The following is a 72,089-nucleotide window of genomic DNA, read 5'->3' as shown; positions in this document are numbered from 1 at the left end:
AATTGCAGGACATACAGGAGGTGTTTAAAAAACCTTATGTGCTTTCATCATTTGCATTTTCACTGGAGATATGCCACAATTATAGCCTTATTATAGTACTGGAATTAAAGGAAAAATGAGAACACAGTGCAGTTTTAGACTGAAAGATTTAAAAAAGATGGTCAGTGCATGTAGACTTATTTCATTTTTTCTTTCTGACAATAGATTGTGCAGTTATTCAATCATCTACTGTATGAAAAATCCAAGACACTGAAAAAGGATGAGCAGCAGCAAATACAGCCTAAATACCTGGCCACTAATAGCCCCTAGAGAAGTAGTATGGAGGTATGAAATTTAGGACACAGATCAGATGGGGATGGAGAACAATTTTTCACTGTCTGTACAAGCGTCATGGAGTTGGAGGCTAAAACGTATGAAGAACGGTTTCAGAAATTGGGTGTATCTAGTCTAGTGAAAAGAAGGACTAGGGGAAACATGATAGCAGGGTTCCAATATTTGAGGGGCTGCTACAAAGAAGAAGGGGATCAACCTATTTTCTAAAGTAACAGAAGACAAACAAGAAACAATGGATGGAAGCTAATCAAGGAGAGAAGCAACCTAGAACTAAGAAGAATTTTCCTAAAAGTGGAATGCTTGCCTCCAGAAGTTGTGGTGGTACATCACTAGAGGTTTTAAAGAAGAGACTGGCTTCCGGTTCTGGATCTCGGCATGGCCAGATGCACAAGGGAATCGTTCCTAGCGTCACCTGGATTTCTTCATTGGGGGGCCCCCTGTAAAGGGGTTGAAAGTTGCCCTGGAAAGGCAATGAGTGGGGGAGGGGTCTATCCAGTCAGTGGTAGAAGGGCAGTGGCCCTTCTATCGGCTTGGAGCAACTCTCCGAACCAAAGAAGAAAGGATCGGCCACTCCCATGGCCCATCATAATTGCTGCCTGCAATTAGTGCAGGTTCCCATCCCACCAGGCTCAAGGTTGACTCAGCCTTCCATCCTTCCGAGGTAGGTAAAATGAGGACCCAGATTGTTGGGGGCAATTAAGCTGACTTTGTAATAATGCCGCTTGGGGTGTGTGTGAAAGCCCTAATAAGCAGGCATATACATAGAATGAAGGCTACTGCTAAGCTTGTAAGCCGCCCTGAATCTTCGGAGAAGGGCGGGATATAAATGGAATTAAAATAAAATAAATAAAAATAAATCATTTAGCTGTTTCCTGCCAAAGCCAAAATCACAACAAAGCACTTGAAAGCACTTGAAAACTGGGTGAGAATTGCCTTCTTCTTTTCCTAATTGTCTACTTTTCCTGCCAAAAGCTTTCCGAATTTGTTTCCCCTTGCGAGGAGAGAGGGAGGGGTTTCCCCCCCCCCCAGCCTCCTTAATGGCAGCATCTGTCTACATTGGGAGAGAAAAGAAAAAGCCTTGAACTAAATGATACTGATTAATTGGACTTACTGCCTTTCTACTTTTGGCCCAAAGTTCCTATATTTATAGAAATGGTCTATTCTACCTATTAATCTAAAAAAGGGGACAAAAAAAATAAAAAACAACAATAAAAAGACTGTCTGAAAAGGATTTGAAGTACTCTGGGGACATCTAGTGGCCACGTCTGTTACAGCAAGTGAATACTATTGGCAAACTGACCTTGGCATTAAGATAAAAACCTGAAACAGCTGGAGATGAATTTGGCTTAGGCTTGTGGAGGTGGACACTTACTGATTTTTGTTTGAAAAATAACCTCCACTAAGGACTATTTATAATTACTACATAATGTAGAAGGATCAGCCACAAACCTCACTTGATTATAACCTTATAGTTGAAACAATCCATAGAGTCACTGAGATGTCTATCTCCAGATTAAATAATTTACATGCCAATTTTAATTCACAAACTGAAACTCAGACTGCAACTAAAGAATTTACACTTCAGAATATAACAAACTTGGAAGATACTACTATTGAGACAGAGGAATATAAGCAACAACAACAAAGTATTGAAAAAACTAATATCCAAAACCTGGCTTTACTCAAAGAACCTACAATTTTTAAAGTACAAGGAACTACTACTATGACAGACAACCCTAAAGACCAACAACAAACTAGGGAAAAACTTAATACTCAATTTTTGACCCTTTCTAAAGAGCCTATAATTTCAGAAGTCCACTACATGCAAGATAGTGAGGCCAACATAGAGGATGCCGAAGACCAACAAAGACAACTTGTGGAAAGCCTGGACAGTCAACTACTAACTATAAAACTGGATAAGATTTTCTACTCAAAACAGATCAACCCAGATGGAAGAAGAATCCAGGCTGAACTGCAGATAGAGATGTTAGAGCAAATAAAGAGAGTGGAATTAACATGGCAACAATATAATGATTATAATTGGTTCAACCTTTGTACATTGCTGATGGTTGGATGGCCTCCTCTGGTGCAAATAATATGCATGTGAGCAAAGGAAGACCTACTTGGCAATTTAAAGCCCTTGGTCTGGAAACCCGACTGGCAAAAAAAGAAACCTAGAGTTAGATTTAAAAAATAAATTCTTAGAGAATTATTATAGGTCATTTTGTTAGTAATTAGTGACTTATTAGGATCTGAAATAGAAAATATTCGTGAGTTAGAATGAAAATGTGTTTTACCTATTAGGCTTATTCCAAATATTATAAATTTATATATTGACATAATGGAAACTTGGCTTATGGATCCTGATGTCATGGTTCCAATAAATGAGACAGTTCAAACAAAATGCAGGCATTGTTTATCTAAAAAAGTCTTAATAATGAAATGAAACATTGGCACTCATGGAGGGATGCCAGAATCTGAGACCTCCTCCCCCCAAACCCATTGTAATACATACAATCCTTGCCCTTATCTACATGTCATAAATCACATTATCCAATTAGTTTTACATATGAGGTTTCAGTTCCCATTCTGTACTTGGGCTTTTCTAATCTTCTCAAAACATCCACTGTTCCCCCCCCCCCCCAAAGAGAAGCAATTTAAAATAACAGGCTGTCTCTTATATTGTCAGTGCAAAAATATGTCAATGTTTGCAGCATTGACACCTACATTTCATGTTAAAACTTTGGTTATGTATAAGTAGAAGTAGATTGATAAATATAGGCTCTCCGATTGGTAACTTGTGATGTATCAGGATATGAAACAAACAATTATTAGGTAGAAGCTAGCTATTTAACTATTGGGTGTATCTTAGATGATACAATCTTTGGTGTAATAAAATAAGGGAATTTTGGGTTGTGAATACTATTTGGGATGTTAAAGGTTAAATTTGGATACTACAATTAACATCAAAATTAGATAAAATTAAATAACAATTCTGTTTTTCTATGTTTTGTGTTTTGCTTGGGCATACAAAGGTAATAAATTGTTAAGCATATCTATTTCTTGCTCTGGTGGTCTTTGTTTTGTACTCTAATATGTGGACTTAGACGGGCAACAAAGCCAAGTATTGGAGAATATCTGATGTTTGAACCAGCTTCTGGTTGTGTAAATAAATTTTGATATTACTATGACCGAGGAATTCTGGGAGTTGAAGTCCACAAGTCATAAAAGGGCCAAGTCTGAAGATCCTTGAATTAGACCATCTTCAGTGGTTGATGACCCATGCCTTTCAAGAAAATATTTGCTGATTAATGACTTCAGGTCCTCCTGATCTTATAGATAGCTTTAGAGGGGAATGGAAAAATCCATGTAGCCTTGTAAGGTTATTCAAGAAAAAAAACCGGCAAAGTTCTTTAGATGATCTTCTGTCCTTTATTCATTAATTGAAGGGGGCATAATTATATCATTATTTCAGATGATTCACTTCTAAATATGCACTTGTTAATTGTTACCTTGTTCATATCAGGATGACTGTTTTCCCTAGAAAAATGTTAATTGCTTTGCTCTTTTTAAAAAATTAACTTCTTTTATATAATGTTATAATGAGCATCAAGAAAACCATCAAAGCTCCATTAACATTGTGCCTTCCCATTTGGGAGTCTCCATGGTAACGGGATATAGTTTCCTATCTAGTTCACCTGTCCCTAATATAAAAAACCCACTGAATTCTTTCATATAGATATTTGAAAACTGAGACCTGCCTTCTGATCATATCCAGTTATTAAAATATCAGATTTATTTTCTTTGATGTGTACATATTTAGTCCTACTGAATATAAAGGGAGTTGAGGTCTGCATGCTCAGTCAGTGCAAGGGAAGACTCTATTTTATAGGATTCTTCCTCATATGGACAAGATCCTTACATTTAACAACTAGAAATATACAGTGTAAACCAAACGTCATGCCCCTAATCCAATAGGCCAATAGACAGTCTAAAGGAGACCATTGCATTACAATTTGCAAACATCAGAGAAAGTGTTATTGTTCTTAGAAATGTTCAAAGGTCATGCATCAAATCACTAAGAAAGTGTTCAGCAGACCATGAATCCTATAAAATAGATTAGGGTGAGAATTGCTGTAAATAACTATAACAACAACAACAACAACAACAACAACAACAATAATGTTAATTTTATCTGGGGAAGAGGTAAATTTAAGATTTGTCTTTCTCTCCCTGTGCTTCTCCTATCACTTCCAGTATCAGCTTCCTGGATAGAAATCTACAATTCTGGTTTAAATTATTTCCAAAGTGTTCACAGAAGGGCCTGTCGCTCAGTGATAAACTGTGTTCCTCACATGAACACACATTTTAGCTCTGCTGAATTAAAATTATTTTAAGCGAGCAGGATTGAGAAGGAGCTTTTTCTTTCTCTTCTGTCTGTTTGATGACCTAAAAAACTACCATTAGTCAAAGCAAATGATATGACACATCTCTGTGACTTGTTCAGGTGATTACATACATCTCTTGAGATGTAATGTGCAGTTTCTTAACAACTCCTGCTCAGGACTTGCAAAATTGTTTAGAAGACACTTTCCCCAAGATGGTCTGATATATTATTTGCCAACCCTAAACGAATGTCCAAAAATTGCTTTTGGTGTGGCATGCACAGTTTGTCCACTGATATAATCCTTACTGGCAAAAGCAGGAAGTGAGCAGCAGGCGGAGGAGAAGACACACAGCCTGAACCAATCTGTCTTTCCATCTGGATCATGGTGGCTCTAGTAATAATAATAATCTTACACGCAGACAAGTTGTCTGGAGGGATTTTTTGCTCCATTCCAACTTCCCTCCTCAAATATAATGGGCTGACATTTTGCCACTGAGGAGCTGTGAAATATGAAAGGGACGCAGATGGAGGGAAAGGCAAAGTAAACTCATGAAAACTCTACTTGGTCTTAGTTTCTAATTTGGAAGTTAGACCACATGGCTTATATGTGGACAAGAAAAAAAAAGTGCTTTTAAGAAGGCAGAGCTGTTTGGCAAAGAAGCACAGAGGCTGAAATAAAACCACTGACTGCTGTGCTAAATTCTGTCCTCCAATTCCTTTTCCCTGCTATTTTTCTATCCTCACTCTCAGAATGCTTCAGAATTTTTGTAGAATTTCTTGAGAGTATGTTTTTGAGTCTATTCTCTCCTTTTGATGTGACAGAACATGTTGGAATGTTTTCTCATAAAACATTTCCTTGTCATTCTGAAGGCCCTCAGATGCTCCTAAGAAAAGGTCTATGACAGGGGTGTCAAACTGCTGGCCCGCGGGCCGGATGTATCATGCCAAAAGCATGCCCACCCCATTGCTGGCAATGGGAAAAAAGTCGTGATACATCGTGACACGTAACGTGACGTCGCGAGTTTGACACCCGTGGTCTATGAGATGAGATTCAGCAGTGAGGATCTTACCTTAGGATTTGACTGAAACCAAGGTACCTACTGTTGTACAGAGTGATGACTCTTAGGCAGTGTTTCTCAACCTTGGCAATTTTAAGATTTGTGGACTTCCTCTCATTCACGCTGGCTGGGGAATTTTGGGAGTTGGAGCCCACACATCTTAAAAGTTGCTAAAGTTGAGAAAAAATTACTTTAAGGTGAGAGAGCATTCCTATATAATTGTTGGACACCACTCCATTAAATCCAATGCAAGGAACTACGGTACATGAGAATCCATTTTTTTCTTTGTGGGTACAAGTGTGTGAAAAATAAAAACACAATATATTTTCCATTGTATTGATTATAGCAAAAAAAATGCAGAAGCCATTTCAGATTTTTCACACCTGCCTAACTTGAATTACCTATGCTGTGCATTCAATAGTGGAGATACCCAATGGTAAAAAAAAATGCAGAAGCACCTCAGATTGAGCCTGGAAGCAATTTAGCAACCAGTGAACTTGGCATAAGATTAATGTAGTATGCATTTCCTAGCCTGTTGTCTTCCAGGTGCATTAGATTTCAACATATATAATTTCCTGGAAAACATTTGGTTGGGGAAGAGTAGTATTCGATGATTCAAATATTTGTTAAAACTCATTATTAATATCCTTGAGTTGCTTCTTCCCTTTTAATTTTTTATAACTTGCTTTGTGTTAAACTAAGTTTTTAAGTGCAAGGTCCCATGAGTTTCCTTTAGAAAGGCAGAGAATATATTTTCCTTAATAACGATGCTAACAATATTCATTTAAGACCTTGATGTATAGCTGGGGCTTGGACAGCGAAGCAATGGGAACACTTTTCCTTGACTTCACACATGGAGGACAATTCCATACAAAGTATCTGAAATGCATGAGCTTGCTCAATACATTTCTAGCAAGTAGAAATCTAATTTCATAACATATGATCCCAAGAGTGATTCCAGTATCTGAGGTTTTCTTACCCATTTTAGTTTAGTGCAGATTCCAGTGGAGAAATAAACAAAAGAAAACAAACAAAAAAAAATAGAGAAAAGTTATCTTGTCCCTTAGGTCTCTCATTTTTACCATTTTTTTTGCATTGGTTCCAAATAGGGAAGCTTCATACATTCATGTCTCAGGTGGTTAGTTGAAGTGGGTCCTTACACTAACATTGTCAGACCCATGCATGTGGCATTGGTATAACTAAGGCTGATAAGCTAATTACACCTTCTTTATATTATTCAAGAGTGCTATATGTAATTCTTCCCTCTTTTTTATAATTGCAGTATGGCTTGTCTTGAATTTTATTATTTTTAGCCAACCCAGAATTAAGTAAATACTGAAAGGGCAGAATATGCTAGGAGCCAGAATTTCTTCCCATATCTTTCAGTAAATTTGTACCTTCTGCTTGATGCTCAACATTCTGCTAGTGAAACAGATGGGGGTTTTTTGGGGGGGAGGGGCTATCTGATTTTAAATTGAGGACCTCCTAAGATTTTTTTCACAATTCTGCATAGCTCTTAGCAATGCTTGAATACTGTATGAATTAACATGACTGTTTCTGGGGCATCCTTCCATTTTGAGTAAATTAGAGTAAAATGAGACATTTATTTGTTGGTCAGATCTCAAGTATATACTGTCCCATCCTTAACCCAGGCACGACACAGGAGTTTAACATTTATAAGCCATTGAGCTCATATATCAACCAGTATGCTCAAAACGTTTTGGCCATGGTTACTTCTCATCTGGGACTCAACTGGTTGTGCCTAAAGTACATGCCAGTTCCAAATGTTGAAATAATCAGGATCCAAGGGACTAAAAATATCAAGTATACCAGATTACTTTCTGAAGAAATGCATTAACAAGCAATAGATTTTGGTCCAAAAGTTTGCCTGTGTTTTTCTAGATCAGCTTAGACATGGCCTCAGATTTCTATCATCCTTATCATGTGTGAATTCCCTGTGGACAGAAAAATAGAGATCATCAGTGTCATTAAAATGTTACTGTACAGTAATGACAAAACATTCATTTGGAAAACGAATGCCCCACATCTGCAATGATTGACAGCGAGATGCTTAGGTATAATAAGGAATGATTTCAAGAAGTTCTTTCTTATTTAAGAAAAGTGCCCAAATTAATTATGGAGAAGCTTCTGAAGGATTTTATTCTTCTTATTAGCTTGTGTGTTTCTGAGATTAATTTGTGCAAAGACTTGGGAGCCTAATGGCTGGCTTGTCATCATTTTTGTTGCCTGGGAGATGATCCTGCTCTTCCAGTCCATCCTTTGATTCTCCACTGGGAAACAGGCCTGATTGCCCAAAGCTTTAAGATTGTTATTCTGTTTTTAGTATAAATATTAAAAGTTAGGCTAACTGTTGAAGATTCACAATGTACGGAATCTAGATACAGTTTGGCAATGCTGCTTTGCAGCTGTTTTTAAACCAACAAGCATTGCACATTCAAAGAATCACTGTGTAAACTAGTGGATATTTCAGAAGCTGCACTTATTTTGGAAGCTCTAAGGGATGTCATACATAGAATAATGATGCATAGTGAATTGGAGGGCTCATGCACATGAGCAGAACGGGTTTTCTCTTTCCATTGATTTTTATGGGAACACATTATCTTTTGGTGTAATGCTTGTATCACCATTTTTACTTTTTTACTGAATAACAATGTTTTTTTTTTAATTGGGGACCTTAGGTTGCTACTGCTGGAATAAATCATGGGAGCTGAATAGTTCAAATAAACTATAATCCTTTTTCAACAATTGTGTTATATGAGGTAAGATTTGTTCTGTTTATTTTATTTATTATTTATTATTGTATACCTTGTCATAAACAGACCAACCAAGGTTAAAACACAAAATATCCTTCATAAAAGTCCTGTGTGCAGGACAAACTGAGTGTATTTAAGTTCTGTTGAGAGGCATCTAACATCTATTGGTATAGCATGGAATTTGTCTTCCTGCTGGAAAATCTGCGGTCCTGGCTGCTTAAATAGGAAGCACACACAGCTACCAATGAAACTGGTCCTGGTAATTTATGATTGTGGAGTCCTAGGTGCTTTCTGAGCTTGGGTGTTTGCTTGCAGATGCTTCATTACCCAAGTAGCTAATGTTTAGGGATGATGATGTTACCTAGTGCCAACAATGTTAGCTAGTTGGATAGTGAAAATGTCTGCAAGCAAACAACCAAGCTCAGAGGGTCTATGATTCCCAGTCATCCACATCGTGGTTGTCCCAAAGGTGCTTTTTAAGAGGCAACTGGACTTTCTTTGTTTTTCCTTGAAGACATTTCGCCTCAGAAGCTTCTTGGATGAGAAGCAAAATGTCTTCAAGGAAAAACAAAGAAAGTCCAGTTGCCTCTTGAAAAAGCATCTTTGGGACAACCAAGGTCAGACAATGCCAAGGACTCCAACCTTGAGATATAGATATTCTTTTCTATTAGAATTTATTATTATGGGAATGATCTGTAACTCTAAGGAAAATAGATAGGGCACTCCAGGAATACACAACAGTCTCAATTTTGATATCTAAAAGTATTCATAAGCACTTCCTCAAGGTCAGAATATTTAAGCATGCCAGTTGAATCTTATGGGAGGACCCATATTTAGGGTTGTTAAAGGTGGATGTATTAGCTCAATACATTAGTGGCATGAAGTATTAAGTTACTTCAAGAATTACCTTGAGGATTGAGGATTAAAAGATGGCGGCTAAACCTCCCTCTAAAACTCTTCGGAGTGGAGGATCCTCGCCGGTGCAACAATCATCACTACAGGCATTGCACCCTCCTGAAGTGCTGACATCGAAGGATTTGCGAGATGCCTTGGATAAACATGCCCAGGTACTTTTGGAATCAATTAATCAATCAATTGCTGATAAATTTGCACAGATGGAGGAGAAATTGGAGAAATTTGAGGAAAGAATGGAAGAGAGGATGGAACAGAAGTACAGCGTGATGAAGGTAGACATTTTGACTTCAGTGCATAAAGTGGCGGAATGTGTGGAAGATTTAGATGAAAAAGTGGATGATTTGGCTCAAAGGAATGCTATACTAGAAGTAAAAGCACGGGAGAATGAAATTGAAAGAGGCAAGTTGGAAAGGGAGTTAAGCCATGCCCAATATTACCAGATGCAGTTTGCTGTCAGAATTAGAGGCTTAAAAGAGAATGTTAAAGAAGATTTAAAGCAGCTGATCTCTGAGGCTCTCGAAGGGGTATTGAACCAGCCAGCATCTGAAATAAGAGCAGCTATGGATAAAGTGTTTCGGGTGAATTCATGGATTGCCAGACAGAGAAAGTTGCCTAGAGATGTGGTGGTTTATTTTGCAAAAAGAGAAATTAGAGATCAAGTTATACAAGCTGCCTATGATGTTAAGGTTGTGATTGCTGAACAAGAAGTCTTGGTTTTAAAAGAAATTCCTCCAAGGATTTTAAGGGGAAGAAAGGACTATACATTTCTTGTGCAAGAGCTCAAGCAAAGAGATATAAGGTTCAGATGGGAGATTCCAGAGGGGCTGATGGTGATGTATGAAGGTAAAAGGTATAGGCTGACTACTGTGAAACAAGCACGTGATTTCTACAATAATGTCTTAAAAGCAACCTCATTAACGCTCTTGGAAGCTGGAAAGGGATCTGGAGAAGAAGAACAACAAGAGGAGGAAACAGAGGGAAATGGTGCTGGAGGAGATCAAGCTACAATCTCTTTGGATGATCCTAGAGAGCAAAGAGTGACGCGTGCTGCTTTAAAACGAGCAAAGAAAATAAAAGAACAAGATCAGCAAAAGTCTTCAGATTCTTCACATCGCATTCATAGCCAAGCTGTGGGAGGAGCACGGCCTAAAGTAACCAGTCCTATCAAAGCTGTGGTCCAAGAGCTTCTCGAGGATATACATGGCAACTAAATTTTTAACCTGGAATGTTAATGGACTAAACTCACCGCAGAAGAGGAAGAAAGTTTTTCAATATTTAAAACAATTTAAGATAGATGTTATATGCCTGCAAGAAACGCATATTAGAGTTTTGGATCAAAAGTATTTATTGAACTCGAGGCTGGGTACGCAATTTGTTGCTTCTGCAGAGAATAAGAAAAATGGAGTGGTTGTTTATGTTAAAAGTGCCTTAACAGCGGACCTAATTGAAGCAGATAAGCATGGAAGATATGTTATGATCGAGCTGTTGTTTGAAGGTAAAAAGACGCTTTTAGTTGGATTATATGCTCCAAATCAACAACAAGCTGACTTTTTTAGTTTACTTCATACAAAGCTTACCCAGTTGGATTATAAATCCTTTATTTTTATGGGGGACTGGAATGGAGTTATGGATGTACAGTTGGATAAGGCTGGAGCCTTTAAACGCATTCCAAGTCACGCTAGACTGCCTAAATCTTTTTTTGAAATGAAGGATGACCTGGAATTGCGAGATATTTGGCGTGAGAGACATTTGCGGGAGAAGGATTATACATTTTATTCTGATAGACACCAATCTTTTTCGAGGATTGATTTTATTTTGTTGACTAATGATCTTCTTTTGAGAACTAAAAAGGTGAAAATCTGCGCAAGAATTATCTCTGATCACAGTCCAGTGTGGTTGGAGATTGATAAGGAAAGAGGAGATAGACGCTCATGGCGCGTAAATGAGAATTTGTTTAGAAATCAGAGAAATGTGGAAGAATGCAAACAGCGGATGAAGGATTTTTTTGAGATGAATATGAATAAGGGTACCTCTATGGATATGGTTTGGGATGCTAGCAAGGCCTATATGAGAGGGGTGTTGATATATATGAATAATAGACATAGACGTGCAGTGGAAACTAGAAGGAAAGAACTGGAGAATGAAATAAAGGAAAAAGAAAAGGCTTTGATTTTGAACCCAGAGGAGGTGAAGATCAAGGAGGCTATTAGACTGTTACGAGGACAATTTGATAAATTAATGGCTGATCAAGTGGCGACCAATCTGCGGTTTGCTAGGCATAATACTTTTTGCAATGCTAATAAGCCAGGCAGATGGTTGGCTTATAGACTGAGGAAAAAACAAAGGGCATCTAATATAGATAAGATTGAGCATAAAGGAAGGGTTGTGTATCAACAGAATCTTATTAAGGATGCCTTTGTGGATTTTTATTCGAAATTATATACTAAAGAGGACATTAATGCAAAAGATATTGATACGTATTTGGAGAAGGCTAGCATCCCGGTTCTTACGCAAGTACAAAAAGAGGGGATTAACCAACTGATTACAGAAGAAGAAATTTTTACAGCTATTAAGGAACTGAAGGTGGATAAAGCACCAGGCACTGATGGCTTGACTGCGGCCTATTATAAAAACTTACAATTAGAGATGATAAAACCGTTAAAGGAACTGTTCCAGACAATCCAGAGGGGGGGAAAGGTGCCCCCGTCTTGGAGAACAGCTTTTATCTCTTTGATTCCGAAGGAAGACCAGGATGCTACTTTAGTTAAAAATTACAGACCGATATCGCTTTTAAATACAGATTATAAGATATTTGCTAAGGTTTTGGCTAATAGACTGATGAGGGTTCTGCAACAGGTGATTCATGGGGACCAAACGGGGTTTATTAGTGGAAGACAAATGAAAACCAATGTGAGACATATAGTTGATGTGTTAGAGTTTTTGGAAAGGCACAACCAGATCTCTGCTGCGCTAATCTTTTTAGATGCTGAAAAGGCTTTTGATCAATTGAACTGGCAATTTTTGTTGAAAGTTTTAGACAAAATGGATTTTGGGGAAAAATTTTTACAACCGATTAGGGCATTATACCAAAAACAAACTGCCCGAATTATAGTTAACAATAGTTTGACAACAGTATGTAATATTGAGAAGGGCACAAGGCAAGGCTGTCCGCTATCGCCCTTGTTATTTATATTAACATTAGAGATACTATTGGTTAAGATTCGGAATTCGGAAAAAATTAAGGGGATACAAGTTGGAGATCAGGATTACAGATTGAGAGCATTTGCAGATGATCTGGTTGTTACAGTGACCCAGCCAGAGAACTCTGTTGTGGACCTGATGGAGATAATAACACAATATGGGAAGGTTTCTGGATTTAAAGTAAATATACAGAAAACTAAAATTTTGGCTAGAAATATGACAGTTTCGCAGAAGGCTCTCTTAGAAGGATTAACTGGATTTGAGATTGTTAAAAGGGTTAAATATTTGGGGGTGATTTTGTCGCCCTCTAATACAAAGCTATATAAAAATAATTATGAAAAGTTATGGGGGAAAATTCAAAAAGAACTGGAGAGTTGGGAAAAATTGCAATTGTCTTTGTTGGGACGGATTGCAGCAGTGAAAATGAATGTCCTGCCCAAATTTTTATTCTTATTTCAAATGATACCGATTCTTAAGAAAGACTCTAACTTGGAGGAATGGCAGCGTGGTATCAATAAATTTGTGTGGGCAGGGAAAAAGCCACGAGTTAAACTTAAGATTATGCAGGATACTCGTGAGAGAGGTGGCCTTAAAATGCCTAATTTTAAATTATATTATGAAGCTGCTGCACTAGTAGGAATAAGTGATTGGATTAATTTGACACAATCGAGGTTATTAAATCTTGAGGGCCATGATCTGTTGTTTGGCTGGCATGCATATTTGCTGTATGATAAGAAGGTAGATACTGTGTTTAGGATGCATATTTTAAGACAGGCATTGCTGAGAGTTTGGAAGAAGTATAGACATAAGTTAAGCAGCAAGATACCATTGTGGGCAATCCCAAAACACGCAATAGAAAATATACATGCTGGTTTCAAACATGATGAGACTACTTACAAGGAAATTTTAAGTTTGGAAAGGAATATTTGGTGCTTGAAATCATATAGTTTCTTGCGAGAAGAGAAGGTTGTTCAGACTTGGTTTCAATATATTCAGTTACAGGCCAGGTGGAAAGAAGATCAAAAAAATGGATTTGCAACGACTGATGAAAATTTGATAAAGCAAATTAGAAATCAAGGACCAGCACATATTAAACGGATATATCTTGCATTGATAGAGATCGATTCAGAAACAGAGCTTGTTAAGGATTGTATGATAAAATGGGCCCAAAACATTCAGGAAGTTATTACAATGGACACGTGGGAAAAGATCTGGGTGAGGAATGTAAAATTCACTCAAGCTCAAAGTTTAAGAGAGAACTTTTACAAAATGTTTTATAGATGGCATCTAGATCCTAAAAAGCTTGCAAGTATGTATCCGAATTATCAGCCTAAATGTTGGAGGTGTGGTGATGAAGAGGCAACATATTTTCACATATGGTGGACATGTAAAAAGGTCAAGGCTTTTTGGATAAAAGTTTGGTGGAATATGCAGAAGATTTTTAAACGGAGGATAAAGTTTTGTCCGCAATTTTTTTTGTTGGGAATAATTGTTGACGCTACAGTTGTGGACTCTAAGTTGATGTTGAATTTAGTTACGGCAGCAAGACTTTTGATAGGTCAATATTGGAAGAAAGAGGAACTGCCGACTATACAAGAGTGGATTTTAAAGGTTTCCGACTTGGCAGAGATGGCGAAGATTTCGGCCTATTTGAAAGATTACTCGCAAGAACATTATATTATGGAATGGAGAAAATGGATTGAGTTTATCCAGAATAAGTATAGGGTCAAGAAGTTTTATCTAGCATTTGAATAAGTCTTCTTTCGTTTTCTTTTTTCTTTTTTTATTTTGTCTTCTATATATATTTAATAATGCTAAGTTTTGTTTGATCCTATATAAGTTAGAGAGTGATGGATTTTAGAATTTATAGTTGTTAGTATATGGTTGTTTATGATTGCCTTTTTATATATATATACCTTGTATTTAGCTCTGGGAAGTCCGGGGGGGGGAGGGGGGTTAGGGGGAGGTGGGGGGGGAGGAGGGAGGGGGGGAGGGGGGGAAGGGGGGAGGTAGGGAGGGGAGGTAGGGAGGGGGAAGGGGGTTTTTTTAAAGGAAAACTGTATTTTTAAAACTTTTCAATAAAAAAAAAAAAAAAAAAAAAGAATTACCTTGAGGTAAAATGGGTGGCCTATACATTTTAGCCATAAACACCTCCATTCTGTTGTACATCAGGATCTGAAACTATTTGGTTGATTTTGCTCTGAGAAAGAATTCAATCCTGTTTTTTTTTCCACACAGATCTAGCAGACCTTTCCAGCCGAGTGCCTTGAAAACAAAATCACAAAATTGATTTTGGATTTCGATTCTTAATTTTCTGATTCTATCTGAAACTGTGTTGTTTCTAGATAATGCAAAGTAAAAACCTGCCTTTCAAATTCTGATTAAAAAGCCCACCAAAGGTGCTTCTGTTTTCCTATCATATTTCCAGGGTACTTTCTTTCCCCCGGGTGGTGCTTCTTAGCTAACTTTATTGCTACAGATGGCAAAAACTGTGGGTCTGTTACTATTGTCTTTCTATAACACATTTTTCCATCACATTGAAAATATGAAAAGGCCTTCTGGATATCTCCCCTTGGGATTTCACAGAAGCTTGCAAAGCCAGGAAGGCTGTGAACTGCTTAAGAGACAACTGTCCAGGGAAAGGCAGAATATCTGCACAGACATTTGGCATCTTGTAAACTAAAAACAATGCAGGAACATCACAATTGACCCATCAGAATTTAATCATATATTTGCCTTTGAAATAAATTTGAAAGGCATTTTTCTTTTATCAAGTGGAATGAGAATTGCTGGGGAAAATGCAGCTTCTGACAGGTGCCCATAAAATGATTAAATGATTAAGTTTCTAATCACGAGAGACATTAGACAGTGTGATGGATCCTACAAAGAGGCTATGGGCATTCCTTTGCTAGAGGAATTTGAGAATTGGCAGAACTGGCAAGATACCGTTATTGATCATATACCGAGCAGTCGTAGAATGAGGTCTTCTCCAAGCTTTACTAAGGTTCAAGGTTCCCATTTTGGAATAATAGGAGTTAAAGGGGATGAGGCTGGGGGATATTGATCTGCCTGGGAAATGGAGACTTCAGGGAACATCTTTGTTTCAGTGGATTCTTTCACCATTGTAATGCTGTCTCGATGGTGTCTGTGGAGTGGCTGGAATGACAAGTGCAATGTGCTGATGTGATGTGTGCTCTGCCCTTTTTCTTCACACATTGTATATAGGAAAATATATGAACCAAGAACAATAGAATAGGTATTCTTTGGGTTATGACCACACATTTGGTGATTATTCAAAGTTATGAAGGTGCTGAATGAGGGAATGTTTATGGAGGTCCTCAATCATCCAAGTCACGGTTGTGCCAAAGGTGTTTTTCCAAAAGGTAACTGGACATTCTTGGTTTTTTTTCTTGAAAATGTTTTGTTTCTCATCCACAAAGCTTCTTCAGTTCTGCTGAATGAAGGGATCTTATGAGTGGTTGGGAAAGTTGAGAGTCTCCACTCTCATATGATCATGGAAGAAAAAGCCACAGAAGTGCAAGCAACTTACAGGAGTATCTTTCAACCTTCTCTGGAATTTCCCCCTAGATTTTGCTTTTGGAAGCCAGCAGGGAAGATTGTAAATCAAGTGAATCTGCAATCATTGTAAGGGTAAGCCAGTAGCCAAGCACTTGGATTGCAATCACATGACTACAGGGCTGCAGAGATGGCCAGAAGTTCGAGGATTGGTTGTAAGTGCAACTGGTCACTGATTGTCAAACACAAGTATATTAAAATAGCTTTGTTTTGGATTGGACATTATTTCTGATTCAGAGCAAACTTTTTTTTTTATCTGGCCCAGGTTCAGGAGCTGGTGGATTTTCTCATACCAAATCCTGGAGAACCATTGAGATTGGGGAGATAACAAGTTAGAGTTGAATGTATCTGATTAGAAATAGGATGTTACGTCATGCATATCGCGTTGAGATTTCTGCCAGTAGCTGGCTTCAGGTTTTTTTTTAGCATTAGCGTTTTGTGGAAAAATTGGCTCCATTTTCTTCCTTTGAAACCTGGATCAAAGTCTGCCCACTCAAAGAGCTCATTCATCATGGAATCGAAAAGTATTGAGAAATATGGGCTTGACTGCTAGTATTTCTGCTCTGATATTCTCTTTGTTTTCTACTAGCTTTGCTTGCTGTTGCAGAAATATGCTGGGAAATGACTAGAGTTTTGCAAAACTGTTGTGCTTAAAATAGGCCTGAAGCAACCTACTCAGAGGGATTCCATTTTAACTGAGATGATGTCCAAGTGTTATATGCCTTCTGTTCAAGAATAAATATATTTTCTATATCTTTCCATAATGTTCTATATTTAATCTGGAGTTGTTTAATTTAATCTGGAAATTACGAATGTTCCTTCACTGAAGGTTTTCAAGAAGAGGTTGGGCAACAGTTAGTCCAGAATGGTATAGGATCTCCTGCTTGAGCAGGGGGTTGGACTAGAAGACCTTCCGGGTCCTTCCAACCCTGTTATTCTATGTTCTATGTTTGATGTCTTTTGGGGGACTATTTATAATTTCTCTTCACATAAGAAGAAGACTCATAACTTCCCTACTATTCAAACCTTATGAAGACTACAAATTTTCTGTTTGATATTATTCATTTTGGGGTTCTTCTTCATGATCACATTAATATGCATTGCTTCAGGCCTTGACCTGACAGCCAAATACGCTTCCATAATTTATCCTCCCCTGATGGTTGAGCAATAGTCTCCCTCAGTAATAAGGCTAATGAGACATCCTGTCTTTAAGCTTTACTATGGGACAATTTAAGGGCAGCAGTTCATAGATTCTCCTACCTTTGTTTCTCTTCTTGCGCAGCATCACTAGCTATTAGGAGAAGCCACATGCTGGTGATGACCTATAAAGCCCTAAATGGCATGGGTCCAGATTATCTTAGGGAGCACCTGCTATCACCATCAGTTTCCCATCGTCCTGTGCGCGCCCACAGGGAGGGCCTCCTTAGGGTTCCGCCGGTTAGAGATTGCTGGCGGGTGATTCCCAGGGGGAGGGCGTTCTCTGTGAGTGTGCCCGCCCTTTGGAACGAATTGCCGATGGAGCTTCGGACTGGCCCCGACCTTCGCTCGTTTCGCCGGGACTTAAAAACCTGGTTGTTCGAATTGTCTGGCCTGGACTGAGGGATTTTAAATTTTAAAGTATTTAATTAAATTATATGAAATTAATTTTAAAATTTTAATTTTTATTGTTATTAGGAATTGTGGGCTTTACTAATTTAATTCTATTTTATTCTTTTTTGTATGGTTTTAATTGCCCTGTGAACTGCCCTGAGTCCTTCGGGAATAGGGCGGTATATAAATTCAACAAATAAATAAATAAATAAATTCTTCTGAATGTGTGGCAGGGTAGATGTGGGCAAGTGTCGATGAATGCTTTGAATGGGGGCTTTGCTACTGCTCCAGCTGTCTAAGTGACAGTCTCTGATGTGGAGATGCTCTAAACCAGTGACCTAATATCTCAGTTATTTCTGGACATCTCCAAAATAAGCCCAACTGAATGGTAAAGGAGAAGTGTGGGATGAAATGAGAAGGAGCTCATATGGCACCCTAAACCTAACCCTAATCCTCCCATTTCCTAATTTTCAGAGTATATGTCTATTCTCAGTCAGCCAGGTCATGGTTGTCCCAAAGGTGCTTTTTCAAAAGGCAATTGGAGGTGTTTTATTTCAAAGAAAATGTCCCGAATGTGGAAGCAAAAACATATGGACACAGAAGACCACTATGTCAATGCTGCTAACATCGGATGTTCTTGCTTTGACAACATATGGAGATGCAGTTTTAGAATTAGATGATACTGGGGGAGGAAAAGGAATGTGATGGGAGTTAGTTAGACGTAAAATATTGTAATAATGTGTGAAAGCAGGGACTTTTGAAATAAGAGATGATAAGAAACCAGGTGGGTTGGAGAGCAGGAGGGAAAACCTGCATTTCAAACTAGTTGGAGAATGTGATCTATGACTGTTAATTAGAGGAGGGAATTGTGTTTGATATTATGTGCTAAGGGGAGGAGAATTCTGATTTTGGCTTCGACCATGTATGTGCTGATGCCATGGTAATTGAATAAAGATTCTTTAAGGTAAACAAGGCCTTGAAGTTCTTTGAAGAGTTTCATCTGTTGGAACCATGACACACTAGTTTGAAAGAGGGGCCAAAGAGGCTTTCTATGTTGAAACTGAACAACCCTCTCTCAACAGACGGGCAGAGACAACACCTATCTCCTGTTTACAACATAGTTCTTTCAGCAGTTCCAAGATGGTTCCATACCCTGTGACCCTGAGGGCACAGATAAACCTACAAGTGGCCTTAGTGATTCTCAGAGAAAGTGCTAATGACCAGATGACTGCAAGGAATATAAATCCATTCTCCACCATTCAGTCAGAACTGAAGAAGCTTCTTAGATGAAAAGCAAAATGTTTTCAAGGAAAAAAAGAAAGAAAGTCCAGTTTCCTTTTGAAAAAGAAACTTTGGGACTCAGAGTATATACATAGTTGATGTAACTAGTAGACTGGTTCAGTTTGGCAAGATTTGTCAAGCTCCCCAAACCAAGCAACACACAGAGTGATACGTCCAAGCAGATTTATTTATTGTTCCACACGTATAGGCACTAAAGCACACTACTACCTATGTATCACATACACTTTGAGAACTGTTAGAGAGGGATTGTCTTCATCCTCTTTCTCTCACACAAACTATGTGAACTGAGTTGCCTCTTAGTTCCTCTGGAATGCATCCCTCCCTCCTGAGGAATCCCGTCCACAACTTTCCCTCAGATGTCATTAGTTAAGAAGACAGTGTCATGATTTCCTCAAAATTCCTCCCCTGACTTTGATATAAATCTCAAATGTCCTTCCGTTACTAAATGAGATCCTTGTTGAATCCTATCTCAATACATCCTTTTTCAACAGCCATACAAAGGTATAAATCATCCTTAAGCTCCATTGAAACTTCTGTCTTTAAAATGCATCTCCTAATTGGGGAACAGGGGAAGGGGAATTAATTAATGTTTCTCCACAATATATCTGTTTATTAAGAAATTATGTACTAGGAAATGAGGTGACTTGCAGCGAAATGCATTTCTTAATGGTTGGGCTGACATTTTAAGTGATCAATAAATCACATAAATATTAAGACCTTTCTGAAGGAAGATAATAAAGTAAGGCATCTGGAAACAAGAGTTGCTGCTGCTACTTGCAATTACCAACCAACCAAAAGTGTTTTATTGTAAGTGTAATTGTAATCACTGCATAGAAAAGATAGATAATCAAACATTGGAGATGGGTGGTGAAAGATGCTTAAAGGATTTATTAGTTGAAAAGGAGGGAGGGAAGGGTATTGCTAATAGTTGATAATTGCTTGGGTTTTTTTGTTACAAAAGAGAAAAAGAAGAAAGTACAATTTGCTATCTCTTAATATTCTTGGGAGTAGTGAGCATGACTTAATTCCATGGAATCTCTCATGGACCGAAGTAGCAGACCCTCAATTGGTTCCCCTGATGGCAGTAAACTAGCTTTCCATACTAAGCTTGGAAGTGATTTATGATGATCATTTTGAAATATTTCAAAAAGCAGTTTGCAAACTTTCTACACCTATGTATATTAAATACACATCAAACATGGGAGAGCTACATTTTTCACTTTGCCAGGTGAAGGCCCTATAATGAAGGTAACAAGTCAAGTGTAGAGATCTAGAAGTAGATCTCACAAAAGTGTGTATTGTGGAGCGTGATGAAACATTAGACTCCTTTGGTTTATTATACCAAAAATAAACATGGAAACTTTATTATTGGTGGTATATATTAATAATCCTATGCTAGATATTTACAGTAAAGTTTATTACATTTACACCAAAATGATATTGTATGTTTTGTGGTTCATCAGATTAAAGGAACTCAACGATAGTTTTATCACATTGTGTGAACCAGGCCATCATGTTCAGCCATAATCTGGTTTGTTTCTTTGGGAATAGCATGTTTTATGAATAAATGATATTTTTAAACTTGGATTTAGGCTTAAGTGTGTTGTACCTGTTGTGTAGCCAGTTCTTTGCAGGCAATAAGCGATACAGAAGGTTGCAAACAGGAACATTGCTTTATTGAGGCAAACAGTAACAGAACTGAAACAGAGGCTGCTGCACAGCTACTTATATGGTTGGCCACTAGGCGGCAGCCAATAGGTTTAAAGGAACCCATTCCCGCCCCAAATCATCCAATGATCTTCTTGGAGACAAGAAGTCTGGCTTAGCCAGTGACCGTTACACAGACACTCCATTGAGCAACCTTAAGCAGCATTCAAACAGACATGTGAAACAGTTCAACAGTTGAAAATATCAACACAGGAAGTAGCTGCTGTGAAAAATGGCTGGATCATCTTTGGAATCATTAAGAAATGAATTAAAAACTTAACATAAGGTCAAAATGCCTTGAAGTTAGTCTCTAATCATGGTGACTACATGAATGTATTTATTCAGTTTTCTCCACAACAGTTCAGCCATATTCGTTCAGAATGTTATTTTGTTTTCCTGAATTCCCAGTCCAGATTCCAGCTCTGGTTTTCCCAGGCAGTCTTCCAGCCAAATAGAACCAAGCCCTGCTTTTGAGCCCAAATGAGTCTAGCTGGATGATGCTAACTACTGAAATATTTGGGAAATCTAAGCTACCAGTATAATATTATTTCTGTAAAATCTGCTCTGTAACCATTAAACATATCTACATGAGAAGATTGAAATGTTTCAGGTGGTTGGAGACTGTGCAATTGAAGCCTTCTCCCTTCTTTATATGTATCCAACATCAGGGGTCCCCAATCCCCGGGCCATAGGCCACAACCAGGACTTGAGTTGATCAGTACCAGGCCATGGAAGTGGCAGGTGTGTATGTGTGCATGTGCACATCCCCTCTTATGAACTGCATGCATGCTCACTCCATTTGTGTAAGTGGCAAGCATGTGGACATGCTTGCTTGCCTGCCACTAGCACAGAACCATCCCCTCCCCTCAACACAGTTTGCAAAGGTGGAAAACCTGGGCAACTCTGTTCTACATGAATCCCCTTGCCACTAAGCAGCAGGGGTTCAGTTGCTTGCTTCTGGCTGCCATTTTGACTTTTCTGATACTGCTCTGTCTGAGGTATAGAGCTCCAGAAAAGAGATAAGCCCTCAGAAGAAGCATCCAAGAATTGATGGGAATGCTGGCAGGCTAGATCTGATCCATGAACCAGAATTACCTTGTTCCTGATCCAGAATATTGGTTTTCCTGAATTGTCTCCTATGCCGTTGCTACCTGCCTCATTCTTTAGTACTTTAGCTCTTTAGATGCTCTTCTCAGTTGCTCCTTTGACATCAATAATTTTATGTATTTGTTTGTAATTTTATTTTTTTGTAAAATGTATTAGCTGCCCATTTTTATTTTATTTTTATTTTAATTCCATTTATATCCCGCCCTTCTCCGAAGACTCAGGGCGGCTTACAAGCTTAGCAGTAGCCTTCATTCTTTGTATATGCCTGCTTATTAGGGCTTTCACACACACACCCAGCGGCATTATTACAAAGTCAGCTTAATTGCCCCCAACAATCTGGGTCCTCATTTTACCTACCTCGGAAGGATGGAAGGCTAAGTCAACCTTGAGCCTGGTGGGATGCGAACCTGCACTAATTGCAGGCAGCTGGTGTTACTTAAGGAGGCATTAGCCCACTGCTCCACCAAGGCCCATGTTACTACATATTTATCCTTTGGAAATAACAATAGGGAATAGGCCAAACATCGGACAAAGCTAGTTTCTTGATTTCTTAAGGTACTTAATCTGATACTTTGAGGGCTACTGTGGCATAATATCATGATCAAGAGAGGTAGACTGGAGCCATATATTCCTCTTTGCAGCATTTCTGGAACTTTTCTTCTCTGATCTAATGATTATTACATAAGCACTTCATTTTGTTATTGTGTGTGTAAGCAAAAGAACAATTGATCCATCCACAGAGAAAATAATATTGAAAGGAGGGGTGTTGGAATGCCAGCAAAAAGAAAAGGAGGTTTATTGACTGATTGAATGAATTGATATCCCTCTTTCCAAGTATCAAATAATGCAAGGCGTGCATTCAGAATTGAAATGTAAGAAGGGGTTGATGAGGAAAAGCAGATGTGACAAAAATAACTTAAATATCCCTAGAAAGTTTTCCTGCATATCCTACTGTATATGCCATATCCTGCTTGGGGATAAGAAATAAATATTGTCATGCTTGGGGATAAGAAATAAATATTTCATTTTAAAGTTAATTTACCTGATCTGTATACCCTGAACCTATAAACAATGCTCTTTTTAAATATTCATTTTACTGTTAAAATATGCAGCAATATTCATATGTTAGACAAAAAAGTACACAGAACTGAATATGTTAGGAAATAACATTAAAATCCAGTGCATTGATGAAACTGCTAACAAATATTTGGTCAACATGGCATTTAAAAATGCATGGATTAGGAGAAATGTATGCAAAAATGCATTCCTTGTCAGCTTTTTAAACATGTGGAAATGGGATGATAAAGATTTAAATGAGAAAGAAAAAATGAGAAACTAAGCAGAACTTTAACTGATGGATTGCAGTGGCTAAGATCCATCTTCCCCTAATTTGGAACTTTTAGTGGCATCCTAAATTTGCCTCTACTTTATCTCACAAGATGTCTCCTTTACTCTGTTTATGAATTTCTACTGTACCTGGATTTTTTACCAGTCTGTTTCAAAGTTCTTGCTGTCAGAATGCCAAATTTGAGCATCCCTCTCATCTCACATTCTGTCTGTGGCCTGCAAGACAGAAATTTTAAAAAAAAAGAATTGACCTGAGATGCTAATGAAGGAACATTTCAGACCAAGATGGTAACTTATGTTAATTAGCACTGAGTGCTTGTCAGACATTGGGCTAATAACTCCCCCTAAAAGGTCAGAGAGTTGCTTTCCTCTGCTGACAGATTCAAATTAAATAATACTATCATAGATCTCTCTCCAGTAGAGAAGAGGTGACAGCAGTTCATAGCAATGGGAACTTGGAGAAGGAATTGTTTCTCACTGTAACAGCTAATTTATGGGTAAAATGGTTGACCTTTTGAACCTTTTACCCAGCATTTTTTCATTCTCTCTTCCCTTCTCCCCATCTTGAAACTTCTGAATAATCCTAAATATTGTTAGGAGAAATTAAAGAATTCATCCACTGTACATCTAAATAAATAAAGCATTAGGGGTTTCTGAGTATGTGGATGAATATGGAGGCAGTGACATTGCCACATCAGTTCAGCTTCCCCTTGCTAGGGGTTGTAATGCAGTTGGCTTTCAGGAATAAGCCCTGAATTTGGAACATTAAGTACAACCTTTATATGATAAGAATGTATAAAATTGTTTTGAACCAAATCAAACTCTTGGTTCATCTACCAAGGGTTTTTAGCAGAAGAAGGCTTTCTACAACATTGCCTCCTAATCCTAGTCCTTTTTTAAAAACAGTGACATGAGAACTGACCTGTACCTGCAGTGTAAACATTTTGCCATTAAGTAATATACCTTCAGGGACGCGGTGGCTCAGTGGGTTAGGACGCTGAGCTTGTCGATCAGAAGGTCAGCAGTTTGGCGGGTCAAATCCCGAGTGCCGCGTAACAGAGTGAGCGCCTGTTACTCGTCCCAGCTTCTGCCAACCTAGCAGTTCGAAAGCACGTAAAAGTGCAAGTAGAAAAATAGGGACCACTACGGTGGGAAGGTAACAGCGTTCCGTGCGCCTTTGGCGTCTAGTCATGCCGGCCACATGACCACGGAGACGTCCTCGGACAAGCGCTGGCTCTTCGGCTTTGAAACGGAGATGAGCACCGGCCCCTAGAGTCGGAAACGACTAGCACGCATGTGCGGGGGAACCTTTACCTTTACCTTTAATATACCTTCAGTAACGCAGTAATATTTGCTGTTCTTCTAGACCAGGGCTCTTCAAACTTGGCCCTTTTATGACTTGTGGACTTCAACTCCTAGAATTCCTCAGCCAACGTGCCTGGCATGTTGGCTGAGGAATTCCCGGAGTTGAAGTCCACAAGTCATAAAAGGGCCAAGTTTGAAGAGCCCTGTTCTAGACCCTCCAGCCTCAGCTACTTGATTTAGGGAATGGAAAGATAATATTATTTGAAGAATACCTTTGTCAGCCAACCTTATAAATATCATCTTTTCTTTTCCCTTCTCCATATCTTCCTCCATGTCTTTCTTCTACATCATACACAGCAATTTATTTTTATGAAAAAGCAAAACAATAGGATGAATGAACCTTTATTGTCAAAGTACAACCATGTATACATTGAGATTGGCTGAGCCTCCCTTCGTGTCCCCCCCAACTCACAGTGACAACAAACCCACCATCTTGTTACAATATTTGGAAAGCAACCCAGAGAAAGAAAACAATGCAATCTCTAAAATGGAAATTATGTCCTCAAGAAGCTGTCCTTGGACCCAGCAACTCTACACAACTTTCACCCTATCTTCAACCTCTCCTTACCTGATAAGATCTTAGAGAACTTGATGGTGGTTCAACTTCAAAGAATTTTGGAAGAAACAGATTGCCTAGCTCCCTTCCAGTTAGCTTTTATGCCTCATCATGGGGTAGAAATTGTATTGCTCACATTGATAGAGTTTTGTCAAACTGGATGATAGCGCACCTATGCTGATCTTCTTAGACCTCTGAGTAACATTTGGTACCATTAACCATGATATTCTTCTGGACCAGCAGTTGGGAGTTGAGCACACTGTTTTTGGGTGACTTTGTTATTATTTTAATGATTAGGTCCAGTTGGTGAACCTATAAAAAGGCCCTGTTTATATTCCTTCCACTATGCAGGCTCCATGTGACATTATCCAGACAATAGGTCTTTTCAGTGGTATCCCCTGTCTTTGGAACATTTTAGCCCCAGAGGTGACAGCCCCCACCTCATTTAGGAGACACCATGTTATTCCAGAAAGCATTCAGTCCCTAGTTTGTGCTGGTGCCTGCTGTATGTTTATTTATTTAGACTTTATAATATGATTTAAATTGTGATAGTGCTTATGCTGTTCACTGTCTAAAACCCCAAACAACTAAAAATAGACTAAACAAATAAATAAACAAGTGTTTTAAGGAACAGCAGAAATTCCTTTGGTCCATAGCAAAACATCAAGGAATCCAACTAATTCTTTCTTGCTATTTTTTAAAAAAGATATTTCATTATATCAAGCTAATGGAAAATAGCAATAGCAATATTTCTTTGATAAAGTGACCAAACTAGTAGACCAGTGAAATGCTGTGGATGTAGTATACTTAGATTTCAGTAAAGCATTTGACAAAATAGACCACAACCTACTCCTTGGTAAGCTAGAAAAAGGTGGAATAGACAACATCACCACCAGATGGATCTGTAGCTGGCTGGCAAACCATACTCAAGGAGTAGTCTTCAATGGGACTACATCCACATGGAGAGAAGTAAGCAGTGGGGTAACACAAGGTTCCATCTTAGGTCCAGTATTCTTCAACATCTTCATAAATGACTTAGATGAGGGAATTGAAGGGGAACTCATCAAATTTGCAGATGACGCCAAACTCACAAGAGTAGCCAACACTCCAAAAGACAAACTCAGGATCTAAAAAGATCTATACAAACTTGAAAAATGGGCCCTATCCAACAAAATGAGTTTCAATGTGGAAAAAAGCAAAGTTTTACATTTAGGCAGGAAAAATCAAAGGTACAAGTACAGATTGGGCAAGACCTGGCTTAAAAACAGTAACTGTGAGAGGGACCTTGTAGTCCTAGTGGACGATCACTTGACTATGAGCCAGCAGTGTGCAGCAGCAACCAAAAAAACTAATACAATCCTGGGTTGTATAAACAGAGGCATAGAATCAAGATCACATGAAGTATTAGTACTGCTTTATAAAACCCTAGTAAGACCATCCCTGGAATACTGCAAACAATTTTGGTCACCATATCACAAAAAAGATGTTGAGAGTTTGGAGAAAATTCAGACAAGAGCAACTAAGATGATCAAAGGCCTGGAGACTAAAACATACAAAGAATGGGTTTGTCTAGTCTAAAGAAAAGAAGAAATAGGGGAGACATGATAGCAGTATTCCAGTATCTGAGGGGCTTCCACAAGGAAGAGGGAGTCACACTGTTCACCAGAGGGAAGGAGAGAAACAATGGTTGGAAACTGATCAAAGAGAGAAGAAATCTGGAATTAAGGAGTAACTTCCTGACAGTGAGGACAATCAACAAGTGGAACAGCTTGCCTCTAGATATCCTGGGTGCTCCATTACTGGAGAATTTTAAGAAGAGACTAGACGATCACCTGTCTGAGATGGTATAGGTTCTTCCTGCTTGAGCAGGAAAGCTGGACTAGAAGAACTCCAAGGTCCCTTCCAGATTCTATTCTATTCTATTATTCTATTCTATTCTATTCTATTCTATTCTATTCTATTCTATTCTATTCTATTCTATTCTATTCTATTCTATTCCATTCCATTCCATTCCATTCCATTCCATTCCATTCCATTCCATTCCATTCCATTCCATTCCATTCTATTCTATTCTATTCTATTCTATTCTATTCTATTCTATTCTATTCTATTCTATTCTATTCTATTCTATTCTATTCTATTCTATTCTATTCTATTCTATTCTATTACCACTTATATACATTTTCATAGTGCTTTACAGCCCTCTCTAAGTGGTTTACAGAGTCAACATATTGACCCCAACAATCTGGGTCCTCATTTTACCAGCCTTGGAAGGATGGAAGGCTGAGTCAACCTTGAGCTGTTCAAAATCAAACTCCTGGAGTGAGCAGTGAGTTAGCCTGCAGTGCTGCATTCTAACCACTGCACCACCACGGCTTAAAATGGAGCATACAGTCAATTTTATTAACAAGATATGATTAAAGAAAGGGGGATTAAACAAGGAGTAGTAGGAGTCTGAAAAATTACACCATAAAAAAGAACTAAATGAAAATCTTCCTATCTTTTGTATTAACAAAAAAGCAATGGAACCATTGACAAAATATGCCAATAATACATTTCTACAAACAGATCAAGATTCTTCCCTTCAGTGAAGCAATGGATGGAAACTAGTCAAGGAGAGAAGCAACCTAGAACTAAGGAGAAACTTCCTGACAGTTAGAACAACTAACCAGTGGAACAACCTGCCTCCAGAAGTTGTGAATGCTCCAACACTGGAAGTTTTTAAGAAGAGACTGGACAGCCATTTGTCTGAAATGGTATAGGGTTTCCTGCCTTAGCAGGGGGTTGGACTAGATGACCTCCAAGGTCCCTTCCAACTTATTATTATAATTATTAAATTATTATCATGTTCTATAACAATTCCTTTGTTCATTTCCTCATGTCAACAGATAAGATTCACAACATGGTGGATATAGCTAAGACAAGCATGTGTAAAGCAAACCAAAGTGCTGTGCCCAATTCTTCCAGGCATCACACTTCAAAAAAGATTCAGACACACCAGAGAGGTGAAAGGAAGGTTTGAAACAAAGACTTTGGAAAGAAAAACCTAGGAAAAGAGATGGAACAAATTGATTATGTTTAGCCTTGAGAAAAGGTGACTGAGGGGAAATAAAATACCTGCTTCTCAAGTTTGTTGATAAAGTTGTCACAGGAATGGAAACCACATCTTGTTCTTTAGTGTATGTGGTGATAGGATGTGGAATAATGATCTGATGGTATAGGAAGGTAGAACCCAACTGAATGTTAGGAAAAACCTCAGAAGAAAAAAGTTTGCCTGTGAAACTGATTACCTAAAACTGATTACTTCAACGGAGGCTCAGCAATTTTTTTTAAAAAAAAATATTTATAGATGCCCCCTGACTTTGGGGTTTATAGTTAAAATTAAGAAAAAAGTCAGTGCACCAAGCAAAAAGTACCAAGCATATCTGGAAAATATACAACTATAACAATATAACGGTTTGGTCCTGGTTACTGCACTTAGTAGGAGTTGAATTTGATGGCTTAAATGACACCTTCTGACTCTGTGGGAACAATGGGATGAAAATTCTAAATTCCCATTTGAGAAGCAACAGATTGGGAAAGGCTGTCCTAAATGAAAATGAGAATGTTTTCATCTTGTTTTCGATGACATTTCTTCTTTTCTTGTTTTTTTTTGCACCATGTAATCTACTTGCAACCTAAGCCATACAGCACAAAAGACAGAAATGACACTAAAACTAGCTAAAGGATGAGTCCCAGTTGGAAGACTCTCCGGGACAATCAAACATATAAAAAAAGCTTGGAATAGCATGATTGTGGCAGTTTAAAATAAATGATTGATTGATTGATTAAATGAATGAATGGCTGCTGAGCAGATATTTGCCATGTGCAGCACATGAAATACAAACCTTGAAGTCTCATATAAGTGTCTAGGGAAAATTAGGAACAAGACAAAGACTACTGTTGATGTATATCTCTATAACTCATTGGCTGGGTTCATATAACATTTTCCCATGAGCCTGGATAATAAATTGAACCATAAACTAAACAAACAAGCAGGATTCACAGAACATGATAAATCACAAGAAAAACTTATTTTAACTAAACAATCTTAGTGTGTTGGAAATACAATCAATAGACCCTTCCCTGACTTGATTAAGCCTGTTGACTGAACACAACACCAATATTTGACTATGATTGCTTAGTGCCAACATTCTTAGGACTAACAGCTAACTGTAACAGGTTAACATGCAGAAACCTCCTCCATTTAGCTCCCAAGATTGCTTCTTCTCTCCATTTCTGCTGTCAGGAGAATTCCTTCCTTCCTTCCTTCCTTCCTTCCTTCCTTCCTTCCTTCCTTCCTTCCTTCCTTCCTTCCTTCCTTCCTTCCTTCCTTCCCTCCCTCCCTCCCTCCCTCCCTCCCGCCCTCCTTCCCTGCTACTGTACATAAAATGGATAATGGAAATACAGAGTAGATTTAGAGGATTCAAGCCTTAAGGTTATAGTTGGTGATGACCATAGATCCAGATAGTTTGAAAAAATAAGATTTTTGAAAAACTAACTGATGAGAATTATATCCATAGATAATTTTCAGTGATACTGCAGTTAAGTTGAAATTCCATGTATCTCCAAAATATAGCAGTAGCCATTTCCTTCATACCCTTCTCCCACATGCCCCAAATATAACTTTCAAGGTATTCTGGGAAAAAAGTGACTTCCAGGGATAGGCACAGAAATGAGTTTGTTGTTGGTGCCACTGCTTCAGATTGCTTGTGTGTGTGTGTGTGTGTGTGTGTGTGTGTAAGGGTTGGGAAAGCAAGCTGTGAAATATGTAATACAAAAAATAATAAAATGAAAAATATTGTGAATAAATAAATAGCAAAATGAATATAAATTGAACAAATGGATAATGGTTTAGAAAATATTCCAAATAAAGAGGTAAAATAGGAGAATAAATGAATGAAATTAATTCAATTCTTAATGGAACAAAAAACAGAAAAATCTTAAATATTTTTCTCTTTGCACATACTTACAAACTGGATTCTATATCAGTGATTTTGGCCCCAAGTGTCATTGTCATTTGGTGAAAAGGCAGGTTCTTGTAGGAAAAAAATATTTTTATTTCTTCTTACCAGCTTGCAAATGTCATCTCCACTGAAAGGCATCAAGAATGAACTTCTTCCATGGGGCATTTTCAGACCAGGAAGCCTGAGTAGAAAGAGAAACTTCAGGACAATGAAAGATATGCCTCAGAAAACCTGAACCATTTCCAATAATAAGCTTCAAAACTACCAAGTAAAGTTTGAAACTAATCCTCAACCTCTTGAGAAAAGTAGAAGGAAGCTTCTTTCACAAACCAAGAAAATATTTGAGAAATTATAAGGCAGCACAGCCTAATGTGAAGGATTCTGGGATGTTTGGGAAAATTGAAATCTCAGTCTTAGCCACATATTTCTATCACTGACACCAATGGGACATAACTTTTGTTTATACTTCTGCTTCAAACAGATGGTGTGAAGGTAGTCCAGATGTTGGGGTGGTTTTTTGGAAGGAAAGGGGTTTATTTAAACCAACATTCACTATATCTCTCAGGATAGAAAGAATTTCAGCAATTGTTTTATATAATTCTTCTGTCTATGCTCTTGAAGAAAAATTAGTGAGAAATTAGTGATAATCCAGTTTACTTTCCACTGGGATTTTACTTCAAAGTTAGTGTTATGCAGCTACTGTGCAAGTATCAGTGTAGGGTAGGGGTAGGCAATCTTGGCTCTTTTATGACTCATGAACGTCAACTCCCATGGCTGGCTCAGGAATTCTGGGAGCTGAAGTCCACGAATCATAAAAGAACCAAGGTTGCCTACCCCTGGTGTAGGGTTCCTGAATTTAAGCCTTCCAATGGATATATAGGGCCTATTGGAGTACACCGGTTCCTGAAGAATACAGTACTAGGCCCAAAGGTTGTGTCCCCTGTTGAACTGCTCTTGCCAGATTTATTTTACTAGATCTTCCAAATTTGTTGTAAATTTCAGCTGAAGCACTCGGGATCCTGCAAAACTGGTACAGTTCTGAATAAGTCCTGTGTGAATGAATGAATGAATGAATGAATGAATGAATGCATGATTAATATTATCATAGCCTCTTTTTCCGCCTCTAAACCAAAAATACTCAATCCTTTCATTCTGCAGTTAAAATAATTTGAGGTAAATTTGAATCAGGTTTTACTAGAATATTGCTATTTTGTTATCAGTAAGGCTTGTTACTTGGATAGATTAGAGGGTAAATTATGTTTTATGTGACATATTTGTCTTCTGATTCATGGACTGGAGCAAGGATGTTATTGTTGTCATGAGGACTCTGCTCTAACCAGACACACTATAGTTTCAGTGGGAAAGATGTCTATATGTTAGAAGGCAAGGGAGGAAATGTAGGTGTAGGGATTTTTTTCAAAACCTACACTGTATTTTCAATACCGCCAGTGTCTTGAGATTGTGCCATCAAAATTCAGAGTCAAAATGGCTTTTTTTTAAAAAAGAAAAAGTGTGCAAATTAAAGAAAAAGGCTTTGGAGAATGAACTAAATTCATCTTTATCTTTAACCTCCTTCAAAATCACCACTGAAATGCCCCATCAAAGTTTAGTTATCCATTCATTGAATTTATGTAGCTGCCTATCTCATTTGTATGTGTCTTTGGGAGATGGACACAATTAAAACAAAAACTCAGCAATCAAAAATTCACCCAATTAAAAACTGTTTTAAAATTATAATAACAAAAAGACATTGAGCAATGCAGTCTAAACTTATAGCAGCAATTTGACACTCTCCATGTTTCCTTGGGACCCTCGGCCTGATGGCAAAACCAAGTTTTGAGGGTCCTTTGGAAGGCCAACATTGTTGGGGGTAATTTCACCTTGGGGATGGAATGATGTTTCAAAGAGTGGGTGCCAAGGGAGTAAAGGCTCTCTTTCTGGGTCCTGAGATGGGTAGATGTAATTGAAGTGAAGTGGTTCCTCAAATAACCCAGTTCCATCCCATGAGGGGCTTCAGAGTTCGTTACCAGCACCTTGAGTTAGATCTGGAAGCCAGTGCATCTTGAGGAGCAGAGTGTAACTAACGTGACATTCTTGTGGGCCAGTGGGATAGACATAATTGCCCACACAACTGTATTTTGCATCAGCCGAAGCTTCCAAATACTCCCTAAAGGCAATCCCTGCAGACTGAATCACAGTAGTCCATTTTGGGAGGTGAATAGGATATGAGGGACAATAATAATAATAATAATAATAATAATAATAATAATAATAATAATAATAATAATAATAATAATAATAATAATAATAATAATAATAATAATAATAATAATAAACAAACAAGCAAACAAACTAATGTACAGTACAGCCACCATTATAACTGCAGAGTTGGGTTATAAAATGCCAAAAAAGAAACCCACTGGAACACCAAAGTGGAAAATTTGACTTGAAAATAAAACAAAAAAACTGCGAGGTGATGTCAGCAAATTGAAATACTTGAAAGAAGGAAAACTAAAGAACGAAAAGCTGAAAAATAGTTTATACAAAAAATATAACCTGGAGGAAACAACAAAAACAGAAATCATGGAAAACCTAAAACAGCGTGTAATAGGAACAGCAAAGAAAATGGAAAGATATGAAGGACGAATAAAACAATATCGTGAAAACATCCAGTTCAGAAGAAACCAGCACCTCTTCTATTGGTCACTTGATGAAAATAAAGTCCAAACTAATGTTCTGCCATGTAAAGAAAAAACCTTAAACTTTTGGAAAGAACTGTGGGAAAACCCAGTGGAACATAATAAAACTGCCTCCTGGATCAAAGATATCCAAAAACAAGCAACACAAAACAAAATGGAGAATATTGTAATAACCACTGATAGTAATATCAGTATAGTAATAGTAATACACTGATTGTAATAACCACTGCAAAACAAGTAAAGAAGGTCAAGAATTGGAGTGCACCTGGCCTGGATGCACTCCAATTTTTTTTAAAAAATGTGGGCTGAATATTTGAGGGAGGCAGCAAGAACCACAGTGGAAAGTTCAGTGGCATATATGAAGTGATCCAGACTTCCTCATGTACTTCTGCAATAACAAGAGTTTTTCCAGCTTCCCTGTGTGGGACATGTTGTGTACTGGGTTTGTTGCGCAGGAATGAAGAAAAGGCGAGTGAGTTCAGCAAAGATCATGGTTTATTGCTTGCAGGATCTGAACTAGACAACAGGACTGCAGATGCAGCAATTTATACTCTGGCCCCTAGGCAGTGGCCAATAGGTTTGAAGCAACTTATTGTCACCTGGGGGCAACCAATGGCATTGCTGGAGATGGGTTGCCTGAGATGCTGGGAGCTGTTAGCTAGCTCCTTGCTCCAGCAGCCTACCAGCCATTACCATGTGGTGTTAACAAGCAAGCCCAATACATTACACCCCTCCCCCCTTAGAACGAACACATTATAGCAACAATAGAAAGTAATTACAGCAATACACTTTACAAAGACTTAACACTGGTGTGAATAGGTTCCACTTAGCAGCATAATAAGTACTTACAACATTATAGCTCCATTGTCCATTACAATCTTATAGGAGCGTGGTGGCGCAGCAGCTCCCTTTGTTCTTGGATGAAGCTGATTACCTAGACCCGTACCAATCGGGTTTCAGGCCCGGGTACAGCACGGAGACGGCATTGGTCGCGCTGGTGAATGATCTCTGGCGGGCTCGGGACAGAGGTTGCTCCTCTGTCCTAGTCCTTTTAGACCTCTCAGCGGCTTTTGATACCATCGACCATGGTATCCTGCTGCGACGTCTCAGAGGGTTAGGAGTGGGAGGCACAGTTCTCCAGTGGTTCTCCTCTTACCTTCTGGGACGTTCGCAGTCGGTGTTGGCAGGGGGGCAGAGATCGACCTTGAGACCTCTCATTTGTGGAGTCCCTCAGGGATCGGTTCTCTCGCCTCTCCTGTTCAACATCTATATGAAGCCGCTGGGTGAGATCATTCGTGGTTTTGGAGTTGGGTATCACCAATATGCTGATGATACCCAACTTTTTATTTCTACCCCAAACCACCCCAGCGAAGCCCTCGACGTGATGTCCCGTTGCCTGGAGGCGGTCCAGGTCTTGATGGGGAGGAACAGGCTTCGACTCAACCCTGACAAGACTGAGTGGCTGTTCGTGCCGGCATCCCGGGAAATTCCGATTATTCCATCATTGGCCATGGGGGGTGAGCTATTACCCCCCGTAGATAGGGCCCGCAACTTGGGGGTCCTTGTTCACAGCTCTCTTTGGAAGAGCATATTGGAGCTGTGACTAGGGGGGCCTTTGCCCAGGTTCGCCTGGTGCGCCAGTTGTGGCCCTATCTAGACCGGGATGCCTTGCGCACAGTCACTCATGCGCTCGTGACCTCTCGTCTAGACTACTGTAATGCTCTCTACATGGGGCTGCCCTTGAGGTCCACCCGGAGACTCCAACTTGTGCAGAATGCAGCCACGCGAGTTGTCTTGGGAGTTTCCCGATACTCCCATGTTACACCTTTGCTCCGCGAGCTGCATTGGCTACCGGTTGCTCTCCGGGTGAGGTTCAAGGTGTTAGTTTTGACTTACAAAGCCCTTCATGGCATGGGTCCGGATTACCTACGGCAACACCTGCGGCCAGCGTCAACTTCCCTCCGTCCAGTGCGCTCCCACAGAGAGGGCCTCCTCAGAGTGCCACCGATCAAAGAATGCCGATTGGTGACCCCCAGGGGGAGAGCGTTCTCTGTGGGCGCGCCAGACCTTTGGAACCGCTTACCGGTCGAACTCCGGATGGCCCCCGACCTTCGCTCCTTCCGGCGCGATCTCAAAACATTCTTTTTGAACAAGCTGGCCTGGTCTGACGGGATGGGGTTGGGTTTTTAAAACTAGTTTTAATTTTAATATGTATTGATTTTATGGGCATGATGTTTAATGGCTTTTTAATTTTTGTATTCGATTTTTATTGTGTATTGCCCTGTTCACCGCCCTGAGTCCTTCGGGAGAAGGGCGGTATAGAAATCAAATTATTAAATTAAATTAAATTAAATTAAATACAAGGGTACATACAACGTTATAGCTTTATTATTTCAGAACATAATCTTGCAGATAAGCAGGAGGCTTGCGTGGCCTTGTGGAACACCTGGGGGACCCAGGCACGTCCTGGCCTACCAGCTTGCCCGCCGGGCTGGGTAGACCAGTGTCTCTTAGTTCAAGTGATTCAGAGTGGCTCGGTGCTCTCTGGCTGGCCTTTCCAGGTTGGCCCACCCCAGAGTCAGTTTGTTCAGCAGAGTTAGCACAGTGGCTGTAGCCATCAGGTTGGCTTTCTCTGTCAGGGGACCCAAGTTGCACGTCCAGGCTCCTCTCCTCTATGGCCAACTCCTTGTTGCTTGGACTGTGTGAGCCTTCAGGGTCTATGCATGGGCCAGCTTGGCTGCCAGTTTGTGGACCTTGGTAAGGACTTGTGATGAAGTCCTCGCTTTGTGGCCATTCTGGGAAACGCTTCCTAAGCTGATCGATGTGGTGCCGGACAACTCGCCCTCCCTCCCCTTTGTAAGAGAGGGAGCCTGATGTTTTAGTAATTTTCCCAGGCACCACAAATTCCCATGCCCATAGTTCTTGGCCCACACCCCATTGCCCACTTGCAGCCCCCTCGGGGGTTTTGGTCGTGAAGCTTTTGCTGCCACCCTATCTGGATACAACCTGTCCAGTTGCGTGATCAGTCACCTCCCCCAGCGCAGCTCTTCTGGGCTTTTCCCTGTAGCCATGCAGGGCGTGGAATGCTGGCAAAGTAAAAAATCTGCCAATCTGTGATGCCAGTCCCCAGTCACTATACGCTTCAGTGACTCTTTTGTAGTCTGGACCATGCGTTCTGCTTGACCATTAGAAGAAGGGTGAAACGGGCTGACATTGCATGCCTGATGAGGTTTGTTCTCAGAAATGCCTGAAATTCTGCCGCTGTAAATTGGGCTCCATTGTCAGATACTATGATGTCTGGCAGCCCATGCATGGAAAAGAGTTTCCTAACCACCTGGATGGTCCTAGCAGTAGTCATGTTAGCAACTGGAATTACTTCAAGCCATTTAGAGTGGCTGTCAACCACTATAAGGAAGAGCTGTCCCTGAAAGGGTCCAGCAAAGTCTATGTGAATTCTAGACCAGGGAGTGTGAGTCTCCTCCCACGTGTGAACTGGAGCGTGTGGCATTTCAGGCCTTGATTGTTGGCATGTGTAACATCCATGCACCTGGGCTTCAATGGCCTTGTTTAAACCTGGCCACCGTAAGTAGCTTCTAGCTAAAGCTTTCATACAGACAATACCCAGATGACCTTCATGCAGTGATTGTAAGACCCTGTCTCTTAGTGAGGTGGGGACTATGACCCTGTTCCCCCATATGATGCAACCCTTGTGAGCTGATAGCTTGTGTCTTCTAGTAAAATAACTCTGAAATTCAGGGCCTGGGTTTTTATCCAGCCACCCTGTGTGCACCCAAGACAGCACTCTACTTAGTGCCTTATCAGCTGCTGTTTCTGCAGCTATGTCCCCAGCGTGGAGGGGAAACTCTGGCAAGTCCTGAATGGACAATATGTGGGCCGCTGGGGCCAGATCTGGTTCGATTTGTGGCAGTGGAAGCTTACTTAGGCCATCTGCATGGCCCATTTCTTTGCCGGGTTTGTGAATCAGCTTAAACGTGTATGCTGATAAAAAAATAGACCATCTAAGCATTCTAGGGGATAATATATGGGATGTCTGTTTGTCTGTGGTGAATAACCCCAGTAGCGGTTTGTGGTCTGTGAAGACTGTGAAGTCCCTGCCATACAAGTAGTCATGGAATTTTTTAACTCCAGCTACCATGGCCAATGCCTCTTTGTCAATTTGAGCATAGTTACACTCAGCAGAGGACAGTGTCCTCGAATAAAATGCAATGGGAACTTGGGTTCCATCTTTCTCTAAGTGACTCAAGACTGCACTCACCCTGTATGGGGATGCGTCACATGCTAAGCAGACTGGTTTAGACTCCTTGAAATGAGTAGTGGAACTGACCGACAGAAGTGACTTCAGGTCCTGAAAACTTTTTTCGTGAATGCTGGTCCACTTCCAAGAAGCTTTTTTATCTAAGAGCCTGTGAAGCGGCTCTGCCACTGCAGCCTTGTTAGGAAGGAATGCGTAGTAGAAGTTGAGAAGGCCCAAGAATGCTTGCAGCTCTCCTTTTGTTTTAGGGCTAGGTGCCATCTGAATGGCCTTCACTTTGGACTCAGCTGGGTGGATGCCATTAGCATCAATGCAAAACCCCAAAAATTCAGTTGAGGGAACCCCAATGCTGCATTTGCTCTTTTTTAGTTTGAGGCCTGCTTCACGCAGCCTCTGCAGGACGGCTCTGAGCTTCCTTGCTAGCACCTCTGTGGATTCCCCAGCAATAAGCACGTTGTCAAAATAGGGGAAAACCCCTGGAATGCCTTTGAGTGTGCGTTCCATGATTCACTGAAAAATGCCCGGGGCTACACTGACCCCAAATTGCAAGCACTTTACTCTGAAAGCCCCCTTGTGGGTCACAATTATCTGTGCTGTGCCCATGGCCTCATCAACAGGTAGTTGCTGATAGGCTTGCACCAAATCTAATTTCGCAAATTGGTGCCACCCTGCAAGGATGCCAGAATGTGGCTCACCACTGGGACTGGGTATGCATGCTGTTTAAGGGCCTGGTTAATTGTGCATGTATAATCTGTGCATATTCTGACTTCCCCTTTGGCTTTAAGTGGTGTTACAATAGTAGTTTCCCACTCCCCACCATCTACTGGTTGCAAAATGCCCTGTTCCACAAGCTTGTCTAGTTCTGTGTCTATTTTGTGCTTGAGGGCAAAGGGGACCTTGCAAGGCTTAATCCTGATGGGAACCACATTTGGATCTAGTTTGAATGCTATTGGCGGGCCCGTGTAAGTTCCTAGAGCTGAATCAAATACGTCTGTGAAGTCCTTCCAAACTGATGCTAGACTCGTGACTTGTGTCCAGTTAATACCGGTTACTTGGATGCCTAGTGCATCAAACCAATCAAGCCCAATTAGGCTCATTCTCTGGCCCCCTACTACAACAACATCCAGGTGCCCTGAAAACCCCTTAAATTTAATGGTCAAGGTGGCTTCACCCTTGACTACGACTTTTTCGTTTTGAAAATCTGTTAAAAGTATGTCAGAGGGCCTCAGCTTGGCCCATCTCCTACTGTGACTGCACATGAAATTAAATGTGTCCAGAGAAATAATGGAAATGGCGGAGCCTGTGTCCAGTTCCATCTTACAGGGGACCCCTTGCAGCTCCACCTGAAGTCTATATTTGGGTTTAAGGGGGCGTTGGGCCCTGGTACGGCAGACACTTCTACGGCTTGAGCAAAACCCCATGCTGAATGGCCCCGGGGCCCTGGTACCTCTCCTGGTTGGATCTTCCAACTGGCAATTCGATGGCCAGTCCCTTGGTGACCTCTGCAAACTGATGCAATGTGGCCGGTTTTTCTACAGGCCCGGCATGTGGCTGTCCGGAACCTGCAGTCCGAGTGTTGGTGGCGGCCGCCACAATCTGGACATCTAGGCAAGAGATCTGCCTTGTAAGTAGTCTCTTGCTGCTTGCTGCTGCGGAGCTGTTGGTTGGGTTGTCTGTGCAACTTGTTGACTTTGGCATCTTCTTTGGAGTCCTCGGTGAGTTCTGCATCATCGTGGTGGATGGCTTCTTCGCGTTGTGTCATTCTGGTGGGCCGGATCGTTCGGACGACTCCACCGGCAGCTTCTTCCACCATGACTTCATTCTGGGCATCTGCTAAAGATAGGACCTCTCTGGCAAAAAGTTTCTGCTGCAGCTCTCTGTTGCGAAGGCTGCAGACGAGCCGGTCTTGAAGTCACTCTTCGATGTCTGAAAATTGACACAGGCGTGTGGCCTGCCTCAAGGCTACAATGTACTCGGATGCGGTCTCTCCCGGCTGCTGTATTCATTGTTTGAAGGCATAGCACCATGCAATCACCAACATCTTTGGTTGGAAGTGTTCTCTGAACTTCTTCTTCAGTTCGGCGTAGGAGATGGATTCCAACAGCGTGGGCGCAAACAGGTTTTCGGCCAGGTTGAACGTTGCTGGGCCACACATAGAAAGCAGCATGGTGGCCTTCAGTCCGTCCTCTGCGACCTGGTTTGCCCAAAGGTACTTCTCGACCTGGGACAAGTACGAGGGCCATCCTTCTAGTTGCTTGATGTCGAATTCTCGCAGCCTTCCGATCTTGGGCATTCTGCTGGTCTTTGCGGCAGTATCTCAGCGTCTTTGAATCCTGCCTCTCTGTTGCCCAGGGACTGGTCCTCTGAGTGTGTGGTTGCTAGCGTGGCTTAGCTAGCTGACCGTAGGGGGGGAATTTGCTTTCCCACCAGGCGAATGCTGCCTCTCCCCTAGTGACTTTCAGCTTTGACGGAGAAGCAGGATCCCACCCTCATTGCCAGTATTGTGTACTGGGTTTGTTGCACAGGAATGAAGATAAGGTGAGTGAGTTCAGCAAAGATCATGGTTTATTGCTTGCAGGATCTGAACTAGAGAACAGGGCTGCAGATACAGCAATTTATACTCTGGCCCTAGGCGTCAGCCAATAGGTTTGAAGCAACCTATTGCTGCCTGGGGGCAACCAATGGCAGTGCTGGAGACGGGTTGTCTGAGATGCTGGGAGCCGTTAGCTATCTCCCTGCTCCAGCAGCCTACCAGCTGTTACCACGTGGTGTTAACAAGCAAGCCCAATACATTACAGGACAGGTTGAAGTAATGTTATGTGCACAGATATCTGAGTAGGGAAAGGAGAATCCATCATTTAGGATATTTGGTGAAATAAATGGCTGATCCTTTATTTGCGATAATGAAGGTTGTGGATTCAGATTCCAAATGAAAATGGGTGGCTATATTTAAAAATTGCTCTAATTTTGTTCCTTATAAACATGTTACAAAAAAGATGTTAAGACTCAAGAAAGAGTGCAGAGAAAAGCAACAAAGATGATGACACGGGAGGCTAAAGCATATGAGGAACAGTTGCAGCAACTGGGAGTGTCTGGGAATGTCTAATCTAACAAAGAAGAACTAGGCTTGACATGATAGTCTTCCAATATTTGAGGGGCTGCCTCAGAGAAGATTCTCCAAAGCACCTGAAGGCAGGAGAAGAAGCAACAGATGGAAACTTTTCAAAGAGAGATCCAACCTAGAACTAAGGAGAAATTTCCTGACAGTGAGAGCAATTAATCAGTGGAATAGCTTACCTCTAGAAGTTGAGAGTGCTCCAACACTGGATGTTTTGAAGAAGAGATTGGACAGCCATTTGTCCAGAATGGAATAGGGTCTCCTGCTTGAACAGGAGGTTGAACTCTCTCTTTTTCTTTAAATAGGCCTGCAACCATAGAAAAGGTTTTTTGTTTTTTTTTAAAGTGGAAATACTTCAGAGAGGAACATTTTTTTAAAAAAGCTTGAGAAAGGGAATGTAATAGATGGTCCCATTTGAAGCTAATGTTATTTTGGGATGTCTTTTATAATGTGTTATTTACTGCATAGTTTAGAACTGACAGAAAATAAACAGCACTTGCAATGTAATGTCTTTAGAGCCAGTGAGCCTTCGCTCATCCTGTTTGGCTGTCAAGAGCTAACTCCAACCAGCATCAGTCAATGTCTCCAGTGATGGAATCTCTTTTTATAATTATCTACTATGTTCTCTTTTTAAAAACAACTTGAAATTAAAAACAGTTTCATGGCTAAACAGTGATGGCGGAGTTGTGTTTAGTGTGTTCAGAATTGAGTAAATATATTTCTGGGGAGAGAGGGAAAGATGAATAGTAGATGGTTTCACATGTCACACAAGCTGTGATTTCCTTACCTTACCTTAACTCTGGGTGTAAACTGCAGCTTATGATCACAATGGTTAGTTTGTACAGGCAAACTTTGACTTATGACTGATTGCTTAGCAACCATTTGAAGTTATGACAGACCCCCCCCCTCCCAAAAGGTACTGACAAATTGATTCCAAGTTCTGATGACTGCGCCGATCTCAGTGACATGACTGCGTTTTGGGTGCTTGGCAACTGACCCACATTAATAGCCATTTGCATCATTCTGCAATAATGTGACCACAATTTATGATTGGCAAAACTGGTAGTTCCTTCTGATTTTTGGCAAAAACACCCCATAGCAAACAATGGGTTCACTTAACAATCATGGCATTCACTTAACCACTGAGGATTTGTTAATGACCACTGCAGAGAAGCTCATAAAATCTTACTTTAGATGACTTCATGACTTAAAATAGTGACTTACAACCATATTGGGAAGGCTCTATTATAGTCATAGGTTGTGGACTACGTATAATCCACAATGATAGTTTAGTAAATGCTAAGCCAAAACCAGATGAACCATATTGCAAACTCTTCCAGATTTGCCTACTATTCCCATCTCAGTACTTTTCACCATAGTTTAAAATGTGATTAAAATATATGCCATTTTTACTATTTACTCATCATCTTGGATGGCGATGCTATGAAAATGGCCATATCATATCTGCAACTAAATCTTACAGAGCATCCATTAACCAATCAGATATTTCTGCTATGTCCTTGGTGTTGACCATGGGAAGATAACATGAAGCCTTTCATATCTTTGTCTGAGTTTTCAAACTAACCAACAATGAAGTGTCTCACCCCACCTGCTTAAGTTCTATTGAATCCACCACTAAATATACTTTCACAAAGATAAATCAACATGAATTGCTAATATTTCCTCCCTTGTGGTGTGTGTGTGTGTGTGTGTGTCATTATGTGTGTATGTGTGTTTTATAAAAAAAATTCCAAGGGAGTTATTTGAGGTAAGATCAATAGCTAAAAATTACAAAGAAGTGCTAAAAATTCTCAAATGCTTCCCTCTCATCATGGCAGAAAACTTTTTTATTATCATTTTTATTAGTTTATAATATAAAATGCAAAAATACAAAAGCAAATAATAGGAAAAATAGGGGAGGAAAAAGGGAAGAGAAAATGTAGAAAAGAAGGGAAAAAGAAAGAAAAGGCATTGACTTTTGATTCCCTTTGGTGCATTAGAGTAAGATCAGGGCTTTTTTTCCTCATAGAACGCTCAGAACAGAGTTCCGGCACCTTTTTTGAATGGAACCTTGTAGGGTAGGCAAGGCGGGTTGTATGACATGTGTGAGTTCCGGCACCTTTTTCTTTTACAAAAAAAGCACTGAGTAAGATAGTAACATCAAACTTCAACTTTTTACTTTTACATAATACTATAAACTAGCCATTTGTATAACAACAGATCCATGTAATCAGTAAAACCCAAAACCAGTTTCATTTTTTTTCCAGCTCAAGCACAAAGTCCAGAAGCCATTTCCAAGTAGAAACAAAAGTAATTGTGTTTTTTTCTTTTATCAAAGCAGTCAAAGCATCTGTACTAACTCCATCAAATTTTGCAATCATTCATGGTGGAAAGCTTTCAGTGTGTTATAAATCCCATGCTAGCTTGGCTGCATTCAACTGTTACATATGTGAAGTGCCGAGCAAACGTTTGATCTTTGTTAGAGGAAAAAGCCGTTCATTGCCAATGATGTTGCATGATGACAAGAAACTGAGAGGCAGAAGGTAAATACCGGTATTCCTTCCAATAGGTGTTGGAATTATAAATCCAATGGCACTGATTTTTTTTAGCTTTTCATGACTTACTGAGGAGTAGTAAGCTATAAATCAAGGGTATCCAACTCTGGCAATTCTAAGACTTTTGTACTTCAGCTTTCAGAATTCCCCAGTCATTCCCCTGGTGTAGATAGAGAACTAAGAATTTACTTTACTTTCCTCTTTGCCTATCATTGTATCTATTTTTTCCCTAGAAGATGACAAATTTGGAGTCACTTCCTTCTGCCTTTCTTCTTGGGCACATACTCACAGAGCCCATGGTCTTGGCCTCTGAGCAGGATGTGGTTAACTAGATGTTCTCTACCATTATAATGTATTTCTGGGAAATAAATCTTTTTGTTCTTGGTATAAAAATGTTTTACTCATCCTTGTTAAGGTCAGATTCTCACTCTCATGGCCATTCACACACAACACTTCATCCTCCAAGAATAGAAACATGGTGTCATGGTTCCGATAGATGAGACCAATAGAAATAAGAACTCTGAGGCAATTATTTTCCTGAAAGAACACATTTAATGGCTACATAGTATCGGCATGAACAAAGGTGAAACCAAGACTGAAAGTCCCCTTCAAGGTTACAATGTAACAAGTTAAACTTCCCACCCCTGCAGTGTGTCATAAATCACAATCCTCAACGAACTACTTTGGCAGGCTTTCTAACAGTAGCTTCAGCCTGCCAAAACTTAGGTAACTTGACCTTGGTTCCCACAGAACAATTTATTGTTATGTCTAAACAAGAGAATACATCTTCCCCTCCCATTACTGTGGCAACCGAATATGAAGTGAAGATGGCTGCAGCCAAATTCGGTTGAAGGTTGACACATGGACCATCAGTTGGAGCACAAGCTAGCAATGTATTTCTGGAGTGGTGTTTTCTATATTATAAAAGGAATTTATTTGTTTGTAGCTACAGGGTAATTTGCACAGAGATGCTGAAGGTTCAGCTTCAAGTTCTCGGTTACAATGCCATGTTGGAAGGGGGAGAGGCTGAACCTTTGTTTGGAAGATCTTTGTGGCTTAATGTGATGAGTGAACACAAATCTTTTCTCAAGGAACCCCTACACATTATTTACTGAGATGCCTCTGTCACTCCATCAATATTCTTCAGTGCCAGCCTTTCCTAGAGATTACAGAGCAAAACAAGAGAAAACAATCTTTACTAAGAAATACCATTCATTCAAATACCTGAAGTGTCTTAATCCTAACTCTCATGATAAGAACTTTTATTTTATGAAATAGAACCTTCAACCAGGTGGCCAATATTGTGAGAGGCCAAGAACTGTAATTTAGCAATCTATTTTATGCAAATACATTTTCTTTTCTCTTATCTTCTGTATAGGGATTTGATCTCCTCTATTTGTTCCTAAAAATTCTGCATCAGAGAAAATCACAAAGAACACTGAAGTCAGCTTAAAGAAACAAGTCAGCCTATACCAAAATTTAGTATGTAATAGTCTTCTGATTTTTCTTGCCTTTATTTTGGGTTAGCAACACACACAGAAGAAAAACAGATTAGTCTATGTAGCTAGTTTGTTAAGTGGTATGCCTGAATACATCTTCAAACCGTATTGTCAGTATTGCTATTCTAGGTCAAGGTGGACCACAGGTTGTGAAATGAGTACTTCTGTGGTTGTAGACAGCAGCCTTAAATATTTCTGACCATGCTTCATTCTGATGAATTAGTGTAGCTGTAGACAGTACCTCAGCTATCTTTTATTGGATAACGGTCCATTCTACTATTTTGAAAAAAAAATCTTCTGCTCAGCCAATATCTTACCACTATGAAGGGGAAGGTCGCTGTCTATCTTTTACATTTATAAAATATGAGCATAGGCGAACTGACAGCTGGAAAGAATGAAACCTACATCCTGTGCTGTGGCTGGTGAAATCTATTGAGAGTAATATAAGGCTTGTCCTATTAAGAACAGACTACTCATAAATCATTCCTTTTCCTTTGTGAACCTGGCTTCCTGCATTGTAAAGTGAAGCACCTGCACTTTTGTCTTCTGTGTGTTACTGGAAAAGGTGCCATACTGCCTTCCTGAATAAATGCTTTGTTGTTGTTAGCTGCGAAGTCGTGTCCGACCCATCGCGACCCTATGGACAACATTCCTCCAGGCCTTCCTGTCCTCTACCATCATCTGGAGTCCATTTAAGCTCACGCCTACTGCTTCAGTGACTCCATCCAGCCACCTCATTCTCTGTCGTCCCCTTCTTCTATTGCCCTCGATCTTTCCCAGCATTAGGCTCTTCTCCAGTGAGTCCTTCCTTCTCATTAGGTGGCCAAAGTATTTGAGTTTTAGCTTCAGGATCTGGCCTTCTAAAGAGCAGTCAGGATTGATCTCCTCTAGGACTGACCTGTTTGATCGCCTTGCAGTCCAAGGGACTCGCAGGAGTCTTCTCCAGCACCAGAGTTCAAAGGCCTCAATTCTTTGGCGCTCAGCCTTTCTTATGGTCCAACTTTCACTGCCATACATTGCAACTGGGAAGACCATAGCCTTGACTATACGCACTTTTGTTGACAGGGTGATGTCTCTGCTTTTTAGTGTGCTGTCTAGATTTGCCATGGCTTTCCTCCCCAGGAGCAAGCGTCTTTTAATTTCTTAGCTACAGTCCCCATCTGCAGTGATCTTGGAGCCCAGGAAAATAAAATCTGTCACTACCTCCATTTCTTCCCCATCTATTTGCCAGGAATTGAGAGGGCCAGATGCCATGATCTTGGTTTTCTTAATGTTAAGTTTCAACCCAAGTTTTGCACTCTCCTTCTTCACCCGCAACAAGAGGCTCTTTAGTTCTTCTTCACTTTCTGCCATTAGAGAATAAATGCTTAAGACGATTGTTTTAGGAGAAATGGGAGAGTTTAGAATTTTTACACTGTACTAAGACAACTTATTTTGTTGAACTCTTACTTTGGACAAGTTTCCAACAAACAAGAGTGAGCAAAATCAAAGGAATTACCTTATGGCTTCTTTGATGTGAGAATCAAATTCCAGTGAGGACAGCCATCCTTTCAAACGTAAAAAGAATAGACAATCCATGCTAGATCAGATGAAAGAGTCATCCAGTCAAGCATTTTGCTTCCAGAAGTTTATAGAAATACTACATTTAACCCTGGAAGTATTCATCATGGGTGACTATGGGAGGTAGTGGAAAGGTACCCGTTATAACATCACGACATACATAATGTTATTTTGACATTCTTATGTTTTCTGACAAACACTAATAATAATAATAATAATAGTAATAGTAATAATAATAATAATAATAATAATAATAATAATAATAATAATAATAATAATAATAATAATAATAATAATAAGAAGAAGAAGAAGAAGAAGAAGAAGTTGGAAGGGACCTTGGAGATCATCTAGTCCAACCCCCTGCTAAGGCAGGAAACCCTATACCATTTCAGACAAATGGCTGGCCAGTCTCTTCTTAAAAACTTCCAGTGTTGGAGCATTCACCACTTCTGGAGGCAGGTTGTTCCGCTGGTTAGTTGTTCTAACTGTCAGGAAGTTTCTCCTTAGTTCTAGGTTGCTTCTCTCCTTGACTAGTTTCCATCCATTGCTTCTTGTCCTGCTTTCAGGTGCTTTGGAGAATAGCTTGGCTCCCTCTTCTTTGTGGCAGCCCCTGAGATATTGGAACACTGCTATCATGTCACCCCTCACCCTTCTCTTCATTAAACTACACATACCCAATTCCAGCAACCGTTCCCTATATGTTTTAGCCTCCAGTCCCCCAATCATCTTTGTTGCTCTTCTCTGTACTCTTTCTAGAGTCTCGACATCTTTTTTACATCGTGGTGACCAAAACTGGATGCAGTATTCCAGGTGTGGCCTTACCAAGGCATTGCAAAGTGGTATTAGTGCTTCACGTGATCTTGATTCTATCCCTCTGTTAATGCAGCCTAGCACTGTGTTGGCTTTTTTGGCAGCTGCAGCACACTGCTGGCTCATATTGAAGTGATTGTCCACTAGGACACCTCTGATATTGGTGATATTATAGAGCCTATGTGACTAGTGGACATTGAGAGTCTTATCCCCCATGAAGTTGTCCAAGCTCCTTTAAAAATCATCAAAAAAGGTGACCATCACAACAGGAATACTGCAAGTAAACTATGCTCTGTGCAACAATCTCTTGAAAGCAGAAAGCTACTGTAGATGTTTATGAAAAACTGAAGAAAAAAATCTCCATTGGTATTTAACATACAAACATAAGCATTTCATGCACACCATGCATAACGATGTGCATTTAAAACACATCCCCTCTCATTCACCTCCTTTCTAGACTAACCCCCTCCCCAAATCTAGAATCTAGAATAGAATAGAGCTGGAAGGGACTTTGGAGGTCTTCTAGTCCAGCCCCCTGCTCATTCTCACAGCCTTTTCTAACAGAGAAGTTGCTCCAGCCCTTTGAACATCTAAGTTGCCATCCTCTGAACCCTCTGAAACTCCACAATATTTTTTTGAGGTGCAGCGACCAAAACTGCACACAATATTCTGGAAGCAGTCGCACCATAGATTTATATCTGAGCATCATGATATTGGCATCTCAATTTTCAGGACCATTTCTTATTAGCCCCAACATGCTGTATAAGTGTCAGGCCCCAAAACTCCTTGTCTGCTCTCTCCTTTCTTATATTCTTTCGGGGTCTGCCATTCCTGTTGGGGGAGGGGGTGCATGGGGGATTCAAGGTGTAGAGCCTTCTTGGAACTGCTGAAAGGACTGTGTTGTAGACTGGAGATAGGTGATATCGTATCTCTCCTCATCTGTTGAGATAGGGCTGTTCAATTTTGGCATAGATGGCCTCTTTGACCCCTCTTTCAAACAGCCGTCCTCTCTGTCCAAAATGTGGTCTTTGCTGTCTTCAAAAGAGTGGCCTTTGTATTTTAAATGCAGATGGACTACTGACTCTTGTCCTGATTGGTTTGTTCTCCTATGTTGTGCCATATGTTTGTGAAGTGATTGTTTCCTTTCCCCAATGTACAGATCTGTACATGGTATACTGCACATACCATATTGCTCAGTTTGTGTCTGGGTGTTTTATCCTTGTGGTGGACAAGCTTCTGCCTTAGTGTATTCTTAGGCTTGAGATGTGCATGTATGTTGTGTTGGTTGAAGATCCTCCTGAGCTTTTCCAATATTCTTACAATGTATGGAATGACTACATTGCTTCATTTACTGTTTTCTTCATCTGTTACAGAGGAGCTCCTGCTAGGTCTTTTTTGAGATTTGATGAAGGCCCACTTGGAATAGCCACATCTTCTGAGGGCTTCCTTGATGTATTTTATTTCTTTTTCTTTTCTCTTTTCTTTTCATCTTTCTTTGCTGGTACCAGCAAAGAAGGAAAAAACTATGACCTGGATGACTGAGAATCTCCATAGATGTATAAGAGAATACCTCATACAGGAAAATAAGCACCACAGCACTGTCAATTTTTGATGATATAGAGGGGATAGTGGGATTCCTTAAACAAGCTAGGAAACCTACAGCTTGATACTTGTAATCTTTGGCTTTATTTCATAAGCCAAAAGAAGGAAAGATAAACAATCCTGCACATTGCAAACTTTTATCCCTATATCCTCTGTCCATATTTTGCTCTAGCTCTATCCCCCATTGGTTGTAGAGCAACATTTAGCCTTTGCTAAATCACTCAGAAGAAACTTACTGACTCTTAACTGAAGGAAAAGAAAAACCCTTTTCCCAATTCAGTCTACCCCCAATGATAATTTGAATTGGTATCTAGTGCTGATCCAAACTCTATAATTAACATTTATGAGAAGACTCTAATCTCTATAGCTTCCCATTTTCAGATTTTTTAGGTCATAAAAGAAAATGAATTGTTGGATAGAACAGATGTTTTGCTAAATGATCAACCCAAGAGTATTTTCCTTGGTTCTTTGAAACTTCTTGGTATTCCATTTGTGACTTACAGAGGATTGTGTTGCATGTCTCCATACATTTCACAATGAAAACTAGCACGGGAAATGTGCATAATGCATAATAGCGCATCCATGCTGTTCCATAAACATCTAGCAGAGAAGCTCAAGAAATACATTTAAGATATAATATTATGGCCAGCAGCATTTAAATCTATCTTTTATCATGATGACCTGCTTTACGATCATCACACCTTATGTCCATAATAGGCAAGCTCCATTATGCTTGTAAGTAGAGGGCTATCTATACATGTTTTTTGGGAAAAAGGAGTGATAAGGTACGGAGGAAAAGAAAATCTGCACATCTATTCTGCTAGGACAATAATAGACCTTATTTCCACATTTTCCATGGGATAGTCATAATCTCTCCATTAGCAGTATGGTGGCCTAGTGGTGAAAACACTTGCCTCACATTTTGAAGGTTGAGATTTCAATCTGAGGTAGTGATAGATGTTTCTCCCTCAGGGAGTAAAGAGAAAATATCTGCTGTGAACTCCATGTAGGTGTCAGGAAGACCATCCGGCTAGTAAATGCTCAGCTCCATTTAGTCACTCTGACTCTACCCTGAATGAAGGGATTACAGCTGTAAAAGAAAAAAAGCATAGTCTCTCCATTAGCAAGTAAATGGGTATTTATACTATATGACATTACAGTTATGACCAGATGGACTTGCTCAATAAAATATGGCATAAGTGTGAAAAAGTCACTTTTTTCAGTGCCATTGTAACTTTGAAGAGTCACTAAATGAACTATTATAAGTCAGGGACTATCTGCAATCTTATTCCCTTATTCTTTGTACCACTTACTACCCCTAAGTCTTTCAAATGCACATATATATATACTGCTAAAAAAATAAAGGGAACACTTAAACAACACAATGTACTGTATTTAATAGTAGGATGTCTTATTTTCTGTTCCCTTTATTTTTTTGAGCAGTACAGTTAATTGTTACATTATTTGGGCCCCAACCATCTTCTCTCCTTGTTTAATCAAGCGGTACTAAGGGCATATAATAGAAAATCAGTTTGCATTTATATCATCTGTTTTCATCAGTAAAACTCTGGCACATCACACTGTGTTTTGATTTAATTGAATCAGCACTCCTAAGCCCAACATCCCCTGCTTCTCTCACACAGACACACAAACACACACCCCACAGACACACTTTTGTCAATAACATTAGTAGTTCAGGATAAGCTTTTGCTTTGCTCAGGAAAAAAAGAGAGAAATAAATCAGACTCCGACATGACAGCCAAACAGATGGCTTGTGAACAACAACATGAAAATATTGAGTGGGAGAATTCATTAATTGCAAAGGAACCTGTGCTCATCCATTGCAGCTGTTGTGGTAGATCTAAAGGGCTCTTTAATGGCTTCCTTCTTTGCATTTAGCTGCATTTGCTAAACAAAACTCCAGCAAGGTGCTCCTTAAATCCTTCTATAGAAAAGCAATGATCACAACTGCTAATATCTAGTAGCATCCACTGCTGTAGTTCACTGAAGCTTTTTTTTAATGGCTTCTCTAGGCAGAGAAAGAGGGAAAAGTGTATTGAAAATCAGGATTTGATCGTGGCAGCCTTCTTGTAATATAAATAATAAAAAAGAGCCTGTTAGGTCTAGTGATTAAGGCACCAGGTTAGAAATCAGGAGACTATAAGTTCTAGTGTGACCTTAGGCATGGGAGCCTGCTCAATGGCTTTGGGATATTCATTCTCTCTCAGCCCATCTTATCTCACAGGGTTCTTGTGGTGGGGCAAATAGGAGGAGGAAGGAGTATTAGGCATGTTCCCTGCCTTGAACTACTTATAAAGTAATAAAAGCGGGACATAAATAAATAAATAAATAAATAAATAAATAAATAAATAAATAAATAAATAAATAAAGTGTAGAGTTGGGGGTCAGCAATAGGGCTGTCCTCTGTAAAGAGGAGGGTTGAGGAGATTTGTTGTAACTGGCAGTAGTCACTGGGAATTGTTGAAATTTCAGTCTGAAGCAAATAAGAAATGGTTCATTTGACTAACTGTAATTTATATTAAGTAAGTATTCAGATTTTTCCTCTACAAGCATCAACCATTTTGGTGACTTAAACAATTAAAGATGTCTCATACAGTAGACTAATTGTACTTGGGATCCAAAAAGAAGGTTGGCATCTTGGCACTGTAAGCACAAATAGTGTCCATGACTCTGGCAGGTGGCTCCCCAGAACCTCCAAATCTTAAAGAAAAAAGTAAAAATAATAATAGCATCTTATCAGAAAGTTGATACCTACAAGACATCATAAAATTTTGGCCAACTCACTTTCAAAAATTATTGTCTTTTTTTGCACATGCAACATCTCTGGAAATATTTCAATTTCTTTTAACCAAGTTATTACCTGAAAAAAAATTGCACATCCTTCTCTAAAAGGAAAAAAAAAGCTCATCATATCATGACATAGTTTTAGTCCGGGTGTGTCTCTCAGAGATACCTGCTCTTTTAGTTGCATTATAACTTCCTGAATTTTTAATCAGTCTGTTGAATGGTTGAAAATGTTGAAAATATATAGTCCTAGGACATCTGTGTAATAAAGCAAGGCAGCCTTCTCCAAATGTGAGTGCTCTTCAGAAACATGGGTATTGACTTCTAGACTTTTCTTGTCGATACAGGTAGTCCTTGTTTAATAACAATAATTGGGACCAGAATTTCCATAGCTAAGCAATGTCATCATAAAACAGGACATTATATGACCACCGAACAGTCCCTGGTTACTATGGTTAAGAGATGAGGATGTGGTTAAATGAGGATTGTGCTGGTCTTGAAGTGACCTCATATGAAATCTGACTTCCTGCTGGCTTCCCCATTGACTTTGTTTATGGAATGCTGGCAGGGAAGATCACAAATCATAATCATATGACTGGCAGGGTACTGTGATGGCCAGGACTTACCAGTCATAATTACAGCTTGTTTAGCACCATTGTAAGTTTGAACAGCCATTGAACAAGTGGTGATTAAACAACTGTAACTATTGCTGGGAGATATAACCCATGCATCTTTAGGGAATACAAACTGGGGAAGATTGTAGCAAAAGGAGAGAAGAACAGAATAAAAATATGCATCTTATTTCAACAGGAGATGGAAACTGCAGGGTTCCTATAAACTTCTCAGAGAAGGCAAAATTTGAGGAAGGATTGAAAAAGTAATGGCAAATGCAAATGAAATCATTTTATGTAGATGGCCATGACCAGTGCTTCAAATGAGATTTATTTATATTAAGCAGCCTAGTCCTAGCTGAAAAGGGTGGAAATTCAGAGTTGTATTAATGCATGTGGTAGTACATGATAAATTCTGACTTTCTTTTGGAGTGTAGCTTTTCCCACCCACCACAGTGAACATCTTAAGCCATAGACAATCCCATTAGTATTTCTTCACTCATTCAGGACTTAGGAAAAGCTAAGATGTTTTAAACTATCTTGGCATTTTTGCTGTTTGCAGCAGAATGTGTTATTGCTAGATTTTGAGGAAGGAGCTGCTATGCTAACATAAAATCTCTGAAAAAAGTTTGAGAAACTTATGATAATGAAAAAGCTTTCATATCAAATCAAAGTTGCCAAAGGACAGAGGAAGTTTTGTTAACATTACACTATTTGTAAAACTTTAGAGCAAGAGGAATACAGACATAAGCAAAATGCAAGCTTTTTCTCTCTCACTAAAAGCAAATTGCATTAATCATGGAGCTCATAAGGAATTCTGGTAATGTGTTAAATTTATTGTTTTGGTATTTAAGAGAGACAAAAATACAGTTGGATTCTTTGGTTTTTAGAGTTCTTTTAAAAGTAATAGTTCTGGGAGACTTCATTTTTCATTTCATATACATTCCACACTTTATTTCATTGAAGCTGTTGTAAAGAGGGGACTTAAACTTCTTTTTGTGCTTATAGAAGCAAAATATCAAAAGAACCACTGTGGTACACATATATCATTGAGAACTCTTAGTATTACTAATGGGAAATATTGTCTATGTTCTCTGTTATTCTCTAAGTCTCATCAGGTACAAGTAGTCCTCAACTAACCAAGATAGTTGTTAAGTGAATTTTTGCCTCATTTTACAACCTTTTTGCCTCAGTGGTTGAGTGAATTACTGCAGTTGTTAAGTTAGCAATATGGCTTCCCCATTGATTTAGCTTGCCAGAAGTGATCACAAGATCCCCAGGACACTGCAACCATCATAAATCCACGCCAGTTGCCAAGCGTCGAAATATTGATCATCTGGCCATGAGGATGCTACAACAGTTGTAAGTGTGAAAAACGGTCATGTCACTTTTTAAAGTGTTGTGGTAGCTTCTAAAGTTCACTAAATGAATGGTTGTAGGTCAAGGACTACCTGTATCACCCTTTAGGAGAGCGTGCTTCAGTTGCTTGAAAATATGTCATTTTGGGAGGGATTTAAAATGGCTTGTGATATAAGGAGAATTAAAAGGGAAGTAAGCCAGCATTTTCTTAGGTGTTAAGCTACTTGTTTTTTTTTTAGTTTCATTCACTTAGAGAGACCTTGGGAAGAATTCCATGGATGAGAATCCTAAAGGGGAAAACAACTCAAGAAGCTTGGGAAATTTTGAAAAGTGAGATAATAAAGGCCCAGTCTAGCACAATACCAACAAAGAAGAAAAATAACAGCTTTCAAAGGAAACCAGCATGGCTGCATAAAGAACTCTGACAAACTGAAAGATAAAAGGGACAAGTATAGGAAGTGGAAAGAGGGGCACATAACTAAGGCAGAATATCAGCAAACAGCCTGTGCCTGCAAAGATGAAGTGAGGGAAGCTAAGGCTCAAAATGAACTAAGGCTTGCGACCAAAGTCAAAAATAACAAAAAAAGTTTCTTTCAACATATAAGAAACAAGAAAAAAGTTAAGGAAATGATTGGTCCATTAGTGGGGGAAAGTGGCAAGAAGGTGACAGGCAACAGGGAGAAAGCAGAACTATTTAACTCGTTTTTTGCATCTGTCTTTACACAAAGGGAAAAAACAGTCCAACCTACCCAAACCAGTGCCATAAAAAACAGAATAGAAACGCAAGTTAAGATAGTCAAGAAAATGGTAAGTGAGCACCTGTCCAGCCTAGACGAGTTCAAATCACCAGGACCAGATGGTTTACACCCCAAGGTTCTGAAGGAACTGGCAGACGTGATCTCAGAACCACTGAACTATATTTTTCAAAGATCCTGGAGCACTGGGGAACTACCAGAGGACTGGAAGAGAGTAGTTCCCATCTTCAAAAAAGGGAAAAAAACAGATCCAGGAAACTACAGACCTATCAGCCTGACCTCAATACCTGGGAAGATTCTGGAAAAGATAATCAAACAACAAATCAGCAAACACCTTGATGCGAACAAAGTTATCACTAAAAGCCAACATGGGTTTGTCAAAAACAGATCGTGCCAGACAAATCTTATTGCATTCTTTGACCAAGTGACAAAACTAGTGGACCAGAGGAATGCTGTAGATTTAATTTACTTGGATTTCAGTAAGGCATTTGATAAAGTAGATCACAACCTACTACTTGATAAGATAGAAAAATGTGGGTTAGATAGCATCACCACCAGATGGATTTGTAGCTGGCTGACAGGCCGTACTCAGCGTGTGGTCCTCAATGGAACTGCATCTACATGGAAGGAAGTGTGTAGTGGGGTGCCCCAGGGCTCTGTTCTGGGCCCAGTGCTCTTCAACATCTTCATCAACGATTTGGATGAGGGCATAGATGGGGAACTCATCAAATTTGCAGATGACACCAAGCTGGCAGGAATAGCCAATACTCCAGAAGATAGGCTTAAGATACAGGAGGATCTGGACAGACTCGAACACTGGGCACTATCTAACAAAATGAAATTCAATTGTGAAAAAAGTAAGGAACTGCATTTAGGCAGGAAAAAATAAAATGCACTGGTATAGTATAGGTGGTACCTTGCTCTATAGTAGTAACTGTGAGAGGGATCTCGGAGTCCTAGTGGACAATCACTAAAATATGAGCCAGCAGTGTGCTGCAGCTGCCAAAAAAGCCAACACAGTGCTAGGCTGCATTAACAGAGGAATAGAATCAAGATCACGTGAAGTAGTAATACCACTTTACAATGCCTTGGTAAGGCCACACCTGGAATACTGCATCCAGTTTTGGTCACCACGATGTAAAAAAGATGTTGAGACTCTAGAAAGAGTACAGAGAAGAGCAACAAAGATGATTGGGGGACTGGAGGCTAAAACATATAGAGAACAGTTGCTGGAATTGGGTATGTGTAGTTTAATGAAGAGAAGGGTGAGGGGTGACATGATAGCAGTGTTCCAATATCTCAGGGGCCGCCACAAAGAAGAGGGAGCCAAGCTATTCTCCAAAGCACCTGAAAGCAGGACAAAAAGCAATGGATGGAAACTAGTCAAGGAGAGAAGCAACCTAGAACTAAGGAGAAACTTCCTGACAGTTAGAACAACTAACCAGTGGAAAAACCTGCCTCCAGAAGTGGTGAATGCTCCAACACTGGAAGTTGTTAAGAAGAGACTGGCCAGCCATTTGTCTGAAATGGTATAGGGTTTCCTGCCTTAGCAGGGGGTTGGACTAGATGACCTCCAAGGTCCCTTCCAACTTTACTATTATGGTTATGATTAATCTTGTCTTTGGGTCCAGGGTTCTTGTTATGCCTATTATAGTGACGGAAAGATTGGTTTGAACAGGCTACGTTTCTGGAAAAATGTTTCTTCTTCTTCTTCTTCTTCTTCTTCTTCTTCTTCTTCTTCTTCTTCTTCTTCTTCTTCTTCTTCTTCTTCTTCTTCTTCTTCTTCTTCTTCTTCTTCTTATTATTATTATTATTATTATTATTATTATTATTATTATTATTATTATTATTATTATTATTTGACAGGACAAAAAGAATTCCTCAATTATACCCCTGGAGTGCTGGCAGAGGATGTACTATCTGGGTCCACAATACCCACGTACATGCAGACTCCATATCTAATTTTAGTCTATTTTTAATAGTTTTTTTAATTAAAACAAATGGGAAACTTTTTATAAAGTTATTATCTTGAAGCATAATCTTTATTTCATGGAATGCTTCTGAGTTCTGCATCTATCCTGGAGGTCTTATTTTAAAAAATGAAATTAATGGGAGTGTAGCTTAGTGTGAGCATCCTCTGAGATGGAACATTGTTTGATCTTCAGATGTGTTTGATTTACAAATATACCACAATGTGGCTTAGGCAACATCTGAATCCAGGCTACTTTATCAAGATCCATTTGGAAACCCATGCCCTAAGTTATACTTTGGTTGCAACCTAGAATTAAGGAGAAATGTCCTAACAGTGAGAACAATAAGTAGCAGAATGGCTTGCCTTCAGAAGTTGTATGTGCTCCATCACTGGAGGTTTTCAAAAGGAGATTGGGCAGCCATTTGTCCAGAATGGTATAGGGTCTCCTGTCTGATCATGGGTTTGGACTAGAAGATATTCAGGTCCCTTCCAACTGTGTTATTCTGTTTGATTTGATTTGGTTTGATTTCAGTTCAGCATGCTGCATATGAATGGAGCCATTGTGGTTTAGAAAACAACATAGCTTATGGTGTGACTGTAGCTAATTGTGTGATTTATTCTGCAGACTTTGCCTTCATGTGAACCAGTCTTCTACCTGCTCCATATGGACACCCCTAAAAAGCTGAGCTCATATTGTGCTAACATGTTCCTTTGTTTAATAAGCAATAATGGTCTGATTTATGTATCTCAGGTTTGACAACCATTTGGTAGCCAATGGCCACATGGAACATTGGAAGGACTGAGAGTCACAAGGTAGGAATGACCTTGTCATATGTCTGGATAAGGCAGGATTTGGGATGGAATTGGTGCTGTTTTCCTTTAAACTGTGTTATCCCTATTTTAGAATTTGCATTAATAGTTCTCACATGTTTCCTTCTTCAAGATAACAGAAAACCAAGCTGTTAGGAATCACAGTAATGAGGAACAAGATCTGAGAACCATCAAAAAGGTGACTCAGGAGCTGTGGATTATGCTCTTCAATTACATCTGCACATTGTGAGTCTTAAAAGTACTTGTAGGACTTGAGGATTTTCTCTTTAAGAGAAAAGGTGGGTAAAATGATTGTTATATTTCTAGACTGCCTTTCTTTCAGAAACTTAGAACAGCGTACATAGCACTATCCATTCTATACTTTTTTCCTCCATACAACTACAAATCTCTGTTGTGCAAACCCATCCTATTTGATTATCTTATCATTCAATATACTGTGTAAACTCAGAAAGAGGGTTAGTTCAGTAACCTTGCTGAAGTTAATCACTGAATTAACCCATTTTGGTATCAGAGTTTATGCAATATATTGAAAGGTAAGCTAACCAAATGGAAGGGATTTTTACAACTAACTCACAAGTCTTAGGTAATCCACAAATAAACTTAGCATGCTATGAGAATTCAGCCCTTAGATCATTAACTGAACTGATTAGGAATGAACTGATCAGGAATGAATTGTTGTTCCTGTTTGAATTGATACTGCAAACTGAGATACACAAGCCAGCTCTTGGGCATCTTATGGGAGTGATTCAGTGATTCAACAGCGAATCAGGGATCTTTCTCTGAAACTTGCTACCTATTGTGAAACCTTAAATATTTTTGGTTCTGTCATCTTGTTATAGGGATATTGTATACAGATATTGTATCAACTGGTTGATCATTAACCTTCCAAACCAAGTTTGGAAACAGGGGCAAAGTCTCTGCCATAGTTTATTGACTTTAGGGAAAGTAGCACAGTAGCACAATTTGTGATTGTCACTCTTGTAAAATCAGCCCTGGACAGTAGGAATGGAGGAAATTTTTTACTGGAAAGTGAAAGAAGGTCCTTCTTGATTGCTGTAGTGCTCTTGAACAAGAAAGCAATGAAAGTTCCTCAGAGAGTAAGTCAAAATATACCTAGCTGGCCCACCAAAATGGTGGACAAAGATATTGTTGCATGAATGATTGCTCACAGTTTGATGGTGGTTTGCCAGCCTGAAATTAATCATCTTTCGCATTCTGCTTTGATTGATGTTGGAGGTGGATAAAAGGGGAAGAACATATCTTCCTCTACCTTGTATTGTTTGAGCCAAGAATCTTCCATCTTGGCTGAAAAGTGAAGCCCTCAAAAGGAATATCTTCTTGCAAAGGACTTTTTATATTGGAGCACATTTCAAGTCACCAGAGAGGGCTGCTAAGAGTATGAGAAGAATCTCATGAACTAGTTCACAAGACTGCGAAGTAGGGATAGTCACTGGTCTGAAGAGGAAACCTTAGGTAACTATGCTTTCCAATTATTTCAGGTAAGAATTACCTTCATAGAAGTATGATGGTCTCTATGCTGATATGCACTATGATGATAGGAATACCCAAAAAGAATAATTTCATTGTTTCAATTTCTTTCTCCCTAACAGAATTCAAAATAAGAGCTAATTTTTTTTTTAAAAAAGTAGAGGACAACAATGTTCCTGGAGGCCAGATTCTGTGGCATAAAGCTGGAGAACACCAAGATTTATTTCAGTCTATGTTTATTTACAGCAAACCAGTGGAAAGAAAACCAGGTGAAGAGACACTTGAACGATCAACTTCCAAAATGACTGAATGGTTCAGAACAAGGCTATCAGCCTGCGGCGTGAATCTGCTTTACTCAACAAATCTAAGCTTCTTCATTAAACTTCTGGCCCTCCTCCTATTATGTAAACATGGTAAGAGATTTGCTGTCTAAGTTATTTTGGGAGGTGAGTTCTAAATTAGGGTCTTTCCATACTGCTGAATTAAACTCTCTCCCCAAAAACTTCACTCAGCAAAAACCATATTAGCTTGACATTTGTTCTCATTGACGGTCCTATTGAGACTCTGTTGTCTCTGTCCCTGAATAACCTTTATTTGAATCAAGCAGAACACCCATGAAAAATGAGCAGGGCTGGATTTTTTTCCTTTGTTTTTTGCAGGTGGTGGTGGGGGGTAGGATACAGTTTGAAGCTACAGTTTTCATGCATTTTTGTCTCAAAATATTGAGAGATTGTGCCACCAATTCTCTGCTGTAATAGTCAAAGGAAATTCTGGGCACTTCAAGAATAAATCTTGTTTTTGGTTTTGTTTGAAGCACTTATGTCTGTGAGTGCCTTGCCCTGTTTTCTATAGGAGCCTGTTTCCATTTCTGATCATCTGGATATTTGTTATAAAAATGCTATAAAACACCATTATTCAGAAGAGGGCTATGTTGATACATTTACGGTCCATTATATTCCTGTTCCTGTGGGGTGATCTTCTTAATTGAATGGCAATACCTATAACTCCCCAGTCAGTTTGGCTATAGTGACTGGAGATTTATGGGAGTTGGAGTCATTACATCTGAAGTGAACCAACTTAGAGAAGGCCTCTCATATGTAGAAATGCTTTTGTCAGACATGAACAATCAGATCCACATATGTAGAGTTCAAACTAGCTACTTTATTGTACTATACCGATTTTATAGACAACTTTGCACACTAGCAATTTTGCCTGGGAAAAACTAGACTCAAAGGCATGGGTGTGTGTTTGTGTGTGTGTGTGTGTGTGTGTGTGTGTGTGTGAAGCATCAGACCTTGACCTCTTGTGTTTATGTCCATGCTAATTCGGCATTTGGTTCCCTCCTGCCAACTGGGATGTTCTCCAATAGCTTTCTTGCTAAAGAAAGTAGAAAAAAAATCTCCTGAGATCTCCAGCAGAGTTATCCAGAGATGGATGTGGGGAAGCACAGAAAAGCCCCTGCACTTCCAGAAAAATAGACCACAATGAAGAGTGGAGATAGAGTGAATTACTTCTTTCTGACTTGAGGAATTTATGCAGTAGGCATTCTCTGTTCTATTCAAACTCAGGTTATCTAGATCTTTATTATTTATTTAAATTTGTTGGCTGTTCAGTTCCAGCAGATATTTTAAAAGATTTGGAGACTTTGGAGCCAGATGACCAGGTTTTGCTTATGAAATTGCTAGGTGACGAGTCAAGTATTATGGAGGAGATTCTTGCAGTTTTGCAAAGGATGTTGAAAAATGAATCTTCAGTCTTATATCTAATACTTTCTTTGATTTCCCATTGGTACAGTTGAATCCCAATGCAAGATTTCACGCTGTAATTCTGAATTTATAGCTGCCACAGCAAGCATGCATAATTTTAAAAAGAACACTGCCTACTGTAATGCTTTGAGTGCTTACTCCAGCTGCACTCGGAAGACAGCCCGCACTTGTCGTGGGGACTTGGCATACCACACAGCTGTTTATGTCATTGAAGACCTCATAATTCAGAACAACTGTTCCAAGGAAGAGCCAACAGCAGTGCCACGACCTCCAACCAAACATGATTTCCCATCCATAGACACCTGTGACTATGAGAAGATTTTTATCCACAAACATAACCGCCCCCCCACATATAAGTATTGTGCTGTCTTTGGGGATCCTCATATCCGGACCTTCATTGATGAGTTCTACACTTGCCAAGTTGAAGGCTCCTGGCCACTTCTGGACAACAATTATTTGTTTGTGCAAGCCACTATTTATCCTATCATTAAAGGATCAAATGGAATTGGCAAGGTAGGATTACTCTTTCATATTGGGGTTGGGCAACCCACAGAGCGAATGTATTCCCCAGCATCCCATTTGAGAATTCCCAACAGCTTGAGGAAGTGCTGGCAAAATATCTGATTTTGCTGGTGTGATTTGATTTTTTTGTTTTTTAGTTTTGGAGAATGGTCAAAGGGAAATTGTAGAATTGGATTATATAACATGGTGTCAAAATCAAACAAACTACATTATGGTTTAATGTAATACAGATAATCCCTGACTTATAACAGTTCATTTCGTGACTGTTCAAAATTACAACGGAACTGAAAAAAGTAACTTATGACCATTTTTCACACTTACAACCATTGCAGCATCCCCGTGATCACATGATCAAAATTCAGAGGCTTGGCAACTGGCTCATGACAGTTGTAGTGTTCTGAAGTCGTATGATAAACTTTTGTGACCTTCTAACAAGCAAAATCAATAGGGAAGCCAGATTCATTTAACAACCTTGTTAGTTTGCAATAGTGGTGAATATCTGTAGCTCAGGTGTAGGATGAGGGTGAAGGTTTGTTCTCCGAGCTTGGGGGTTGGTTTCTGAATGTTTTGTTACCAGGCTAGGTAATATCTTCAGCAGAGCTTAGGGGATGTCAGTGTCAGTGTTCTTCTGTTAATAAGGGCTTCGTGTGTAGGTGTGTCAAGTGAGGGTCTTGTGTGAGACATCAGTGAGAATCTTGTGATGAGTCTTGTGAACAATGGGTAATGAAATGTTCAGAAACCAAGCCACAAGCTTGGAGAACAAACCTTCACCCTCAACCCTGTTAGTAACTTAAAAACTGTAGTAATTCATTTTACTGTGGCAAGACAGGTTGTAAAATGGGGCAAAATTCACTTAACTGTCTTGCTTAACAACAGAGGCTTTGAGCTCAGTTGTGGTAGTAAGTCAAGGACTACCTGTATCTGATCCAAGCCAATATCTTATCAAAGTTTTCCTTGGTTTCCTCTGATAATTCAAGAACTTGTTTGAGCCTTTTCTCATAGGTGTCTTCGTAATAGATTGGAAAACATTCTTTGCCCTCTCCAACCTATGTAATGGGTTTATAACTGATGGGATATTTATTTATTTATTTATTTATTTATTTATTTATTTATTTATTTATTTATTTATTTATTTATTTATTTTTGGGACTTATATGCCGCCCTATCTCCCAAAGGACTCAGGGCGGCTTACAACAATAAAAAACAACAATACAAAAATTAAAAACGAATTAAATAACAGCCCCAAAATAAATTAACTACAATTAAGAATTAAAACATATTTAAAAACCCATCATCAATCCAGGTCAGCCTGATGGAAGAGAAAAGTTTTGAGGTCGTGGCGAAAGGACTGGAGGTCCGGGGCCATCCGAAGCTCAAGGGGAAGCTGGTTCCAAAGGGCTGGTGCTCCCACAGAGAAGGCCCTCCCCCTGGGGGTCGCCAGCCGACATTGTCTGGCCGACGGCACCCTGAGGAGGCCCTATCTGTGTGAGCGCACTGGGCGATGGGAAGTCGTCCCCGGTAGCAGACGGTCCTGCAAGTATTGCTGGCATACTAGCTCCAATATCTGCTCCTATCACTGATGTAGGATTTCTGATGCAATTCCCAGCATTTGCAAGGATCTAACATTATTGGAGCTTCCAGTGGTCTGACTGGATCAGAGAATTTGTCATTGTTCCTAAGATAGTTCAGTCACCTTTAGTTAAAAAGAATGAATGGATGGGACAATCCCATCTCTGGTTGAAAGCTTGGAGATTCCCCAGATCAAACAATGCTTCCTGATATGTGAACCAACTTGCTCTGAAGAGCCAATGTACTTTACTACAGTTGGTGAAGAAACATGCCTGGAAGCAGCTTAGTATCAACCCATAATGGCAGAAGCAGTTTACCTTCTTATGGTCCTTTGTTTTTCCAGAAATCCCACAAGAAGTATGCTTTCTTCTTTTTTTCTCCTTCCAGTTCTGAATTACTGCATGTTCGGTCATGGGCAAACTGGACCCTTTTTTATTTGGGGGAGAATGCTGCTGTTGTTGGAGACCCTTAAATTGTCTCTCTTCTGTAGTATAGAATCCAGCACTGTGATTCCAGACAAGGTTGTGGTTTTGGATACAGGGTGGCAGTTAAGTTTAACAGGTCTCCTGATAAGAGGTGATGTGTGTTTGTGTTACCCCCTTTTCTTCAGTTACATAAGAACTTGATGTGTGTTCTCTTTTGATGGTAATATATGAATCGGTCACTGAATGGCTCTTAGAGAAGTTAGTTATTTGAACTATCCCATGTATTTTAAAGCTATTATTCCTTTACAGCTTACCATTATATTTAAAAACATGAAAGAGTGCATTGAAGAGAAAGTCTACCAGGCAGAAATGGACAACCTGCCAGTAGCATTTGCAGATGGTTCAGTGAATGGTGGTGAGAAGCCTGGAGGAAATAGCTTAACCATTCATGAACATATACCTGGGCAGTACATAACAATCCAAGCAACATACATTAGTACCACCATTGCTGTGCGCCAGGTAGGGAAGCACCTGTCCTTCTCCATCCGGACAGCTAAGGAGATAGCATTCTCCTTCACAGATGAACAGGATCTCCAGCTGTGTATGTCAGGGTGCTTTCTCAGCCAGCGCATCTCTATACATAACTGCTGTCATCCAAAAGGCAACCTGACCAGAAAGAAAGCTCATCTGCTATGTAAGGAGAAGCTACCAGTTGAAGACATCTACTTCCAGTCATGTATCTTTGATGTGATGACTTCAGGAGATGTTAACTTTACTCAAGCAGCACAGAAGGCATTGGAAGATGCCAGAGCACTCCATCCAGATTCCAAGAAAATCCACATTTTTCAGAGTGATAGGACTTCTCATCCTTGCAGTTCATCCTTCCTTCTTTTACTCACAGTACTACAACTGTATATGTGAACATTTTAGTGGTGACTAGAAAGTCCAGGGGATCAGCAAATATGGTTTATTTCCCCAAATGGCCTTCTAAGTGCTGATAGGTGAGCTACCCCAGCCTGTTTTAAAACTAGAGTTAGGTGTCCCTTCCAGGTTTTTATGTGGAAATCTCATTCTTAAGACCTGAAACATTCCAGGAAGTTAGGAATATTTCTCTATCCTGTGATGATTGGGATTTGTATTCCTAATGCTTCTTAGTGCAATTAATTAAAAGGACCTTGCACTATATTTCCCACATAGTGACAGTTATGAACTGGAACTCTTTCCCAGAATTTGACAACATCCTTAGTTAAGACTCTTAAATACTAATGATAATCAGACAAAGGATATGCTTTGGCATTAATTTGGGCATTCAGTTGTTTTAAGGTTTTTTGTTTTAAGATTTAATGGAAACCTGAGATGAAAACTAATGGTAAATGTTCTTTGGCACCTTAAAATATCTGGACAGTACACTGAATGTAATAAGCCATTTTTTTCTTCTCAGCATTCTGGTTTGTTTAATTTCTTCTGAAAACTGGAAATTCACAGCTATCTACAGAAATAACACTGAAACTACATTGCCTCTTTCATTAAGGTTTAGTTTGAAAACTCAGTGTTTCTAGAAAACAACTTTGCTCTGAGTGTCTATAATGATTTGTTTATAATAGAAAGAAAAATGGGTACTCCTCAAAAAATGTAGTGGCTACTCAGATGCAATCGCTATAAATGCCTGAGCATTTATAGAAGAATACATTTTCTCTTTTACCCAATACTTTTTTTTCTTTTTCCAGAAAAACTACACTTGTTTTCTTCTCATTGACAGCTCAGTATGTAGATTCTATGGAGTGAGTTTTGAACAGCAGTTCCCAATATATTTTTGAATTAGGTTGGTTCCATTATTAAAGTCAGCGATAAGATAGCACTTTAAGAGTATTGGATGTGGATTGAAATGGGGTTTGCAGTGGCAGTGCAGGTTTTTACAATGTCACAACTCCTTTGCACTAGAATTCACACATGCACATACACACAGAAGCTAAAGTAAAAGCAATGTATATAAGATTTGTACTGGTTTCCATTTCAGTGTTCTGGTGCCCTTATCTGAAGAATATAAATCAAGAATGTATTTTAAAGATGATAATTTGTAAATGCAATTAAGTTATATGTTTTATTCTTCATATCCCATGAGCTTCAATATAATTTTATATGGGTTGGATATCTGGAAAAATGTGCCTTAAATATGCAGAATGTTTATTCCAAATCAGTCCTCAGAATGTTGGTGAGATGTTTATACAGATGTGTGATGACCCAAAGTAACATATTGCAATTGGAAAAATGATTCAAAGGTATAAATATAAAAACAGTTTAATAAACTTAAACATGTTTCTAGTTATATTGCTTAGCAGTTATTCTTTTCTATAATGGGGAAACTATACATCTATTGCACAGAATTCATTAGGGCTTCCTAGGGCTTAGTACTGGTAATCAGAAAATGATTGTTTTCCAGCAGAAATTTAATAGAGTTACCCTCTTATTGAACTGGCAGAAACTTGCAATATTGGGATATTATTTGATTTTCATACTGCTGCACTCATGTAACTATCAGCGGTTTATAATAAATAAATTAATCCATGCTACAATATAATATTAATATATGTTTTTCATTTGTATGCCACCCGTTTTTGAAGGCTCTTGGTCACTAATCTTCATTCATACAACTATAAGGAGAATATTCATAATTATCTGGCCCATATAATTCTAAATGTGCTATCTTAGCTAATTAAAAAGAGCTGTAGTTCAACCTACTACTGGAATGTCCAATGCTAAACTATTTCACCAGGGCAAAAATGGAAAGCATTTCCTCCTAGTGTTGGTTAGGTATTTGTACCTTGAGTGACAAATCTGGGTTGGTTTGTTCTGTGATCCATTGTTCATTTTCTTGTCTTTCTATGATACTGGCAGGTGTCTTCCCAACATCATCATTCAAAAATGTGAATAGTTTCTCCATCTGGCTTCTTTAAAGTCCAACCTTCCGTTCCATAGAATGTCATAGGGAAAACCATTCCTTGCACGATTCTCATCTTTGTAGGTATATACACATTACAGCATCTGAGTATCATTTCCAAGACTTTTCTTGCTCTCCTACCAAGTGCTAGTCTACATTTGGATATTTACTGTTGACAGTCAATCTTAAAAGGCAGACGTTATCAGCCATTTTAATAACTTCACTGTCACTTTTAAAGCTGGTTGCTGTATCTGTTATTTTTATGTTCTTTTTATATTTAATCTTAGCCTCTATTTTTTTACCGTGATCCTTGATTTTCATTACTAGAGCTTTCAATTAATTTGCATTGTCAACCATCAGAGTAGCATCATCGATAATGAAGGTTATTGATGTTTTTCTTCCATTTTAAAAACATGTTCATCTTCTTCCAATTTAACTTCTCTCAATATAGGTTCAGCATATAGTCTGAATGAATAAGGAGTCAGTACATAGCCTTGTTTTACACTTTGGCCAGCCTGGAACCCACTGGTTTTCCATTATTCTGTCAAGACTGTGGCTTCTTATTCTCTGTATAGGTGAGGGTGAAGGTTTGATCTCTGAACTTGTGGGTTGGTTTCTCAACATTTCGTTACAAGGCTAGGTACAGCAGAGTTAGGGGATGTCATTGTTCTTCTGTTTATAAAGGCTTTATGTGTGGGTGTGTCAAGTGAGGGTCTATGATGGGTCTTGTGATGGGTCAGGTGTGAGTCATCAGTGAGTCTTGTGATGGGTCTTGTGATGGGGAAGTTACATTAGGTCAGGGTCATTGGGAGATGAACTGCTGGTGGAAGGGGGAACTTGCATGGGTTGGTTGAGGGTTGGTGCTGTCTCTGGTTGGCTGTGTGCTTGATATGGATTCTGAAGGGGGTTCATAGGCTGGTTGTAGTTCAATGTATTTGTTGATGGAATTGTGGAGTGCCAGGGTTTGATGAACTCACAAGCGTGGTGGGTGGTAGTGTGACTGTGTTGCTCTGTATAGATATCAACCATTCAGGGTTGACCAGATCAGGGAACAGACCCCAGAAGAAGACTACAACTATACATTATCATAACAGATTCTTGCAAGCCTGTCATCATTTTCCTTACCATTTTCCTTATATCCCAGGGAGTTAGAGAGGAGTCAGACTGGGTCTCTTCCTAATATTTTCCCTATTTCTTGGGCTTAAAACATGTTTTCAGACCTATTGATGTACAGTAGTAATAATTTCTGAATATTTTTTTCCAAGGTCATTTCCATGTCTCCCTACAAAAGGTTTCTTCAAGAGGGCAATGAGATGTTCTGGGATTCCCATTTTTTAAAGAGATTCCACAGCTATACATTCGTTGTCAAGTCGTTCCTAAGATTTTTGTTAATCACTTTACCTTGTCTAGTCATGTGGGGTTTCTTTTGTAAAATACATGATATAATGGTTTACCTTTGCCTTTTTCATGCAGTATGAAATGAACACTTTGCTCTTATCATTTAAGTCATCATCATCATCATCATCATCATCATCATCATCATCATCATCATCATCAAGTTGGAAGGGACCTTGGAGGTCATCTAGTCCAACCCCCTGCTCAGGCAGGAAACCTTATACCATTTCAGGCAAATGGCTGTCCAGTCTCTTCTTAAAAACCTCCAGTGTTGGAGCATTCACCACCTCTGGAGGCAGGTTGTTCCACTGGTTAATTGTTCTAACTGTCAGGAAGTTTCTCCTTAGTTCTAGGTTGCTTCTCTCCTTGACTAGTTTCCATCCGTTGCTTCTTGTCCTGCTTTCAGGTGCTTTGGAGAATAGCTTGACTCCCTCTTCTTTGTGGTAGCCCCTGAGATATTGGAACACTGCTATCATGTCACCCCTCACCCTTCTCTTCATTAAACTACACATACCCAATTCCAGCAACCGTTCTCTATATGTTTTAGCCTCCAGCCCCCTAATCATCTTTGTTGCTCTTCTCTGTACCCTTTCTAGAGACTTGACATCTTTTTTACATCATGGTGACCAAAACTGGATGCAGTATTCCAGGTGTGGCCTTACCAAAGCATTGTAAAGTGGTATTAGTACTTCACTTGATCTTGATTCTATCCCTCTGTTAATGCAGCCTAGCACTGTGTTGGCTTTTTTGGCAGCTGCAGCACACTGCTGGCTCATATTGAAGTGATTGTCTACTAAGACTCCGAGATCCCTCTCACAGTTACTACTATTGAGCAAGGTACCACCTATACTATACCTATGCTATCATCTCCAGCATCTTCCTTTCTCATCGTTGCCCAACCTAGGTACCTGTTTGTTTTAGTTGGACTGCGGGGATGAACTTCATGCCTTGGTTATACTACTATGACTATACATTTTTGGTGTATACTCCTGGCATTCTTCATTGATTCCTCTCAGGAACAACCCCGTGCTATGATGAGGTATATAAATCATGCTATATAGCAGCAAAAACTGTCTTTGAGAATCACTTCTTCAGCAATATTAACAGAGATGTGGAGGAAGTGACTTGATAAATATACAGTAGTTTACTTCTGTATTCAGAAGACCTTTCATAATGTTCCTCATTACAAACTGCAAACCGACAGCAGTAATGGGATAAAGGAGAGATCAACTTTTGAACTAGCAACAATTTAAATAGATGTTTTGTTTTGCTAGTGATCTGATGTTGGGAAAAACACAGCTGTTCACTGAAATGTTCATTTGGTTGGAAATACAGATTATTTAGGTGGTAAAAATGGAAATGAGAAGATCTTTCCAAGCAAAAGAAATTAAAATTAGACCAAACAGGGTTAAAAGCAGATCCAAACTGGGAACAATTGTAAAGGCCTCCCACCCATGTCTGTAATGCTATTATAGCTGCTCTGTCTTTCTGTATATCTATCTTTATATATGCATGCTTATATATATGCAGTATGTACTGTATATACTGTAAGTCTCTTCAGTCTACATTCCTGATGTGAGTCATTTTCTCTACATTCTTTTGTGCAAATTAGATTGAACTGGTCTTTTTTATATTCAAATGCTAGAGAACAGCATTTGAATATCAAACAATGCTTAAAAGCTTCTAGAAAGAAAATAGAACACAGGGATAGGAGAAATAAAAAGAGGCTGTAATGGATTTCACTCAAGTCATCAAGTGAAGTATTTTCAGTCAGGCTGAGTAGTACACAAGGTTAAAAAACAACAACAGGAGATCCATCATGCCTCTTGAGCAAAGATATGCAAGGCCAGGAGAGATGTCAATAAAGAAGGAAAGCTGAGGAGACACTTTAACCTGATTCTTTGCTACTATAAATGGCAATTCCTAGCACCTCTGGAGGGCACCATGTTGAGTAAGGTTGTGCTAGAAGAATTACACATGGATGCCAACCAGCACAGCAGCTTCGGTAGTTAGGAAATATGTAGATACACAGCCTGACATTAATCATTAAGACATTCACCATGCAAAGTAGAGACATATATATGGCAGTTGACTTCTGGGCTTCATATTCTGATCTGCTGACACAGCTGTTAGAGCATCTGTTTTGACTAAGCTCTTGCTGAGAAGTGCTTCACAATTCATGGAAGCTGGAGATTTATAGCAGCCGCTTGAAGGTGGAAGCATTAGAGACAGAAGTTAGTGTTGACATGATGGACTCCAGAGTTGCACAACTTCAAGGGAGAAGGAATGCCATAAGCGCAGCGGCAGAATTCGTGCCACTTTGCTTGTAGAAGGATCCCAGGGGCATTCATAGGAAATAAAAAAGATGGGTAACATCAGCTTTGGACTTTGTCAACAAGTTCAGAAGAAAAGGAAAAAGAAGTAGCAGCGTGGGGGGCTTAGTAGGGACCAACTTCATTTGTTTGCCTTCTGATAAATGTGGGTTTTGAGAGTATCCATGTGATTAATATTTGTATGTTGCTTATATGTAAGGGTGTAGGTCTATACATATCTTGTATATAGTATGTTTAAATGTGTGTTGTGTATGTGTACACCTTAAGAGCAAGCAACTAATTTTCATTTTTAAAGTGTGCCATTGTGCCCGCAGTAAAAATTGACAAAAAAGGTTATCATTATCCATACCCTCCATAAAAAGCCACAAGGGGGGAATGACTTGTTTGTTTTCAAAATTTTAAATACAACCACTGGCTCTCAAAATCTTTGATAAAGTTGTGATCAGTGCTTGGCCTCATCTAGTCTAATGTCCTTTAGATTTGGAGACTAGAAAAATCTAGAGAGATTTCTTTATTTTAGAAAATTGGCCACCCATCTCAAATATTACTCAGCACTCTGGGCTACATACAAAAGGTTAAAACCAAGCAACAATAAACTGATCAACCAACCCATATAGCCAAGCTCAAGAAAATCCATTCCCATTCTACTACAAAAGAATGTCAGTCAATCAACCATTTAGCAGAGCTTGTTAACATCCAAACATGAATAGATGTAGAAACTGCCAGGTTTTAAGTACCTTCTGGAAGTCTAATAAACGGGGCTGCCTGAATCTCAGGGAGAGATGCTGTTCAATCGGGCAGGAATTTCAACAGGCTAGCTGGAGATAAGAATCATAATTCATTATATCAGGCAAATGCTTCTTTTTGGAAACAATGAGATAAGAAAAAAAGGAACATTTTCTCTCCAGGAGGCTTCGAATATACTATTAAAATTTACATAAAAATAGAGAGCTATGTTAACCATAAAAAGTTATATCACCTGAAGAGCTCCAAAATAGAAAATCCTGCTCATTGTAAAAGTAATATAATATTCTATAACACGTGTCTTAATATATAAAGCTTTATTAGAGTAATAATAGATACACCACATTTTAGAAAATATGAAACTTAACTTATTTAATAAGTTTGCATACAATATATCTAAGCTACTTAAAAAGTATTCTAAGTTGGTCATGCAAGTTCTACTGAAATAAAGATTTGTACTAGTCAAATGTTTTCACTGATTTCAGTGATGTTATTCATGAGTCATGCATCTGAAAATGGGTTTTTCCAAAAAGGGACAGGTGAAATTAAAATTGCTGTTTGCACCTAAGGGGCATCTTCCAGAGGCATTAAACAACATTCCTTATTAACCTGAAAATGAATGCTAAATTTTAATCCTAAATAAGAGGCAATTTTTGAAACAAGGAATTGATGGCAAACTGAAACATAAGCAAAAGAAAACTTTAAACTCAAATTAGAATACTATATGTATCAGGTCAATTGAAGATTTAGGAAAAAGACACCAAATGCACAGATATAGAATGAGGAACTATTTGATAATACAATGTATGAACACTATCTTAGAATAGCTGAGGATTGCAAACTGAACTGAATTAGCTGCGTGACATGGCTGCTAAAAAAGCAAATGGCCACAGTAAGACAAATATACTTTCCAAATTTATTCAAATTTATTTTAATCTATTTCCCATTGACCCGTTGGTGGGTTCTGGGCACATCATTTTAAGAAAAAATCAGACAAAATTGCAAAGATGCAAAGAAGGGCAATGAGGGTGATAAGGGAACTGGATCAGGGAACTAAATCTTACAAGGGCCAGCTGAGGGAACCCTGGATTTGTTTACCTATGATGAAAGATGACCAAAGAGGGTTTGGCAGTATTTCAGGTGTGTTTGATAAGTATTTCAGGTATTTGAAGAAGCAAGAGTTGTTTCCATTATTTCAAGGCAAGATAAGGAATAAAGTTATAGGAAGTCATGTCCCAACTGAAAGTAAGAAGGGCAGTTTTACAAAGGAATATGGAAGCTATTGAATTAACCAGCATCATAACTAAACAACGTGATCAATAAGCAGAATGTAATATGAGTGCTTGCAAGTGACTCCCACATTTCATTTTCAATCTGTAACTAAATGCAGAATCTATGACTCAAATAGCAGTCAGCTCCGTTTTTTAAAATCATTTTCCTGATCTGAATTATTATGAGATTCAAGGCTTACACAAATTTACTTATGCATTATCCCTGCCTTCTGCTTAGTGAATATTTAACTCCATTGTCTACTCTCACACTCTATGTCAAGATGAAGAGGAGTTATTGTTCCTCTCTATTGCCTGACCCGATCTCTCCTAGAATATTGCTTCCCATTCTGGATGCCACTGTTTAGGAACTGCCTGAATGAATTGGAGCATGTCCAAAATAATAAGGAGCTAGGATAGAAAAACTTATGAGGAATGATTGGAGCTGTATGGTGTGTTTAGCTTGAAGAACAAAAGACAAAGAGGAGACATCATAGCTATCTCCAAGTATCTGAGCAGCTATTATGGAAGAATGCACGACAGCTGAAATGCCATGGCCTCTTTTCTCTCTCACATTTCAGCCACTCTTGCAGATTGGGAAAGCTATGCCCATTACAAAACTGTGTGCCATGGTGTGATCAGGAAACATAAGAGAGCAAGAAGATGGAACTTGTTCAGAAAACTCAAAACAGCTGAGAAGTCAGGGTGGCAGAGCAGCAACAAGAATGGGGTGGCATTAGCAATAAAGAGTGTCAACACTGGAGTTTCCCTGACGTTGGCAAAGTTCTTCTGAGAGGCCCAGGTGGGTATCTTGAGCAACTCAGGTGCTGGCATGTTTGAATAGCTGAGGTGCAAGCATCTAAAGGTGGCCTGGATTGCTAGGCACAAGCCATTGATGCCCAAATCTGGCCCTAGGTTCTGCCTCAGTTTACCTTCCCAATAAACAACCAAGCAGTTTATTAGGATAC

At 39.3% G+C, this 72,089-nt stretch overlaps 1 protein-coding gene across 1 annotated transcript; it reads left to right on the top strand.

Annotated features, from left to right (window-relative positions):
- Nucleotides 1-58,462: 58,462 nt before the first annotated feature.
- Nucleotides 58,463-63,364, top strand: LOC308664078 (hemojuvelin-like; the record flags this gene model as incomplete). Its single annotated transcript, XM_081321048.1, has 3 exons — nt 58,463-58,574; nt 59,956-60,440; nt 62,753-63,364. 3 exons carry the CDS (start codon nt 58,463-58,465, stop codon nt 63,362-63,364), a joined length of 1,209 nt encoding a protein of 402 aa, XP_081177174.1.
- Nucleotides 63,365-72,089: the final 8,725 nt, after the last annotated feature.

Source organism: Vipera berus (assembly GCF_964194415.1).
Source record: "Vipera berus genome assembly, chromosome: 1".
Taxonomy (NCBI): Eukaryota; Metazoa; Chordata; class Lepidosauria; order Squamata; family Viperidae; genus Vipera; species Vipera berus.
This window is presented reverse-complemented; position numbering and strand designations above follow the sequence as displayed.